The sequence below is a fragment of the Magnolia sinica genome, chromosome 19, assembly GCF_029962835.1.
Source record: "Magnolia sinica isolate HGM2019 chromosome 19, MsV1, whole genome shotgun sequence".
Taxonomy (NCBI): Eukaryota; Viridiplantae; Streptophyta; class Magnoliopsida; order Magnoliales; family Magnoliaceae; genus Magnolia; species Magnolia sinica.
Genome location: NC_080591.1, coordinates 24,438,071 through 24,510,159, shown reverse-complemented (window position 1 = coordinate 24,510,159; position 72,089 = coordinate 24,438,071). Strand labels below are relative to the sequence as shown.

At 41.3% G+C, this 72,089-nt stretch overlaps 1 protein-coding gene across 2 annotated transcripts; it reads left to right on the top strand.

The window, feature by feature from the left end:
* The first annotated feature begins 44,204 nt into the window (after nucleotides 1-44,204).
* Nucleotides 44,205-71,377, top strand: LOC131235663 (uncharacterized). Of its 2 annotated transcripts, XM_058232945.1 has the most exons (6): nucleotides 44,319-44,406; nucleotides 48,059-48,134; nucleotides 55,173-55,426; nucleotides 55,944-56,155; nucleotides 58,764-59,028; nucleotides 70,836-71,377. In XM_058232945.1, the coding sequence occupies exons 3-6, from the start codon at nucleotides 55,175-55,177 to the stop codon at nucleotides 71,127-71,129; spliced, it is 1,023 nt and encodes a 340-aa protein (XP_058088928.1). In that variant the 5' UTR covers nucleotides 44,319-44,406; nucleotides 48,059-48,134; nucleotides 55,173-55,174; the 3' UTR covers nucleotides 71,130-71,377. The 2 variants fall into 2 exon arrangements, with proteins under 2 accessions (XP_058088927.1, XP_058088928.1); XM_058232944.1 differs by lacking the exon at nucleotides 48,059-48,134 and having other exon boundaries at nucleotides 44,205-44,406.
* Nucleotides 71,378-72,089: the final 712 nt, after the last annotated feature.

Below are 72,089 nucleotides of genomic sequence, written 5' to 3'. Positions count from 1 at the left end.
AATTGGAAAGCAATCGGCGTTTAGTTTTGTTTGTTAACACGGAACGTGGAAAGCGCTCCATGTATTTTGGCTGAATTTTTTCAGCAATGAAGGTCTAGCTTAATGGTGAATGGAGAATGCGCTCCATGCATTTATTTTAATTCCAAAATTGCCCTCGACTTTCTCCTTTGCGTAAAACATAACCTAACTTTTATGTCTGGCACTTCTCTGGGCCCACTATGATTTATGTGTTAGATCCACACACCCATCAACTTTTCTATATCTTCCTACATCATGATCCCAAAAAATGAGGCACAACCAAACCTGAAGTCGACCACACCATAGAAAGCAGTGGGAATGGAATGACCACCGTTAAAACCTTCTTAGGGTCCATTGTGAAGTTTATTTGCCATCTAACCTCTTCATAAGGTCACACAAACCTGGATGAAGGGAAAATACAAAAATTAGCTTGATCAGAGGCTTATTTGGCCCCAATACATTTTTTTATGGTAGGTACCCAACTCCCACTATTTCTTGTAGTGTGGCCTACTTAAGCCTTAGATCTGGCTTGTTTTTGGTCTTTTTCCCTAAAATGATATGGAAAAATAAATGGACGATGCGGATAAAACATATACATCACAATATGCCCCATAGATCCATATGACAGGACCGTCCATCTCTAGCTATACCAGGTGGGGGTAGTATGCAATCCCACCTAGATCTAGAGGGAGCAGAATAGGTTGAGTAGCGAGACTTGCTACTGAAGTGACGTAACCAAGTTCTGTGGGCCCACCATGATGTATGTGTTATATCCACACCGTCCATCCATTTGGAGAGATCATTTTAGTGTATTATCCAAAGAAAGAGGCAGATCCAAAGATGAAGTGGAACCCACCATAGAAAATAGTGGGGAGAGTGACGGCCACTGTTGAAACTTTCCTAAGGTCCACCATGATATTTATTTGAGATATAACCTATTCATATGTTAACGCAAACATGAAATGTCATACCCCAGACTCGGTAATGGGTTCACAAGGAATCCGATAGCCGGTTCTGGCTGCAACAACCTCCGTAGTGCCCCATTCTCAGCTCCTGAAGCAGGTTCCGACCCTGGAATCCTATAAGGAGGATTTTCATGACAGTATAATCATTTCTAATACGAGCATACCCAAGATCACAGCAAGTACATCTGAGAATAGCAAAGGCACACATCACAAAATCCACTATGAATTTGAACTTTTACAAGTATCCATAAGGTCCAAAAGGACATACATAAGTGATAGAAAAAGGAAAGGAAGGTCTGCAACACTAGGGTCCTCAAGCTGAACTCTACTCTACGCTCTGTCGCTACGACGCTGCCTAGGATCTCCTGCACGTATCAATCGTGCATAAGCTTATAGAAGCTTAGAGGGTGGTGAAGGTGGGTGATAACAGTGCACAGAAAAATAATAAGGGATATAGGAAGGAAACATGATCAAAGCCAACACCAACAGCCTTACCAGGGCTGTCATGAACACAAGAAGCTATACCAAGGCAGTACAATAATGCAGGAAGCCATACCAAGGCTATATCATACAATGAGTACTGTAATGCAATGAGTACTGGGCGTCATGCCAAGGCTTAACATGAATACTATGCAATATGAGGCTTACACAGCCAATGTAAATGCAATACAAAGTAATGTTAGATCTCATATCCAATCCACATATCAAGTACATTTCCATTATAAGGAAATCACCGAGGTCCATTACACTGCTGGATGACTGCCGCTCAACAGACCCCGCATAGTCAAACAAGCGTAAGAGACCTCACTACCCGCTTGTGGACAGTCAGTCACCAACAAGGCCTGATAGTAGCGGACCCATTCAGGAGCTGATCAAACTCAGCCTAGCAATGCTTCCTTACATCAGGCGAGTAAGGCCACACCCCTATCCAACTGACTGCACGAAGTGGGAGTCGCGGCTTAACAGTATAAGGCCCTCGTGCGCTCATATATTCCACCCGGTCACGACGTTGGAGCAAATCCTTGGTACCATGAAAGTTTAGAAAATTTCACCCATGGGCATCCTATGCACCCGGTATGCTCAAGTAACATTTTTGATGTCCAAACATGGTCATCCATGATGTATCTGTGGAGGCTACAACTCTCATGAAGCAAAGGCAATAATGCTCATATGTTATGTAATGCCAGATGCATGAATCATACAATCAACCATGCATCAATTCCAAGCATCCAACGTGCTCAAGAGGGAATACTACGTCCCTCAGAGAAGGTAACATGCAATACCCAATAGCATAATATGATCACACACGCACAGTGTCAACCAAGCATACAATGATGTACATGGGTCATGGGGATGAATTTAATCACACTATATGGCGATATACAATGTATATTACATTCTTCCTATCCAAGAAGGAACCAAGACTAGGTACTTAGATAATATCCTTAAGGAATCCAACTTCTAGTGGGGGCCCATTTACTTAGGGTAGCCCATGAGGCTAAGTATACAAGCTACGGGTCTAAGTAATATAAAAATGAGCCTAGCAAGAGTCTAAGATGATTATCCAATCACTCTTAAATACAACCGGGCCTAGAGGGGTCTATAATGGGGACATTTAACCGTCATTCCCCAAAAAAGCATATCAACCATGAACTATATGGATAGAAGGCCCAAGGCCTATATTTAAGATAAAAATAAAGGTAACCACATACATATATTTCTCATAATAGGCCATAAAAAGATATAATACCACTTTTAACAACATGGGCTCCAAGAGGGGAATTAAGGCCCAAGGCTCAATTCCCAATGGCCATAGAATCCATGCATTAAGTTGGACTTAGTGGGCAGCCCGTATACACAATATACGGCCCAAAAAAATAAGTTTAAGTTTGGATGAAATGGGCCGAACTACATCAGCCTAATAACTAGTAATTTAAGTGGGCAACCAAGGGGCCAATACTATCCTTATCTCAGCCCACAAGTCCATCAAAATGGTGGAAGTTGGCCCAATATATGGTTGGGCCAAGCTGGGATGTCCCAACCCACTCTGGGCCCATGGGATGCCCCAAAAATATGATCTAAGATGGGGTCCTAATGTGATCACTAAAGGTGACCCAAAAAATTACACTGATTAAGCTCAAAGATTATAAGAAAACATATGCATGTAACACGTACAAAAGTTCTCAATATGGTGGGCCCCACAACCAAATAAAGTTTTAACCATAAAATTGTACATCTAAGGCCCTTTGATAAACTTTTGGCCCATTTAACTTCCTAGACCTGCTAAGGTCCAGAAATTAGTTAACTATGTGGAAATAATCTCATGAAAGCTAACTATACTCACTAAGGGACCCCACTAGATGGAGAGTGTATATATATCATGAAAAGATTAAGTGGACCTGCTACTGGATTGTGAGTCTAGTAGCAACCCAAGGCAGAGAGTGCTTCCATGATCGGGCGATCCAAGGCTTGAATGGCTTGGACCAACATACGTTGAGGGAGGCTCCACATACATCTATATTTAGCTCCACATACATCTATATTTAGCCTCAAATAAATGGCCCAAGGTCTATGGTGGGCCTTTAACCATCCATAGAGAAACCCATGGGCCTCACATAGGAGGACATCCAACCTCAACTGGGTCCCAAAAGGTAGCCCGCTACGCAAATAAAGTAAGGTTTAAGGCCCAAGCAATGCATGGCCTAATGGGCAGTACACAAGCCCAATTCATATGTAAATTGGTGGGCCCTCAAGCAAGGTTTGGGCCCAACTATAAAGGTCATAAATTCATATATTGTGGTGGGCTTCATGGGCAGCCCAGTAGTTCATCCTTATGGGCAAATTTCATATTTTACACAAGTGAGTTGGGCCCCACTTTTTAGCCCAAGTACAAGGTCAACTTAGTGGGCAGCCAAGGGCCCAACTACTTACATATTATAGCCCTTAATTCCATCACAATAGATAGGAGAGTATAGGCCCAAGATCAATGGGCCTATCTAAAAGGATTTAATCCACAAGGCGTAAGGAACTAGTCTTTCAATCACATGCAACATTCCATTAAAACTCAACTTGGGTGGGCCTCATATGGGCCCTAATTACACTCAATAATACTATAGAAAAATGGTAAGATAACTGATTTAAATCCTCCTCAAATCTAGTGGGCCATACTGCCCCAAAACAAACATTTATAGGCAACAATTATTGGGCTCATTGCCAAATTCCAACCCACCCATTTTCTGGGTTGGTTGGAATCCAACAACAAAAATTATTTTATAGTATATGAAATTTCTGATGGCCCACATACATAACAGTGGGTCCCACCAGATGAGAGGGGGACATACAACTTATATATCAAGTGGGTCGTGCCGTTGGAGTGCAGGCCCAACAGCAGCCCAAGACAGGGATGCCTCATGTGCAGACAGCCTATGGACATGGGTATTTAGCCCAGAATCTCATCCAAATGGGCCCCAATTGGAAACCACCGAAGGAGAAGATGATCAAGTCCCTTAAGGATCCTACATGGGTGGATGATGGGATATATAACACGTCTAGGTGGGCCCACAAAGTAGGCTGGATGGCCACCCAAGGCTGGATGCCCTAGCCTGGGTGTCCCTGCCTGATGGGCCACTCCAGGCCACACCGCGGGCAGTACGAGGGCCCGATGGCTCCAAAATTTTACAGGGTAATTTCCATGGGTGGGTCACAACCCACAAAATTTTAGGATTTTTGGACATCTAGAAATATTTTAATAAATTTAAATAAAGTAGTCTGTCTAGAAAATCGGACTGACCTGGACGTCCCAACATGGTGGGCCGGTCCAGCCCTTGCGACGGTGTGCACAAGGGTCCGTTAGCCCCAAAAACTGGTAGTTGGGTCCTAACATAGGTGGACCACATCTTCACAAAATTTCAAGATTTTTAAACAACTAGAGATATTTTAATTTATTTTAAGAAAATAATCTATCCTAAGATACTACCTGATCTGGACACCACAATATAGTGGGCCGGTCCAGCCACCATCATGGTGTGTACAAGTGTCCATTGGCCTCCAAATTTTGTAGGTGGGTCCTACCATGGGTGGGCTATCTCTCTGAAAAAAATTGAATTTTTTAGGTAGTATAAGTATTTTATTTAATTCACACAAATTATGGACAGTAAGGTCCAAAAATAATTCCTGCTGAAACAGTGTTGCTGCCCCTGACTTGTGCACCCCATTAGAGTGGGCCCAAATCTACCAAAATTTGGGAAAATATAGGGCCAATATCCCTGTACAAGTATACAACAAGGTGGGGTCTACAAAGGTGGCCCACGATTTCAGGAAAACGCTGATATTTATATTTTTACAACATGCAGAGTAGCTGGACAGTCCAGAAAATCTGGATTGACCAACCTTCTTGGCCCACCTTTTTGGGTGATCAATCAAGGGCAGATGGAGGTGGGATTCAAGGTGGGGTCCACACCTCTAAGAATCATCTATCAATGGGGGTGAAACATCCCTCTTATCAGTCCATAATCCTGACCCAAAAACCATACAGCAACTATCCAAAAAATTTCTGGACAACAACATATATATGAAATGAACTGAGCATGGAAACCAAAATAAGGGGAAATCACCCCATGAAATCAGTGTTGTGGTCCACCTCAGTGGGCCCCACAAACATCCAGACCAATTCCCCTTCATAAAACCTATTGCGTGCATCCGATATGGAGGAATTAGGGTGTCAACGTCCAAGGAATGGACAGCCATGGGCGTCCACCTTGCTTGGACGGTCTGGATATTCCAGGGCCTCTAAGTGGGCCACACACATCATAAATGAAAGATAAAATAAGAGAAAAATGAAGGTCCGACCACAAGAGAGGATCTCCGCCACTATTGAGGTCCTCCATCACAACACATTCATGTCATCCATTAGATCATATACAATCTAGATCTAGCACATGCATGGAGTTAGGAATCAATCCAATGGTGGGAATGCCTTTCCCACCTAAATCTATGGTCTAGATGACCCCTAAAAGACATGCATCAAGGAAAAAATGCCATGATGGGGTCCATGGAGAATGGCCCCATCCATGGAGCTTGCATGCAAAGGAATGGACCATTAGCCTCAATCATGGAAACATGGGGGACCTCCATCATCACTTGATGGGCCCCACAAGTTCCTAAGGATGAGATGAAGGGGAATCTACCACAAGAAAATCAGAAAATACTAAGCTAAGTGCACCCACCTTAATGGATCTTCAAGATTCTCCTATCTCCAAGCTCCTTAAGCTCCAAGGGTTATAGATTTATGGTTGAGATTACCTTTCAAAGGTTAGATTATGAGGTTTTTGAGAGAAAATGGGCTAGAGTTGCTGGAATATGGGGGACGTCCATGGGCTTCTCTTAGGTTGCTACAAGAGAGAAATGAAGGATATGAAAAGAAGATGGAGTGTTGTAGAGAACTCATCATTGCAATGTAAGGAAATCATTGCTTTTTGGGAAGAAAGCTCATGATGACCCTTTTTGGGAAGAAAATCCATGATGACTTGTAAGAGAGTTGACTACATGATTATAAGTAATGATAGCTCTCATAGGAAATGATGGAACCAGGGTGGGTCCACCTAGGAAAATGTGTACAAGAACCAAGTGGGTCCCACATCGTGATCAATGGCCCAAATAATTATGGCCTACAACTTTTGATGCACACATCGGATTTACGCACGAGATGCGGCGTTGGAAACGCGTTGATAGGTCTTGGGTCAATCTGAGTCGGATCTACGTGACTAAACTCAAGGATGACCCTAAAAACTACCCAAGGGTCGCGGGTCGCCGAAATTTTACTAGTAGGACCGCAGGACCAAAATGAACGAGATGCATACTCACACACACATGCACCCATGCGGACTCGGGTCGGGTCTCACAGGTATGTCTCATCTTGATCTAAGTAAACATATTTAAGATCAGTGGGCAAAGGTTTTAGGTCAAGCTTCGGTGCTTTGAGGATAGATGATAGAGGTACTACATCGGTTTGGATCTAACTCATTCTTTGGATCATGCCCTAATATGATTTCTACAAATGGATGAACGGTGTCGATACAACATATACATCATGAAGGGACCCACAGAACTTAGTGATGTCACTTCAATAGCTAGTCCTACTCAACTTGACAGTAGGTTATCCGCGTGGTGTGCCACGTGCCACCTACCTTGGCCCTAACCATGGGGCTTACCTTGATGTATCCTATATCCACTTTGTTCATCCATTTTCTTTTCAAATCATTATGGAAAAATGAAGCAAATCCAATTATCAAGTAGGCCATATCGTAGGAAATAGTGGTGAGTGACCATTAATGAGCCAAGAAAGTTCTAGGCCACATGAGATATGGATCTTCCTCATTTTTAGGATCAATCCTTAAAATGATTTGGAAAAATGGATGGACCGCATGGATAAAACACATACATTATTGTGGGGGCCACAATACCATCCAATAGTTAGGGGCTATTATGCAATCTGGATCCACAGAGGTGGGTGGGACCTGACTGTGTGGCCCACGGTAATGTATGTGACTGCATTCATCCTATCCATCCATATCGAAAGATCATTTTTGGGCATGATCCAAAAAATGAAACAGATCCAAATCTCAGATGGGACATAGTACAAAAAAAAGTGGTGAATGACCATTAAAAATTTCTTGCGAGCTACAAAAGCTTTGGATTAAGATGATATTTGTGTGGTATCTTCATCTAGGTGTTTTTTACCTTATCAACATGTTGGTAAATAAACATTTTGATTGAATCCATGAAGATTTTAATGGTAGGGATTCAATCAAGATTGTTTTGTAAGGGCAAATGTGTCAAATTAACATATTCCAAACATTTCAGACGTTCATTAACAAACAGGTTTTTCTAAATTCAATACTAGGTTTTTGGCTTCATATTCAAACTTTAGATTTTGATTTCAAATTCAGACTTCCAACTTCAGATTTAACAAACAGGCCCTACGTCTAGTGGCCCAGCCCTTCAAGCAGAATAGGCTAGGGATGACCTCATAGGCCCAAACCTGTTGAATGAGGGAAACATGGAATATTAAAATAAGGCACGTTATGATGGTATAGTAATTTATGAAAATTCATAGAAAAAATTACTTGTAGAGCATATGAGCATCCATGGAAGCCATGGGAATTTAAAAGGTGTTCCATAATCCCAGTATTCGCTTCTTCTTTGAAGATCTGGTACCCCACACTCCTCCAAGGGTAATTATCAAATATATCATAATTATTTGCTAAATCTATATACTTATCTATGCATGTGTTTTTTTTAAGGAATTCAACAAGTAAATTCTCTATGCATATCAACATCGCCAATTATACGGCGACTGTCATCAGTACTCCCTCCTCGAAGAGATCAAAATGTCTTCAGCAAATCCTTCTTTCTAATACGAGACTAATCCTTGAAAAATTGATCCCTAATACTCTTTCTACTTGACCATCCTTGACCTGTCTGCTTCAATTCATCTTATGTTCCCTACTTTAGACCCATAATCAGGCAAAGTTCATCTCCCTAAATTATAGAATAGTGCCACTGAAGTCAAAGCAGAGGTCACCAAGGTGCCTCTGCAACCGGCAGTGGAGCAATGGTCCATTTGTCCTCCATCCTCCTTCATCAAAATAAAATAAAATAAAATAAAATAAGATACCCTAATTAGGTTATTCTAAACATCTCTTTCCTAATAGGGAACTTGTTGAATTCCTCCCTCAAAGTAGGTAGAAATCATATTGAGCACTTGGTGATGAACCGTAGATTGGACTATTCTAAGCAAGGGTCAGGTTCCCTCGCCTCGTAAGAGGATTCTATAATATATGAAAGATAAAATATTATATTAAAAATAATCATATTTACATAGGACCATGGATATTAACAGAGATCCGCTGATATTTATAGAGGATCATTGATATTTACTATGGATCGTCAATCTTAATAGGGGACTGTTGATATTATCTTTGGTCCATAGTGAATATTAGCAGATATTAAAAAAGGACCACTGATATTCACTATGGATCGTAGATATTAATAAGGATCGTTGATGCTATCTGTGGTCCACAGTGAATATCAGTTGTCCTCTGTTAATATTGGCGATCCATAGTAAATTGCATTGATATTCATTATGGATGGTTGATCTTACCAGGGGACCGCTGATATTATCTATGGTCCATAATGAATATCAACAGTCATCTGTTCATATCGGTGGTCCACATGAATTCCACTAATATTCACACTTTACTTCCAATATTAACAGTGGACCACTGATCTTATATGTGGTCTGCAGTGAATATCAGTGGATCCCTGTTAATATCCGCAATCCATAGTGAATATCAATGGTCCGCAATGAATATCAGCGGATCCCTGTTAATATCCGTGATCCACAGTGAATATCAATGGTCCGCAGTGAATATTCACGATCCATGTGATCTCACCATTCATACAACAAAAAATGGGGGGCCCCACAGTCTCCTCCCTTTCACAAACTCTCACCATTCATATACTAAGAAAAACCTACAACATTTACAAAGGAACAACCACATCCTCCTCTCTTTCACAAACTCACACCATTCATGCTCACCAACAAAGACAAAATAAATATATATATATATATATATATAACTTACATGTGCTCACCATAGCTTCCAATTCAAAGATTGTGAATAAAAAGTTTAAGGAAAATCATTTTTTTACACCAGAGAGTGATCTAAACTTCACCAAAGCTTAACTAGAGTTTTTTGTTGTTGCCTGAAGAATGCGGACTCTGGATATGTACAACTACCAACTATCGTAAAAGCTTTGCTTTCGTGTGGTCTTAGGAAGTGCAAAAAAAAAGGGGAAGAAGAACTGGCCAAATGGCCTTGTGTAGCTTGGGCTACATATTTTCAACCCATCCGGGGGCCCACTAGGTTGTCTTGAAGCAAATCCATCCTTCATGTCATTGGCGTAAGTTTGAGAGAAAAACCCATCACAGATGGACCACGAGGGGCAGTTGTGGCAGAAGAACATTTTTATCCTTTAAAAAATGAAAAAGTAGTTTTAGGGATTTAAAAACTTCAGTTTGGTCCATACAAGCTCCTACTATGACCTCGTCATAGTACAGTCTATTTAGACCAAAAACCCGCCTCTATAGGCACATTTACTAAGACCAACGTTCACATGGAGCTGGAAACAAACCGAGCTAGCTCTGTTAACTCACTCAACTTAGCTTGGATAAGCTCTACTCGACTCGGCTCAAAAGTTGGGTTCGAGCCGAGCCGACCTGTTTAATTAAGCTCAAAAAAGTTCGAATCAAAGCTTGGCCCCAACTTGACTGAGTTTGGCTCGACTCGTCTTGATTTATATACCTTATAAACAATGCCCATTTTAGTTTCGCCCTAACTAGTTGAAGCTCCCTAAATCTCCCTTTTTTCGCCCAAGCTGACTTGAGCCCCCTAAATCCAGTCGTCCCTCTCTCCCTAACCAGAGCCCCCTAAATTCGATCGTCCCTCTCTCTCTCTCCCTGACAAGAGCCCCTTAAATTCAGTTGTCCCTCCCTTTATGGCTAAGCACCCCGACTGGCCATCCCTATTCGAGCAGGCGAGCACCCTACCCCGTCTGGTCATCCTTATCCAAGCAGGTGAGCACTCTCTCTCTCTGCCTCTCTTGTTATTTGGGCATCTGTCCACTCTTCATGGCAACCTAGCAGCTATCCATGGTAGCCTGGCTACTGACCATAGTAGCTCGGCCACTGTTAATGGCAGCTTGGCCGCTATCCATGGTAGCCCGGCCATTGTTAAATTGTTTACTATTTTTTGTTAAATAGTTTATTGTTTATTATTTATTGTCTATTGCTAGATTATTTATTGCTTATTGTTAAATTATTTTATTATTTATTTTTATTGTTAGATTGTTTATTCTCATATTGGTTTTTTTTGTTTTATTGGTGTAGAATAGGATAATCAGCTGCTCATTTGAGGATTTATATATTGTTAGGCATAGTTACAATGTTTTTGGAGGTACAGAAATCCTCAAATTGTTCCATTTTTGAATACTTCAAGGTTAGATATATTGAAATGCTTTCATTTATTATAATTTAAATGCATATGCTTATTCCAGGTCATCTCTCCATTTCACTCTGGATATATTTCTTACATTTATTTCCATCATCAAATATCCACACTTTAAGTGGATACTTAATGTGGAAATTAAATGTAAAAACAATATTTCTAAAGAGATAAGGGAAGATGGTGCTGAAATTTTGGCATGGCATTTAAATTAAAAAATAAAACCATTACAATCTATCCAACCTTGAATGGGTGTTTAATTTAAACAGTTAGTCAAGTCTAACATTACAATCTATCCTCAAATCCCTCTCTGTTGTAAGTTTACACCACTTTATTTTGATAAATACCTAAAAATTAGTTTCTTATCTTTATTTTTAAAGATGACTGGTGAGGAAGCATCAACTACTCCCGATGCCGATGCATCCGCCACATCTCCTCTTATTGTGAAGGGAGAAGCGTCTTCAACTTCGGCCAAACGATACAAAAGATCTTGTAATGCCCCCAAAACTGGCACTCAAGTATCAGTGACTCAAGTCCCGAATGCAAGGGTATAAACCTAAATACGAACAATTGTTCTAAAGCCATCTCTTGTAATGGCCCACTTTTCACAGCACGAGTATGATGCTCTAATAGTGAAAACCCAAAATCATATCAACATTCACATAATATCAAGTAGCACTCGTACATATGACAGGTATCAAAGATAAGTACAGTAACTATGTAAGAGAATATAAGGGCTAGTATCAAAAAATGTATGTAATTTAAAGGAATGCCCTCAACAGGGCCAAAACAATCCACAAATGACCAAAATGTATAAGAAAATAAGATATCAAAAGGAAGGAGCTAGGAAACTATAGGATGGGCTCATGGAGCTCAACCACACTAACAAACTACTAAACAACGAACTCCTCACCACTAACTACCGAGGATGTCTCACTAAGCTGGCCACTCATGCTTCAATATATCTTCTCGAGGATGTCTCAGTAGGGATGCGTGCAAATGTTCTTCACTCTAGGGATGCACATCTAACCGGACCAAATGCAAATGAATGAGTCTTTCAAACAGTTGACCTATTTACATAATAACAAAAGATTGTGTCTTTTAAATAGTCGGCCCATCTCACATTGAATAAAGGGGTTGGGTCTTTCAAACAGTCGACCTAGCCCATGATAACTAGAATCTAGGTCTTTCAAACGGTTGACCCAGCTTCCAATAAGAGATTGGGTCTTTCAAACATTCGAACCATTCTCATAATAAAATAGTACCGTAAATGCATGATTAATCTAACCTTTATTAATCCAATTTACAAACAACCCATTTGATAAGCCTTTACAATTAGTGGCCAATCTTAATTCAACAAGTGGACCTTACCATCACAAATATGTATATAAACCCACAAAAAGGTTCCTCCAAACAAGGGACAAATGGTATTTCACCCAAATGAAGTCAGTAAGGCATGATAATTCTCGACGATGATAAGTCCACAACCAACTCCATTTAATCCAAAGATGCAAGGTGGCCAATAGTTCAAGGTACAATATCATATATGTGGTCCAACCATACAAATCACCATTTGAATATTGTCGTCACCAGGATTTTATCATAAACGGGACAGTCTGAATCACACGAACCCATCTACAATCACCCATAATCCTTGTGAATCTCCCAAGTGGATTCTAATTGCAATGTCTTGCTAATCTAAACCATTTAACCCACAACACATGTTTCATACTATAGCATGTTATAGTACATATTTAGGTAAATCATCCAAGATAAGGAATATATTCGTGTAATTGGGAGCATGTTGAAGGGTGCACATGTGTGAAACAAGCTATTCAAGGGCTAAACATGTGATGTGTTCATATACTAATTTCTAAGGTTAGGGATTCTACCCAATAATCCGAAGCTAACACATGTAGCATAATTACAAGAGTTATCACAAGATTCAAAACCTAATAATCCTATATTAACATACAGAACATGGATTACATGAGATATCGCATGACTCATAGGCTAATTAACACAATTATTCAAGTATTGTGATTATCGCAAGACTAAAAATGTCGTAGAAAAGCTTGAAGGGTGGGTCTTCATCTTAGAGTCGAAAGCCCTCGACTCAAATATGGCCCTAACATCGAAATTTTCAAAAAATGCTCCAAACCTAAATTAAGGTACAAACCTACGGTTAATGACTTTCAATTTGGCCCTAATCAAATATAAATCAAGGGATCAGGGCTTACCTATCTCGGATAGATCAATTCCCGACTCGATTCGGCAGATGGGAGCCCGAGTTCGGCGCACAAACAAAAGCCCCCATGAAGCACCCTCAATTGTTGCACCCATAAGAGAAATGATCACCCTTAATTGACAATCAAGGCCTCAAGTCCTAACATACACAAACCCTAATGTTAGGGTTCCAAAACACGAAAGAATATGAAGGGTTTCCAACCTTAATAGCTTTAAGACGCTAGAAAACTTCAAAAAAATCCACCGGACAAGGTTAGAAAGTCCTTACCTAACCAAGGGAGATAAAATCTAGCTCTCAATCGAAGGTTCTCCAACCAAAAATTGCACTGACTAACTCCCACGGCCCCAAATGTATCTTAATCCTCTCTTCCCTTCTCTCTTGGTTTCTCCTTCTTCTTCTCACCAAAAGCTCTAGGGTTTAAAAAATGAGGAAAAAGGGGTATTAATACCTAAAATTTCTCCCAAATCGAGTGGCTTATGAGTGAGATTTTCGCAACTTAACATGGCTCGTCGGTCGAATCGACAACTGTGTCACGCCCCAAACTCGGAAATCGGGCTCACAAAATTCCCGATTGCTGAATCCGGCGCCGACAGCCTCCGTAGAACCCCATTCTTGGCTCCCAGCGCCCATTCCCCAGGTTCCGATCCTGGGATGCTACAAGGAGGATTTTCAACATCAGTTTGATTCGTAATAAGCATAACCAAAGGCATAACCCACAAACAATAACCAAAAACTCCATCACATTTCCACTATGATCAAAAACTTTACAAGTACAATGAGCATAAAGGGAAATACAATGAAGATGTACAAAACTCCAAAATGATCTGCCGCGGGTCCAAGCCTCAGTGCTGCTGCGATCCAACATCACCTGCATGCAACGGTTGTGCATAAGCTTATAGAAAGCTTAGACGGTGGTGAAAGTGTATGCTCAAGGTGGTAATGCAGTCATGCAGTATCAGAGTGATGCGGAACATGCTGATGAATGCCAAGAATACCATTAGCCGTTCCAAGGCCATGCAATGCGAAGAATGATGTCGGCCATACCAAGGCCATGCAATGCGAAATGCAACTCAAGCATACAAATCCTCATCTAAGTCCACATCAATACAGTTAAAATCTGGGATATCACCGGGGTCTAGTACACTCCAAGCCAGATTGCCGCCCCATCGCGCGCAATAAGGTGAGTGGAAAAGACCTCACTATCCGCCTGCCAATATCGGGCTCGGCTCGTCAATAGCGGACCCATTCCTCGAGCTGGTCAGACTCAGCCTAGCATTGCCCCCTACTCTCGGGCGGGTAAGGCCGCACCCCCTTCCAACCGACCACGACACAGTGGAAAGCGCAACCGTCTGGTAATCGGCACTCAGCGCTCATGCACCCACTCGGTCTAGACGTTGGAGAGAGACTTTCACCCATGGATATCTATCGCACCCCATGTAGAACAGTATTTCCGGTATCCAATCCTGTCAACCACGATACGTCTGTGGAGGCTACGGCCCTGATGTCGCTAGGGCGTACAGTAACCATATCACACAATGCGAATGCATGAATCACACTATCCAGTCATGCAGCAATCCTGCGCGTATCGTGCACTCATGTAGGGCAACACCCCCTGTACGGGAGCCCCTAAACAATCTGCCCAAAGGCATATGCTATGATCAGTCATTTCTCATATCAAGCATACGTATGATGCATATGATCATGAATCATGGAACTAAACATGTTATATGAGATGGATGATGTTCATGACGAAGATGGGCCTAGACGGCCTACACATAACACGTACGAGCCTAACAATGGGCCCTAGGGAAAGTCATAATACGGACATTTAACCAACACTATACTTGCAATGTGGACGTCAAACCATCATTGCTCCCAAGGCATAGCCCAACGTAAACATTATTACATAAATCATGTTGGGATTACACATTGCAATGGACCTTAGGTATACCCCATTGGGCCTTCAATATATCAAATGGGCCATATCCTATGGACCTTATATGTATCAAGTGGGCCACATCAATGGGCCGCACCAATGGGCCTTATGTGCATTGCAAAGGGCCCTAACCCGTGGGCCTTAGAGTGCATCAAATGGGCCTACTCACATGGGCCTTATGAGTATCAAATGGACCACACCAATTGGGCCCCATATGTACATCAAATGGGCCCCAACCCATTGGCCCCATTACATCTTAATGGGCCTCGACCCATGGGCCCCTAATGCATTAAATGGGCCTCGACCCATGGGCCTTACATATACATCAAAGTGGGCCTCAACCATGGGCCACAAGTACTGAGATGGGCCTCCCATCAACAGCAAATTATATATAATAAAATATATATAATATAGATATAGCACATGCAATATTATACATAATATAATATTATGTATATATATATACACATATATATACATATATATATATAAAAATATACATACACACACGTACACACCCACACACACACCCACACACGCACGCAAACATCACAGTGGGCTCAACACAAACACACACACGCATACACCCACACACGCACGCAAGCATCACGGCTGGCCCCACCATCCGCCTGGACAGTGGCCATTAAACACATACATCACTGTGGGCTCCATGTGGGTCCCACCATAATGTTGATATGCCATCCAACCCGTTGATAAGGCCACGTGGGCCTAGATGAAGGGTGAAAACGAATTTCACCCTGATCCAAAACTCATGTGGGCCCAAAAAGGGTTTCAAAGGTAGAGGTTCAATCCCACTGTTTCGTACGGTATGGGCCACCTGAGTCTTGGATCAGGCTGATTTTTGGAGGGTGGTCCACTGACCTTAGGGCCCACCGTATGAATGGATTAGATGACAAATAAACATCAAGTGGGGCCCATGGCAACAGCCGTGCTTAGCTGTACGTCCGCCAATCCGTCCGCCCGCTGGCGAGCGCAGGCAGCGTTGCTGCGTTTCTGACATAGCAGCAGCAGCTGCTGTGTAGCTTGTTTTTATTTTTATTTTTTTTATTTCTGATGTTTTGTGGTTTTCGCAGGTGGGGTCCACATCTAAACAATCTACTCCATCCAACGGCCTTCCATAGCTCCTGACAAGCAAAACAAGCCCAATATTGGGCCTGTTTCGGCGTATAGAAACAACAGGGAATAATTCAATGGTAAACCCGTTGTTTGCGGTGCCATGGCCCGCTTGAAAGTCTGATTGGTCCCATCTTTCGGCTTAACGCCTAAAACAAGCTTAGGAAAGGAATGGACGGCATGGATTTAATACATACATCAAGGTGGGACCCATATGAGTGGGCCACCCATATCCTTTGAAACAAGGTGATATTTGTGATTTCCAAACAAACGTCCAGCGTCCAGGGACGCTGGACGGTCTGGCCATGCAAGTGGGCCTGCTCAGGTGGGCCACCAATGATGGGTAGTGTGGGTACTACAACATGAAGTGGGTCCCACTTAGGCGACTTAGATAAAATACATACTTCATAGTGGGGTCCATTCAAGTGGGCCACACAACCTCATTATCACAAAAAAAAATGAAATAAATAAAATAAAAGGGAGAGAGATAGAGAGTGAGACCCGCGTGATGGAGGGACCCCAGCACTATGGGCCCTCCCTTGCACTAAATCATACATCAAGTGGGTCCCATTACATGTGGGTCCATGAAATCGAAATCCAATGGTGGAGATCCCTTCTCCACTAAAATAGACGGTCTAGATGACCCTAAGCATGCAAAGAAATAAACATCATGATGGGGTCCATGGAGAATGGCCCCATCATGGAATGATCATGATGATTCAAGTGGGCCATCAGCCACATCTTAGGGTCCAAAGTGAGATCCAAACCATTAATCGGTTGGCCTTACTTGGCCCATCTTAAAAACATTAAAAACTACCCTATCAAAGCACCCACCGCTTGATCTTCTTACTCCCTTGGCTTCCTTAGCACCTTGTGCTACTCTTTGATGGAGGAAGATGAGAAATGGATGGTTGAGATGAGAGATGAAGGGGTAGGAAAGGTGTCACGCCCCAAACCTGGGGACGGACAGCTTCCGTGATGCCCCGAATTCAGCACTCGACTTCCATACACCAAGTCCCGAGTTCGGCGCACCACAAGGAAGATTTTTAACTGATTTTTTTTTATTTTTATTTTTATATACATAGTAATACCTGAGCATGAAGATCCATGATCAAACTACCAAGCAACACTCTCCATCATAAGTCTCGATGGTTATAAGTATAATGCTTTACAAAAGATACGTAACATCAACATTGCCAAATCGAAGAATAGATGTAATGCATCGATAAAGCTAAGTCTTCCAAGCTACTCCAACCCTGAAAAAAAAGAGAAATAGGAGGCTTAGGCAAAAAGCCTAGTGAGTACACACGTGTGTGCAGTGTGTCCTACAAGCAGGCAAGATAAATATGCTACAAGGAAATCATACCACAGCCATAACCATATTACATGCATCCGTAATCACATCATCATCATCATATTATCATGCCATAATTATACAATATCGAAAATACTGACAAGTCCATGAGTCATACAATATCAGAGTACGCAATATAAATCAGCATGTAAATGAGGAGTTATAAAGAGTCAAATATCAGATGTCAAGGATGCAATGCAATATGTGGTGCGAATGAAACGACTATGCTGGAGTGAAGTCGGGATGGTGGTACGTAGTATCGCAGACTATGGGGTCTATCATAAGGGACTTCTATCCAAAATAGTCTCATACCTAATTTGGATAGTCAGACTCAATGTGGTAAACTCCTGATCTCAGGTTAGTCACGCGCCCCAACCGAAATCCTGGCCATTGCGAAGGTACACACAACAAATAGTTGCACACCACCAACCCGAGTGAATAGTGAATGAATGAATGAATGAGTATGCAACTCCTGCTCAATAAGTCCACCTATCAGTACAGTTCATCTCTGGGATCATCACCGGGGTTTAGTACACTCCAAATGGCACTGTCTCTCTCCCAGCAGCACAGTCCAAGTGAGCGTAAGAAACCTCACTATCCGCCTGGCCAATAGTCTGCCAATACCTATTCGGCACGTGGATAGCGGACCCATTTACGAGCTGGTCAAACTCAACCTAGTAATGCCCCCTACCCTCAGGCGGGTAAGGCCACACCCCTTCCCAACCGACCACGACACAGTGGGAGACGCGGCCTCCTGGTATTCGGCACTCGGGCGCTCATGTATCCACTCGATCTCGACATTGGGGCGTCTCCTGGCCTCGGAGGTTTAGGGATTTTCACCCAGGAACATCTATGGCGCCCGTATGCTAGAACCAAATATTTTCGGTGTCCCATCTGGCCATCCACGATATGCTTGTGGAGGCTACGGCCCTGATGTCACTAGGGCACACAATGCAAGATGCATGAGTCATACAATACACTCATGCATCAATCCTGCGCATACCGTGCACTCATGTGAGATAACCTCCGCCTATCAGGGAGTCTCATAACAATCTGTCCAACGACATATGCAATGGTCAATCACATCTCATAACAAACATACAGATGATGCGTATGGGCATGTATGATAATAATGTGCTGTCACATACTCATAATCAGTATCAATAACCGGCCTCGACAATCGGCTTCGACAATATGGACATTTAACCAACATTGTCCCCAAGGAATGGCCCACATAAATATCAATACATACATCATGGTGAAATCACACCACATCGGTCCTCAGATACAATGCCTCGGGTTTCACACAAGGGCCGCACATTGATCGCATTGGGCCTCACTCATGGGCCGCATATACATCACATTGGGTCGTATCATGGGCCATGAATACACCACATCAGGCTTCACGACCCATGAGCTTCAAATACACAATAGGTGGGCCCTACACATGGGCCTCAAATACATCACAATGAGCCTCATCATATGGGCCAGAAATATATCTCAATGGGCCTTGCCCATAGGCCACGAATACATGGCTACACCAATTATGATAAGTCTTATACTACAACCACTTCACACGTTCATCTCATGAACTACTCCCATTACACAACGGTCACGATGACCCGAATCTGGAAGGTGATTGATCTAGACTTATTCTTTGTTTTTTATCTTATAGATTTTCATAGGTGGGGCTCACATCAGAAGGATCTGATCTGTCGGTTAGATTCCCGGGCTCGGGACAGTTTAAATGAGTCCAATATTGGACATATCTGATACACAGAAACATCAGGCGGCCCCTAACAATTTCGATCACCCAAACTACTACTTTCTACAATAAGGCCCGCCAGAGATTCAGTTCAACTTCATTTTTTGGCTCAACGTCTAAAATGAGCTAGGAAATGGGATGGACAGTGTGGATGTAATATATCAAGGTGGGGTGTATGTGAGTGTGACCTACCACACCGGCTTTTGAATTTAAAGCTGGCATTTGTCTCTTACCTACGTTCAAACGGTCCGCCGTCTGGACCTGCTGCTGCTGCCATGGTATTGCATCGGGATCTCCACCCTTACAGATGGATGGTGTGGAGTCATTACATTCATTAGGGTGGGGTCCACATGAGTGGGCCACCCTACTTCCAAACCAAGTTGATATTTGTATTTTACTTCCTCCAGGCCCATCCAAATGGACAGTCAGTGAGGTGGGGTCCAACACATGGACGGTCTAGATCAGGTGGGCCACATTCTTTCATCAAAAGGAAACGCCAGATTCCGATCCTGGGATCCTACGAGGATTTTCAAAATAAATTTTTTTTTGTAATGGAGCATACCCACAAGTTTACCCAAATCATAAAGGCAACATCATCATCACATATCCACTAATATAATCGTTTAAATACAATGCTGAAAGGGAAATATATATGTCAAATTCAAGCTCCATAAGTTAGCTACATGCTCCAAGCTCCACGCTGCTGCAACCTAACATCACCTGCACGCATCTATCGTGCATAAGCTTATAAAAAGTTTAGAGGGTGGTGTAAGTGTGTGCGCAAGGCAAGCGCCAAGTATACCATAAAGCCCATAAATCATACATCATTGGAATAAATGAAAATACTGACAAGATCATGAATCATACGATATCAGAGTAAGCGAAAATATACTGGTAGGTCCATGAATCATACAATAACAGAATACGCAATGCAGATCAACTATACAAATGTAGAAGTTAAATATCAGATGCCGATGATGCAATGCAATATGCAAATCCTGCTAAGTCAATCTAGGCCATATAAGTGTAAAAATATAATAACCCAAAATGTTAAGTACTACGGATGCAATGTAATATGCAGTGCGAATGCAATGTAATATGCTGGAATGTGAAGTCGGGATGATAGTACGTAGTATCACAGGCTATGGGTTCCACCAAAGGGGACTTCTATCCAAACCAGTCTCATACCTAAATTTGGATAGTCAGACTTAATGTGGTAAACTCCCAATCTCAGGTTAGTCGCACGCCCAACCGAAATCCTAGCCATGCAATGGTACACGTAACAAATAGTTACGCACCACCAGCCCAAGTGGATAGTAAATGAATAAATGAATGGATATACAATTCCTACTCAATAAGCCCACAATCTGTACGATTGCTTTCTGGGAAAATCACCGGGGTCTATTACACTTCACACCGACTGCCTCCTCCCTAGCTGCACAGCCCGGTGAGTAGAAGAGACCTCACTATCCGCCTAGCCAGTAGTCTGTTAATACGTACTCGGATCGTCGATAGCGGATATGAGCTGGTTATACTCAGCCTAACTTATAGCCCCCTCACTCGGGCGGATAAGGCCACACCCCCTTCCAACCGATCACGACACAATGGGAGACATGGCCTCATAGTATAGGCACCAGTGCTCATATTCCACTCAGTCTAGACATTGGAGCATCTCTTGGTACTAAGGAGGTTATGAGATTTTCACCCAAGGACATCCTACATGCCCACAGTGCTAGAACCAAGCATTCTGGTGTCCCATTCGGCTCGTGTTTGTAACGCCCTGAAATTCGGGGGTCGAGCATAACTCGGCTCCCGAGTTCCAAAACATCACTTATGCAACATATTTAATGATGGATGTATGTTGATTGTATTAGTGCATAAAACATGGAATAGATTAAGCCAAAACACGAGATATGATTCAGGGACAAGTGAATAAAGCAAGCGGAAGACTTAAAGCAAAATATGTGTACAAGTGTAAATCCTGAATTACATATACAAGCCAGATCGTTTGAAAGTGTTATTTGACAAAATTATAAGTATCAATTACATCATTTCAGTCCCAAAATAATCCCAGAAATCCCGCACATCAGACCGAGGCTCACTAGAACCCATCTGAAAACTGCATATAGGAAAAGGCAGCCTTGTCGTCATCTAGCTCCCGCTCTGCCTCAGACGTCGCATCCACATCTGCAACATCAGGGCCTAAGACAGAGTCTGGTGGGTGTGTAACACCGCCCCAGAAACGTGGGAGTGAGTGATCAACTCAGTGGAACAATAAGGCACTGGTTAACATGTTATCAGTTCAATCAAACAGTAATGATAAAGCAGGACAATTAAATAAATCCTAAGTACTCTTGTTAATGCAAGTATGAATGCGGTATGATGCGTGCCCTCACGCGTACACCCTCAGCGTCTTCATCTTACGTTACGCATGACATCGCCTCAAAGTGCGCCACATCTACAAAGCACATGCAAATGCGGTGCATGGATATGATTACCAAGTTGTTATTAGTCCGTTTCACACAACAGGATTGGGAAGCTAAGATACCTTCCTCATGTCACCATCCAAACAGTGATCCATGCTAGGGTCGTCAATCCTAGTCATCTCATACGATCATATGTTTGAGGTCGTAGCAAAGGGCTCGTCACCAATCAATGCACGCCTTTCATGCCCTTACTACCACAGATCGGCTCGTCACCTCCTTGCGGTATCCAGGTATGCTCGAGGTCACTACAAAGGGCTCGTCACCAATCAATGTAGGCCGACAGCATGAATATAGTGTCCCATACCACCATAATCGGCTCACGAGTTTAATTGCTCATTGGTCACTACGGGGAGGCTCGTCACCCCAGCGTAGGCCGACAGCTCGACCACGGTGTCCCATACCACCATGTCCGGCTCATGAGTCTTGGCGGATCAAGTACCATAGTTAAGAGGATTTCACTGGTAAGTTCGGTACCCTAGATTCAAGCAGTAGCGTCCATACATGGTAAACATACATCGGACAATCGGGTTACTTGACGAACTCGACTAGCAAGAGCGCACATTGAATTGAACGACATAGAGTGCGCAAACACTCCGCGTGGCCAAACCACTGCCGCCAACTCTAATACGACTCGGGTTCGTCTAATACGTCCTACGTGGTGAAAGCAATCTCAACCACGCATATAGGGTCAGTTACCGATTTCCTGGACTAAGGCATAGTCCCAAACACTTTTCACTACTACAGATATTCATATGGAATGTAAAACAGTAATGGAACAACGACTTAAACCATGGTACATACGCATCTGAAGAATCTCAACTTAACATAAATGTAAGCACAAGTAGTGCTTGAATTTAAATAACTTGGAATGTAACGCATAAAGGAAATCATGCGCATCAATAGGAGTATTGAGAATCACTTCTCAACGCCCACAATTAGTGTAATCGATTACACTTAGATCATTCATGCATTTCTGCAAACACTTAGCATACATGGAACAACATACATGACGTATGTTGGAATACATGCACTTAGACAATTCCTTTTACCAAGGAGTCGTCATACATGCATCTAGCATACATACATGACAAATAATCATGGCAAACACAAGTGCATATTTTATACGTATACGGTACTTTATAAATACACTTAGAATACACAAATCTCAATATAGCACATGCATATCAGGAAAGCAATGTAAACATAACATTTGGCATGTGAAATCTCATCCATAACAAGAATAAATCACTAACTGGGATTGAAAGCCTTGAAAACCATAACCTATACACTTAAAGTACTCACCTTAAGCAAAGAATGAACCACCGAACTGATTTAGATGAGTTGTCTTCGTCAACGGCGCTAGAATACCCTAAAATAAGGATAGAAATGAGATACAACAACACCAAGTCTAGTCTAAGCTCTAACACAGGTTAGGGTTAGATTAACTTACCCCAAAAGAACTCAGAATCATCGGGAGAACGATTCAAAGTGAAGGTTCAAAGATGAAGAAGAACAAAGAAGAAATCAAGATGATTCACCAACTTATCTCTCTCACTTTCTCTCTCTTTTCCACTCTCTTTCCAAGCTAGGGTTAGAGAAAATCGTATGGAAAAGAGAGCTAGGGTTTAAGGACTATAAATAGGCCTTTACTTGACGAAAATAACCCAGGTCAAGGTATACTTAGGTTATAACCAAAGTAAGCCTTTCTCGATCCAACGAAGCACTTCGGTGGGCCTATAACCACGAAAGGTCGGACTTAAGCTCCTTGACCATGGATCTAGGTCAGGCGAGTTTTCATACCGACCGGCTCTTGAGACTACCGTGGCGGACCACACTCAATTCAACGGTCACGGAATCTCGATCGAGTCCACAAGCACTAGGATATGCATGGGCTAACTATCCTGATCGGAGGGTGAAATTGGGTCAAGAATCCAACGGTCGAATGCTTAAAATCGTCGCGCCAGCGACTCAAATTTGATAAAAGCTTAATAAATTCCAACCTGTTCTCACACTTTTCACTCGAGCTCAAGCAAATCGACCCGGAAATCCGATCGACTTGATTTTTGAGGGGATGACCAAGCCCAACTCGGTGGCCGCAACACCTAAGCTCATCGCCATCGGACTTTCGACGCGCGGTCCAGTCCGATCCGGATCTTCCAAAAATTCCCGAACAACCGGATTTAGCGATGGATCCCAATTTCTGAGTAACGTAGCGCTCACTAATCTACACGCGTTTAGAGCCATGCGGATACAATTTAAAGTGATTGATGCGGATTTCACAAGCAATCGAGTAAAGCGCTAATTACCCCAAAATAACTACTTAAGGAAAGATTAGCACAAAATTTCCAAGGTCGTTACATTATCATGTCTGGGGAGGCCACGACCCTGATGTCGCTAGGGCATACAATGATCAAGTCACATATATGCGAGATGCATGAGTCACACTATCCGGTCATGCAGCAATCCTGCGCGTACGGCGCGATAATATGGGCACTCCGTCTCATAAGGAGTCCCGTAAATAGTCTACCCAATAGTGTATGCTATGATCAAATATTCCTCATATCAAGCATACATATGATGCATATGGGCATGAATAATCGAGCTATACTAACCATGTTATAAAGTAATGAACTATCCTTACAACGTTGATGGGCCTACACATAACAAGTATGGGCCTATCAGCGGGCCCTAGGAAGAGTTATAATGCGGACATTTAACCAACATTAATCTTACAATGTGGACGTCAAACCAACATTGCTCCCAAGGCATGGCCTGCCATAAAACATCATTGTACGTAGACCATGGTGGAAATTACACATGGCAATGGTCCTATATACATCTCATTGGGCCTCGACCCATGGGCCTCAGATACATCAAATGGGTCACATCAATGGGCCTTTGTATATTGCAATGGGCCATATCCCATGGGCCTTTGAATACATCATAATGGGCCTCAACCCACGGGCCCTAATACATCACAATGGGCCTCAACCCATGGGCCCCAAATACACTACATCGGGCCTCATCAAATGGGTCGTATCAACGGGCCGAATCAAATGGGCCAAAACAAATGTTCTTCATGTATATCAATCGGGCCCACCCTTATGTATTTTTGAGATCCAACCTATTCATAAGTTAACATAGAGGTAGATGAAGTAAGAGCAAAAACATTAACTTCATCGGAACTACCGTGGCCCTTGAGAAGTTTTGAACGGGCGATATCACGGTCCCTACCATTTTCAATGGTGGGGTATGCTTGAACTATAGATCCGACTCATCATTTTACCCATGCCGTAAAATAACATTTCAAAATGGTTGGACGGTTTGGATACAACATATCATCATGGCGGGTCCCATAGGGATGGACAGCATGGATAAATCACATGCCTCTAGCAGTCCAGCTAAAGTGGTTGGACGGCATGGATAAAACACATAGGCAAGGTGGGGTACCACCGTCCAGGGGTGAACGGTGTAAATAAAACACATACATCAATGTACACTCCACCGTCCACAATTGTGGACGGTGTGAATAAAACACATAATTCATGGTGGGTTCCACGTGGGGCCCACCACAATGTTTATTTGCAATTCAACCCCTTAATAGGGTCACACGGACCTGGATGAATAGGAGAAACAAATTTCATATTAATCCAAGACTTTTATAGTACCCAAATAGGGTTTCAATGCCTGACGTTCAATCCCGTTGTTTCCTATGATGTGGGCCACCTGAGCCACATATATGGTTGATTTTTAGTGGGGCCACTGCCCCGAGGGGGCCCACAAAATGGACAGTGTGGCTGTTCAATACACATCACCGTGGGGCCCACTTATGGGACCCATCTGACTGTCATCCACGTGCAGCATGCGCTGCCTGTGCGCCTCTGGCAGCAGCAGCGACCTGCTTCATATTTTTTTTAAGACCTGTTTTTCTGAGGTTTTTCACAGGTGGGGCCCATATCAACAAAATCCACCTCACCCATTGGTTTTTACTGTTCAATACAGACCAAACGAACCCCAATATTGGGCGTGTTTTGGGGTACAGAAAAGGCAGGGTGTATTTTAACAGCAAAGAAACTGTTTTCTATACTATGGCCCACCAGAAAATTGGATTGGTCCCATTTTTCAGCTCAATGCCTAAAATGATCCGCTGAATGGGATGGACGGCATGGATTGAATACATATATCAAGATGGGGCCTAGATGAGCGGCCCACTTAAAACCCTTTCTTTTTTGCTGCTGCCATTAGCACGCCCACTGTCAGCTCACAATTCACTTGTTGCCAACGTCCAGCGTCCCTGGACACTGGACAGTTGCATATAACACATGTTTAAGGTGAGCCCCACCCACATACATGCTATCAGGGTGGGCCACCAAATGGTTGGATGGTGTACATGAGACCCACATCAAGGTGAGGTCCCTTTGATGAACGGTTTGGACGTCTCACAACTCATTAAGTGGGCCATACACTCATATCATCACGCACAAAACAAATGAAAAGGAGAGGGAGAGAGAGAGAGACACACGTGTGATGGAGAGATCTCGACATTATGGGCTCTCCCTTGCATTCAATCATACATCAAGTGGGTCCCAATACATGTGGGCTCACCAAATCAAAGATCAACAGTGGAGATTCCTTCTCCACCAAAATGGAAGGTCTAGATGACTCTATCCATGCAAAGAAAATAAACATCATGATGGGGACCATGGAGAATGGCCCCATCATGGAATGATCATGAGAAGCAAGGTGGGCCATCGGCCACACCTAGGGTCCAAAGTGAGATCCATACCATCAATCGGTAGGCCTCACTTGGCCCATCATCAAAACATGAAAAATCTAGCCTATAAAGCACCCACTGTTTGATCTTTTTTATTCGATGGAAAGCCAAGTTCCTTGTGCTTCACTTTGATGGAAGATGATGAGGTTTGAATGGCTAGGATGAAAGATTTGGGATGGAAAAGTGGGCCACACATATGTACTTTCTCTCCTTGAAAATGTTGGACGTGAGCTCATTTGGGTGCTTGGAAAATGTGAAGAGAGAGAGAGAGAGAGAGAGAGAGAGAGAGAGAGAGAGAGAGGGTGGTTGTAAGAGAAGTAATGGGTGATGGATGTGAGATGATGGTGTATTTGACATGTATGGGTGTGTAAGAGAGAAGGTGAGAAAGAGTTAACTTTGAGGTTGCTTGACTTGAGGAGAAAGAAAGCTTTAATTGATTAATTGAGTGATTGATTGATGGGACATGTTGTAGAAATTCTCTTGGGATTGCAAACGCCCGGTGTTTTCTTCGAAATAAACACCGGCCCACATCGGTATCGGATCGGTATGCAAGACGCAGCATTGGAGCCACGGCGACGGTGCGGTCGCAATGATACAAGTTTGGATTAAACCGACTCAAATCTACGGGTTACGACTTAGGGTCGTGCGCAAACGTCGATTATATGTTGCAAGTTGCCGAAATTCGACGACAAGGATCGCGGGAGTCGACGGAACAGTACGGACTAGGATACGAGTCTTACATTGGGTCTTTCAAACATTCGAACCATTCTCATAATAAAACAGTGTCATAAATGCATGATTAATCCAACCTTTATTAATCCAATTCGCAAACATCCCATTTGATAATCCTTTACAATTAGTGGTCAATCTTAATTCAACAAGTGGACCTTACCATCACAAATATGTATATAAACCCACAAAAAGGTTCCTTCAAACAAGGGACAAATGGTATTTCACCCAAATGAAGTCAGTAAGGCATGATAATTCTCGATGATGATAAGTCCACAACCAACTCCATTTAATCCAAAGATGCAAGGTTGCCAATAGTTCAAGGTACAATATCATACATGTGGTCCAACCATACAAATCACCATTTGAATATTATCGTCACCAGGATTTTATCATAAACAAGACAGTCTGAATAACACAAACCCATCTACAATCACCCATAATCCTTGTGAATCTCCCAAGTGGATTCTAATTGCAATGTCTTGCTAATCTAAACCATTTAACCCACAACACATGTTTCATACTATAGCATGTTATAGTACATATTTAGGTAAATCATCCAAGATAAGGAATATATTCATGTAATTAGGAGCATGTTGAAGGGTGCACATGTGTGAAACAAGCTATTCAAGAGCTAAACATGTGATGTGTTCATATACTGATTTCTAAGGTTAGGGATCCTACCCAATAATACGAAGGTAACACATGTAGCATAATTACAAGAGTTATCACAAGATTCAAAACCTAATAATCCTATATTAACATACACAACATGGATTACATGAGATATCGCATGACTCATAGGCTAATTAACACAATTATTCAAGTATTGTGATTATCGCAGACTAAAAATGTCGTAGGAAAGCTTGAAGGGTGGGTCTTCATCTTAGAGTCGAAAGCCCTCGACTCGAATATGGCCCTAACATTGAAATTTTCAAAAAATGCTCCAAACCTAAATTAAGGTACAAACCTACGGTTAATGACTTTCAATTTGGCCCTAATCAAATATAAATCAAGGGATCAGGGCTTACCTATCTCGGATAGATCAATTCCCAACTTGATTCGGTGGATGGGAGCCCGAGATCCACGTGTTGGAGCATCCAATCCAAGTTTCAAATGCATAAAAATTTCAATTGGGCCCCAGCAAGTACTTTTATATGTTTTAGTATGTCTTCACATGATTTTTAATGGTGTGGCCTACCAGAGAAATGGATTGGCTTCATTTTTTTGGCTCAACGCTTAAAATGATCTGAAAAATTTAATGGACGGAGTGGATTTACTACATACATCATGGATGGGGCCCATTGTGGACCCACACCTCTTCCCTTCTTTTTCTTTCAAACGGCGGGACGCTGCCTTCTTCTTCTTCTTCTTCTTTTTTTTTGGTGTGTATGCACGTGTGCATGTGTGAGCGTGTGGCTAACTAAATTGCAATACTTGAACAATTTGGATGGCTACAACATTCTAGTGGGGCCCACTATCAATGGGTCCCACATAAAGCCTATAATAAATTATTATTATTTTATTTTTATTTTTTTTCCATGCATCCATACCATTAATCACATCCTTATCATCATATCATCACAAGTATAAATTATTATTATTTATATGTACTCTCTTATGTATCCACACCATTGATCACATCATTATTCTCAAATCATTTCCACTAATAATCATACAAATAATTAAAAAAAAAAACAAACAAACCAAGAGTGGAGTGGGTGTACTCACCTTGATGAATTAGATGGATGGTTGAGATGGATGGAAGGGATGGAATTGATGGTTGAGATGGATGGAAGGTATGGGAATGATGGAGTTGATGGCCCACCAAGATCATTCCTCTCTCTCTCTCTCTCTCTCTCTCTCTCTCTCATGGAAAAATGGTGAAATGCTAATGGATGGAGGGGTATTTATAAAGAAATGGATAAAATTTTAGTTAAGTTAAGCTAATGAGATTAATATTAGTTTAGGATAGGATTATGGTACTTAATTCATGCTTTGTAATTAATGGTGGATTAAAGGAGCATGGGATGGCATGGTGTGGTGATGTCATGCATAGTGTATGGCATGGAGAAAGGTTGACTTTTCATGCACATGAGAGAGAAGAGGTATGGGTATGTGACATCACACACATGGGTAGAGATTCTCTCACCCATGTGTGGCATGTACATGTGTGCATGACATGTGTTGTGCACATGTGTGGAATAAAATATATGGTGCCATGCGCACATGATACACTTATTATTCTTCACGGCGTATCTCACTAACGGAGTATCATACCGACGAACGGGTAGTACCTCCATGATTGCGGCGATGGGGCGGTCGATATGAGATAGGTTTCAAGGTCTTGGGGTTCCGGTCAGTTGGGTGTGTACTATGAATGATCAATCAATGTCTAGTTAAGGGCTTCAATCATCATAAGCATGAAAAACAGTACCGAATGGACCAGGTGTTACAAAAGGTGGGCCTCACAAATGCATTTTTCTCTCCATGGAAAATGCTTAGACGTGAGGAGCTCTTGCTTAGATTGGATTTGAAAAAAAAGAAGGAGAGAGAGAGTTGTAAAGGGAGAGAGAGAGAGGGAGTGATGGGTGATGGAGTGATGGATGTGGTGGTGATGGGTGTAAGAAGCTTTTTTTGACTTTTTTGGCAAAAGTTATAAGAGAGGTATGGGTTTGTGTAAGAACTTTTTGACTTTGGGGCTTGCTTGGGAAAGGGTGAAAGGTGATGTGTACTTGACATGATGGGATGGATGGGATTGATTGATTGATGTGACACCTTGTAGAGATTCTCTCGAAATTCGCACGCGCGACGTTTTCCTCGCAACGAACGCTGGCCCACATCTCCCAACCAGGGTATCGCCTTGACGCGAGAGTCGCGGCATCGGAACCGCGGCGACAACGCGGTCGCTAAGGTACGAGTCCTAGGTTGAGTCGACTCGGGCTAACGGCATGAGAATCAAGGTCGCGCGCAAATACCGATTAAGGGTCGAAGGTTGCCGGAATTCGACTGGGAAGACCGCGGAAGCCTATGGAACGGTACGGTCTAGAATACGGGGCTTACAACTGTCTATCAAACTAAAAAGGACTGACGATCTACCATTCACAAGTTGCTCAAAAAATATTATGATTGCATGAAGTTTTTTTTTCAAAAATAATTATCCCACCATAAATTATTTCTCCTATATATTTAGAAGATTAAGGAAGCCTTAAAAAATGCCAATGAGGGTCCAGATTTTGTATAGCTGGTGGGAATTGGTGTGCAAATAAAGTTTGATAAGTATTATGATGAATGCTATTTGTTAATGGCTTTAGTGCTTGCTCTTGATTCTCGATGCAAGATGGGCTTGGGTTAGGTTCATATTTATAAAGATTTATTCTGTTGAAAGGATGGTAATTGAAATCTCCAAGGTTTGTGACACAATTGAAGAATTATACACTTCTACTTTACCCATAACAAGTGACAATGAAGTTAGAGTTTCAGGTGTTTCTATAAGCGATGACAATGTGCTCGTCGAATACATATCTTACTTAGCACAAAAAGAAACAAATGATCAAACAAAGGAATCAAAGCTCAACTTGTATCTCAAATAGGCAATCATAAAGCACTCGGGCTTAGACTTTGATGTTTTGGGATGGTGAAAGATGATAGTCAGTTAATCAAAATACCTTACACTGTCGGTGAAGGCACATGACATATTGTCAATTTCAATTTCAACAATGACATCAGAATCTACTTTTAGCACAAGGAGTTGGATCATGAGTAAGCATCGAAGTATACTTTCACCAAAAACAATTAAAGTATTATTTGTACACAAGATTGGTGACGTCCAATTTAAAGAGGTAGTGGTTTTTTATATTAAGGATGAGGAGGAGATCGAGTCTCAAAAGGAGACTGCACCTCTAACAACATCAACATGAAGGATGTTATAAATTATTATTAATCTATTTTATTTTTTATGTTATGCTTTCGTCAGAACATATTTCATTATTTCTTTTGTTTATTATATTTCTTTTATTTAACCTTTGCATTAATTTGTTCATTTTTAATTTTTGTTTGATTCCTAACTGTGCTAAAATACTAATTTTTTTCAAAAAATGTAGTGTAGATATGTCGTCATCTAACCCATCGAGCAACGTTTGGGACTACGCTTCCCTAGTTCACTCCCCAAGGTCTGAAAAAATGAAAATTATGTTTCATTTTTGTGGGGAAAAATTTGTTAACAAAATAAATCAACTTAGGTTACACCTAGCATATCGAGGTGGAGATGGAAAATTGTGTCCTAACGCCCCAAAGGAGGTCCAACTTCTTTTCCAGACCCTTCTAGATTCAAATAAGAAACATCCCATCCCATCCAAACTTTTCGCAGGAGTTCTAATTGGTGAAAGTTCTGGTACATGAAAAGTAGAGAGAACTAGTAGTGAAGATAAGGAGGAGAAAGAAAGACTATTAGAATTAAAAGAAGTGCAATTACAACTCACCTTGAAACATAGTATTGAAGAGGCTTTTAGACATCAATGGTGTCTTCCAAGACAAATGATGCCAAAAGCAAGATCGAGCATGAGAAAAAAGAAGAATAATAAAGCATCAAAGTTCCTCTCCTGTCTTAGTTCATTTTATAGGGTGTTAGGTACTTCGTATAAATCTGTTAATAAAGAAAGCTTGAAAATATAGTTGAATCTATACAGGAGCAAGATAAAAAACTCCCTCCACCTTCTAATTCAAGATAGGTGAACGAATACCTATATAAAGATTTGGATAGCAGCTCGAGGTTGGCAAACAAATCTCCTGTAGTAAAAAATACATATATATAAATGCATCTAAGGATGGATCGAATGGCAAAAATGATGGATCCAGTTCAGATGCAAGAAGTAACTATCATGAGCACAGCTATGATTATATGCCATGAAGGCACTCCTCCTGTGGGAGAAATTAAGTTGATGTTTTGAACATTGTGAGTTCATAATATTTTTACTTTTTCGTTTGTACATAGACTTTGATTTTCACTCCTACATATATGATAGATTTGATTTTATGCATTGAATTCAACTCAAAAGCTCGAACTTGACTCGAAAGCTCAAATTCGAACTCAACTTAAGCTTGGCCTAAGCTGCCGACCAAACCAAGCCGAGCTGGCCAGTACGGCTCAAGGACTGAGCTGAGGTAAGTTGCTGGCCAAACCAAGTCAAGCTTGGCATAGCTCGGCACGGATTGGCTTGGTGTCCAGCTTTATTCACATGGTCCCAGTCAATGCTATTTGCATGAAAGTAAAGTAGTGATGGGATGAATTGATCATGATTTTTTAAAATGTTTAATTATTTTTTGCACTACTTATATTAAGGTTTAAAAATTACTCAGTTATATCATTTGTAAATGATACTGATTTTAGACCATATTTTAAACCTTGACATGAACATTAGAGGTAATGTATATAGCATAAAAATATGTATGATATCCATTTTAGACCATATTTTAAACCTTGAGTTTAACATTAGAGGTACCCACCATAGCATGGGGATATGTAGAGGATTCTATGAAGGATAAGAGTTGTGTATTACATAGCTCCAAACCCAACTTCGGAACTTCGAGAGATGTTGATGGCTTTATAAAACCCAACGAAAATATGACAGAAAGGTCATACAAAAACATCTAATATCTGAGAGAAAAATCAAAAGAGAAAGAAATCAAAGAGAGGGGGGATGAGTTCAACTCAGTTTAAGTCAAACTGAGTTATTTTGAGTCCAGTTTCTGGGCATGGATTGAGGGAAGAAAGAAAGAAAGAAAGAAAAGAGAGAGTAAGAGAATGAGAGAGAAGAGTTTAGCCGAGTCAACTCATTGGTTTTGGGCCGAGTCGGGTTAAACTCGAACCGAGATTGGTCCAGTGGTGTCTGAAAACCTCTAGTGGAGATCACAGCATGTAGAGGAAGAATTTGTGCACGTAGAACATCACCGAGTCATGCCAAGTCACACCGAGTTGGTTCGAGTCAAGCCTGATTCAGGCGTTATTCCGGCAAAGTTCGGATTGAGAACTTCAACGATTAGGTGAGTGATCCTCCATCTTGTTTGAATTCTACCATTTCAATTCAAAATTGCTTATATTCCTCTTCTTTGTTGCATCCTTTTATTTACTATATGATCAACGATCCTAGGTAATCTCGCAGGTCTCTCTCCTTAGTCAGATTTTAACGTATCTTTAACCTGCTTATTTGCTTAAGTTAAGCCTTTATCTCAAGTCTAACCCTTTTACCTCGGGTCTAGCCCTTTTTTCTTCGAACTTAACCTTTTCAGAGTTCGAAATAGCCTTCTCTTTTTTACTCAAAGGCTTTCCCCTTGACTACGCATCCTTTAAACTCTAAGACTTGATATGTTCTCTTATTATAGTTTGATGATGATAGTCCTTCTGTTGAGATGTTCTTTGAATCTTGATTTGTGGCATTATGTTTTCTTAAATTTATCTTACGCACTTTCATATTGATTCGTGAATGTATTTCTTACATGTGTACTCTATGTTGAAATGTTGATTTTTTTGTCTGCATGCATCATGACGTTAAGCGCTTGAACGTGTACTTGGATATGCTTAACTTGCATTGAATTCATGGAGTATTGATGATTGAACCACATTCCCAATCATGGAATGCACTGAATTTAATTTACTTATATTGGTGGGATTATCGAGGAGGATTGTAATGCACCAAACTTTCCAATACTTGGGTGTTGGAAATCTTCGGGAGTTACTAGTAAGTTTAAACTAGTGTACATGCTAGGAAGGAGGAAACAAGCATCTTACATACCTCCAACCAGATCAAACGTCTTCCACACCAGGTGCAAGCTCCCTTTGTACAAAACATAGAGATGGGAACCATAACATCCGACTTACATCACGGCAAGAAACAAAATGCAGCATAGGCCTATCTGACAGTGAACGAATCTAAACTGGAGACCAAAAGCAGACCTCCAGCGAAGCCTCATTCCCTCGATAACTGATAGCTTGCTACCAGTCACATTCTGTTGAGTCATTCTATCAAACAGTTGGTGAGCAACATCAATGGCAAAGTAACCGAGTCACTGAACTGGTTCGATCCGAGTTCGATTCAAGCTGGATTCGATCCGAGTCGAGTCGAGTTGGGGCCTGCTCGAGCTCAGCTTGAACTCATTTTCAAGCTCAAAAAATCAGCTCGGCTCGGCTCGAACTCAGCTTCGAACCGAGTGGAATCGAGCTTTTTCGAGTCAAGTCGAGCTAGCTCGGTTCGTGTACACCCCTAGTTTTGAAAGACATAAGCAGGAAAGGAGTATAAATATAAGGTAGATCCAAAAACTCAGGTGGACCATGCCAACGGAACAATGGGAATGGAAATGTCCACCGTTAAAACCCTTTCTAAATCTCACCATGATGTTTATTTGCCATCCAAACCGTTCACAGGTTATTACCAATGAGATCAATTGTAGGCGCAATTATCATCCGATTCAATCAATGAGATCAATTGTAGGCGCAATTATCATCCGGTTCAATCCCCGATCTTTCGTGTGATATGGCCCACATGAGTTATGGATCTGCTTATTTTAGAATCTTATCCTAATGTGGCCTTACAAAACAGATGGACAGAGAGGATTTGTCACAGACATCTCTGTGAGCCCCACACAGCCCCAGGCACAGTAATATCTTTGTGCCCGGGGTCACAGGCATCCGCTTTCAAAATTTAGAGCCGTTTGGTTGCCATTTGAAAAAAGTGTATTAGAGATTTTTTATTTTTTTTCTCTGGTAGGGAATAAAGAGAGGGAAATGCTCTAGTGCTCTCGTAGCACTATAAGATACAGAGCTCCAAGCTGCATCGGGTCCAATCCATCAATCTGAACTGCCCATCAAGTCCGGAACGCTTTTTGTTTGCTGGTAAGCAAAAACAGCACCGATCAAACGATCATATCCATTTTTTATTTGGCTTTATTCTATAGCATCCATCTCCCAAGCCATGGAATGCAATGGTTATGGTTACTGATTTTTTGAATCATAAGCAATTCCGGATTGTGCCTTACAAATAGATGGATCAGATGGTTGATTGGGCCTTTTTTTGGGTAAATGATCTCAACCGTCCATATTAAAGGCCATTGATCAAGTGATTAATGGTGATAAAAATCAAGTGGTGTTTGCATGGTAGCCATAAAAAGTGTGTTGGACCTAATGAACAGTCTGGATCAATGAATCTGATTGCCTAAGTGTGCTGATACGACTAGGAGCACGATAGCTTGCAGAGCACTGGACCATCCCTCTATAACCAATAATTTATATTTATATCTTATCTCAGTCCATTTAAGGGTCGGATATCCAAATCTGGGAGGTTTTTGTGTATTTCCCCACCGTGGAGGGCGCCGATCATATAACTGTTTCAAACACCCCACCTCGGGCCGCACTTGTCTGGCCTATCACGGCTAAGCCGAGGTCCACACCTAGTTAGAACTACAGCTGGGTGCGGGACGACTCAACTTGCCTCACTCAACTGTCCGCCTAACTCGATCCGAACCGAATGGGTGAGTCAGTCCGAATTGAGTAGGCTTCACCCAATCTGAATTCAAATCGAGTTGAGTTTGAGTTACCCAATAACTCGACTCGAAACTTGATCCAATCAGACTCGACTTGATCCGAAACTTACTCGACTCGGATTTGGGTATATTATAATAAAAAACCCTAGTTTTTAAGTATATCTAACTCTATACACTACACCCGACCTCGACCCAATCCCAAATCCTCTCTCCCTCTCTCATCCTCCTCCTCTTCCAAGCCCGACAACCACACACCACCACCCTCCTCTCTACTCCCTCCCTCCCCACTCTTCAAGCCCGGTAGCCACCCACCACCATCACTACATTCCTCCTCTCTTTCTCTCATCTCCACTCCCTCCCTCCCTCCCTCTTCTTCCAAGCCCGGCAGCCACCATCACCACCCTCCTCCTCTCTCTCTCTCCTCTCCGCTCCCTCCCTCTCTCATCTCTTGATTCGAATCAATGTCAACTCAAACCAACTCGATACTTTTGACCGGATTGGACTCGGTCCGGATTAGTCCAAACCAGACCCGAATTCAGATCAGTTCAAGCATGCTGGACTCGGTACCGAGTCGAGTCGAGTTTAGGTACCGAAACCCGGCCTAAAACGGGCTTGGCCCGAGTTGGTCAGCTCGGGCTAGGCGGGCCATCAACTTCCACCCCAACGCCCTCAGTGAAAAGTTAAAGTGCTCCTAGTTGCATTGGGACACTTACACAATCCAATCCATCAATCCAGATTGCTCATTAGTTTCTACACATATTTCATGGGCCACCATGGAAACATCACGCTATCTAACAAATATTAGCTATTTGATCAATGGACTTAAACATGGATGTCAAGATCATTCACATAAAAATTAGACCAATCAACAATCTAATTCATCTATTTGTTAGGGATCATCATGGATTGCTTATGATTCTAGAGAATAGCTTTTATTAGGCAATTATAACCATCATATCCATAGCTTGAGAAAAGAACGGCTACAGAAAATAAGCCCGCCACTGTGATTTAAACATGGTAGCCCATGAAATGTGTTATGAACTTGATGGACAGCTCGGATTAGGTCGATTGGACCATTCGATCAGTGTGATTTGAACATGGCAGCCCATGAATAGTGCCTTGATGTGCCCTTTGTCAGTACAAGTGAGACCAAGTAGGGGTGAAAATTTGGTCAGGTGGGCCCGTGGGTCAACTCACCGACTCACTTTGTGAGGATTTGTGCCAAGTAAATGGATAGTGTTGATGTTGATATCTGGTTGTCCCCGCTAGACCATTGTGCACCTACAAACTGCAAAACCAAGTGACAATGGAGGCCCTGGTTGTGGCCGAGGACCCTCCAATGCCTAAGTTAGAATGAGCACACAATAGGTCTACTCAAATTAGGTTAATTGTGCATAAATTCTCCTATGAGGTAGGGTTCTTATTTATAACCTCTTGAAATCTCTTCCATGTTTGGTTTTGAACTGTGTAGATACGTATTACAGTATGGATCTCCCTCTGGATATATATCGCTTATATCAACGAGATCAAAGATCTCAAGAAGAGAATCCTCTCCATATACGGAGGGGATGTTCCCTAAAGGTCTTCCCTAGTGGTCGGAATTCGGGGCCGAGGTCGACGACCCAAGGCCGACCTATAGGGCTTCTGGTCAAGGTCCTGTTGACCAAGGTTGACCAAGGTTGACAGCTGAGGTTGATGACTGAGATTGGGGTCGAGTTTTGAGGTTAGGGCCTTTTGTCAAGGCTAGGTCAGCGTTCATAATCGTTCATTGGTTGGGATAGTGGGATGTCAGCCAAGTGACCGGGGCTACCGCTTATTGTTGGTACTCGGGTTGGTTGCGGAGGTCATGCTCGATATCTGAGGTCAAGCTCTCACCTGACCTCCTCATCTGAGTTGTCTATCTTATTGTTTCTATCTCATTTTAGTTGTTCGGTCAATGTAGTTTTACTCATAACAGATAGTATGTACCATTTATGTAAATGGATCTAGTTTGGTTTTGAACCCTACCCAACCCAACCTGTCCATGTATCTTACCAATGGGATGTACAGACAACCTGATTCGACCTAACCCGACCCAAAATCCAAGTCAAGTTAATACATGATAAGTATAGATACATACAAATGATGTATCTAACCACTAAATTGTAAGGCTGGTGTACCTTTTGTCTAATGCTCCTTCCTACACCAGAGTGCAGTGGTCCAAGGTTGGTCGGCCAGGGCCTGTTTTCAATTAAATGGGCAAGCTTGGGTCAGGGCACACGGTAATGGATGGCTGGTTTCTGGTGGACTTCCAGAAGTTTTCAATAGTGGGGATTCAATCATGATTGTTTCCTGTTGCGTGATCTAAGATTTTGGCATGCCTCATTTTTGGTATGATGCCCTGAAATGAACTTTGAAAATGATTGGACGGTGTAGATTTAAGGTACATACATCACTGCGAGCGCCATAGTCAAAGGTCCTACCCACCGAGTCTAGGAATGAATATGATAGAATACATATATGGATTTAAACATAGGACCACTTTTTCTAAGAGCTCCAATTGTTGGAAGATAGGCGTATCAATGTATATCAAGGAACCTTAACACTAACAGACTCAAAACTCAAGTGGGCCACCTACAAAGGAAATAGGGGTTTGAACTCCCACCATTGAAACCTTTTCGTGGCCACCAAAGCTTTGATAAGGCTGGATGGCATATGAACATCCCAGTGCGGTCAGAAAGATTTCAATGATCAGCGCTTCCATCCCTACTTTCAAAGAGCAAATTAGGTGAGGCCCTTACCATGGGCCACCTTGATACGTGTATTTCATATCTATGCCATCCATTCGTTTTTTATCTGAATCATTTTAGGGCATGAGCACAAAAATGAAACAGATCTAATTCTAAGGTGGTTCATACAAAACAGTGGTGATTGACCATTAATGGGCCATAAAGGTTTTAGATGAAGCTGATTTTTTTCCTTTATCCAGGCCTACATGACCTTATCAACAGGTTGCTGGGCCATAAAGTGCCCTGGGAAGTTTTTAATGGTAGGGGTTCAATCCCCCCTGTTTGCTACAGTATTGCCCACCTGAGATTTTCATTTTCTTCATTTTTGGGCTCTTGCGCTTCTATGATTCGGTAAAACAGATGACTGACATGGATATAGAATACATACATCAATGTGGCCCCACAGTAAGTACTGCACCCTCTTAGGTGAGACTGAGGCTGCACCAAATCGGCTTCCATTGTTTCATAGGTGATGTATCACGTTTGATCTTTCCATCTCCCTAATTTTTAAACTCATCCCCCGTAAATGAGCGGTTGACAGTGATACTCAAGCTAGATGCCATGCAACACCTACATTGTGGAGGCCCCATGGAGTATTTCAATATTTGGTTGCATTGCGCGTTCCTGACACCGGACTAGATTCAGTGAGGTTGGGGAAACATAGAGTTCGGTGGGGTCGTTACTCACAAGAGTTTTAACACGGGTTCCGGTAACCAATGTGGTGATATTCCACCGTGGTCTTAAGCGCCTGGGTGTACGCGCGTGGGGTGTGAGTGTGTGTAAAAAATAAATAAATAAATAAAAACAATAAAAAAATAAACATAAAGTTAGGTGAGGCTTGACATCATGAGAGATGGCCATGCATGTTTAAAGGGGGTGATGCTGATCCTACCAATGCCAATGTAGCTATTGTTCACTTGTTCAGTGCTCTATGGGACCCCACCCCACTATGACGTATGTGTTTTATCCGTATTGTCATATATATACATACATACATACATACATACATACATACATACATACGCACACATGGAATGCTCAGCTGCGAGCCGGTTCTCACCCAAGTCATAGAACTTTTTTGAGAACTCATCATTCGTGATAGGTCTCGAAAATCTGAACGGTCCACGTGTAGCAGCACCTCATGAAACTCCCTGATACCAATTTTTACTTTGATCCAAAACTTTGGTGGGCCATGAAAAATGAAAACAGTTTCCTCCCTTGATTTGCATTTCTCTTCGCTATGGCCCACCAGAATTTTAGATCAGGGTGAAAATTTGTAATGTGAGGTTTCATGGGATTCCGCATCTTATGGACCGTTCCGATTATACACCCATGACACGTGTGAAAAGGCGCACATGTGCATAGGTGCGTAGGTGACCTTATATATATATATATATATATATATATGCCCGCTCATTTTAGGGCATAATGACAAGAATAAAACATATCTAAATCCATGTGACTCTATAGATAGGTTGGATGACAAATAAACATCACTGTAGTCCGTTGAAAGGTTTCGATGGTAGACATTATCATCCCACTATTTCCTGTAGTGTGGTCCACTTAAGCTTTAGATATGCTTCAATTTTGGGCTAGCTCATGTCCTAAAATGAGCTAATGAAAGGTGTGGATAAGACATATATGACAATAAGCTTTACAGAGTTTCCTTCCAGGGCACTAAGCTTAGTAGAGCTATGCATGGGTCAAATTGAGTCGAATTTGGCACAACACGACTCAATTTGGCAAGCAACCAACCACATAGCTCAGTTTTCATGCTTGATTGGTCAACCTGACTTGGTTCGATGGGTAGCTCGGCCTGGCTCGAGCTAAGTTTAAGCCTACGTGAAATTTTTTTAACACATAAATTGCAATTTCAATTTTTCACGCTTCAAATGCAGATATGCAAGAGTGCTTTGCAAGTATTTCATCAAATAATCAGCAAGCAACATTAGAAGTCAAGATATGAGGGTAGTCCTATAATATAATTTTTTTCTTTTAGAGATTTATTTTTTTTAATTTTCCATTGAATACTTATTTCGAGAATATCTTGACATGAGGGCAATTCAAGAAACAACACTTCGTTTAGGTATTTCATCGAACACTTGGTCAACAATATCAAGATCAAAATGATCGAGTCACTGAACCGATTCGATTCAAGTCAACTCGAGTCGAGGTTCGAGTTGACTTGAACCTTGACTCGAGTTGAATGAAACATATCTAAATCCGTGTGACTCCATAAATAGGTTGGATGACAAATAAACATCACTGTAGTCCGTTGAAAGCTTTCAATGGTGGACATTATCATCCCACTATTTCCTGTAGTGTGGTCCACTTAAGCTTTAGATATGCTTCAATTTTGGGCTAGCTCATGTCCTAAAATGGGCTAATGGAAGGTGTGGATAAGACACATATGACAATAAGCTGTATAGAGTTTCCTTCCTGGGCACTGAGCTTAATAGAGTTGTGCATGGGTCAATTTGAGTCGAATTTGGCACAACATGACTCAATTTGGCAAGCAATCAACCCCAACTTAAACTTGGCGTAGCTCAGTTTTCATGCTTGACTGATCAACTTGACTTGGTTCGATCAGTAGCTCAGCCTGGCTCGAGCTAAGTTTAAGCCTATTTGACATTTTTTTTAAACATTTGCATTTTTAAATTTTTGGGCTTCAAATGCAAATATGCAAGAGTGCTTTGCAAGTATTTCATCAAATAATCAGCAAGCAACATTGGAAGTCAAGATATGAGGGTAGTCCTACAATATAATTTTTTTTAGAGATTTAGTTTTTTAAAATTTTCCATTGAATACTTATTTCGAGAATATCTTGACATGAGAGCAATTCAAGAAATAACACTTCTTTTAGGCATTTCATCAAATACTTGGTCAGTAATATCAAGATCAAAATAATCAAGTCACTAAACCAATTCGATTCAAAGCAACTTGAGTCAAGGTTTGAGCTGAGTCGACCTCGTTGAGCTCAAGTAAGCTCTAACTCGGCTCAAAATTTTTTCACTACAAAAACCAACCCAACCCGGTTCGTATCTAGTTTCAAACCAAGATGAGTCGAGCTGCTGATCAATCTAACTCAACGTGTGTAAAGCTATAGAGCTTAGTATGCAAAAGTACACCGATTAAACTTTATGAGCTCCAATTTGATATATGCGTTTCATCCACCATGTGATTTCATTTTTTCAAACATTTTAGATAACGAGCAATGTTAAGCATATCCAATTCTCAAGTTTGACCACACCACAAAAAACATAATGAGAATTAAATGTCTATAATTGAAAACCTTTTATATCAAGATGACAATGAGACGTCATTACCCCACACTTTCCTTTGGTGTGGTCCACTTGGACTTTGAATCTCCTTCAATTTTGGGCTCATATCCTAAAATGTGCTGAAAAAACAGATGGACCAAGTGGATAAGATACATTCATCACGGTTGGGCCCCACAGAGTTTATTCAGTATACAAAAACTTACTCGGTTACTCGTACGCAATCCGCTCTTCCCTCAACAAACTTAGCGTACCAGGTTACTCGGCACGCATTCCGCGATCGAAAGTGGTTCGGTGGAGTACGTGGGATGGGCCAATGGGAGCCCTCCACGTTAGGGCTCTCCTCAGCAAACTTAGCGTACCGAGTTTCCCGGGTTCACCGAATCCGGTGGCAGCGGATTGCTACATCGTACGGAGTAACCTCTGTGGGGCCTACTTTGGATGAATGTGTCCTATCCACTCCGTGCATCCGTTTTTAAGGATCGTTATAGTATGCGATCCCAAATTTCAAGCATCTATAAATCTCAAGTGGACCACAACTCATGAAAAGGGAAAACAGTGAATTTCACCGTTGAAACTTTCTTATGGCCCAGATTGATGTTCATTTGACATCCAACCTATTTATAAGGTCACAGAGATATAGACTAAGGGAAAATATAAATATCAGATTCATCCAAAAATTCTGTGGTCCACAAGAAGTTTCCAACGGTGGACTTTCAATTCACACTTTCGTATGGTGTGGTCCACTTGAGAATTGGATATTCTTAAATTTTTGTCTCATGCCTAAAGTGAACTGATAAAATGGATGGACGGTGTCGATAAAACAAGTTCATCACGGTGGGCCCCAAAAAGTTTACTCAGGACGCTGCTTCCGAATCCGGTTCCCTGGCAACGTGCGGAGTTAGTGAATTCGCGTACAGTACAGAAAATCCTAATTTCGATTATGATACTGAACCGCGCTTGAGTAACTGGTGTAGATACCTACGGCTAACTGAGCGCCACGTGGATGGAGATTTCATGAGATCCACCGGTCCATCAAGTTAAGTGCCTCATTTTCACCGCTGATAAAAAAATTCATCATGATGTAAAGCTAGGAAATCCACACCATAGGAAAAAATTGGAATGGGATGTCCACTATTAGTTTTGTGTAGGCCCATTATCATGTTGATATGCCATCCAATCCATTCATCTCCTGTGAATCCTCAGGATGAAAGGATTACCTGAAAATTCCAGTATTCTAAATCTCAAGTTGGTCATTCCAGGAGAATTTAGGTTTTTTTTTTTTTTGGGTGTGTGTGTGTGTTAATCGGAGTGTTGAGTAGCTTGATTTTGGGGATCAAGGTGAAATAAAGGGTGGACTGCCTGATGGACGGATGGATTTCATACACATAGGATCGCTTCCTCACGTCAGAGAAAGCTATACCTTTGGATACCAGTGCCATGTAAGTAAGAGTTTTCCTTTTTCACGTCGATGTGATTGACTGTCGATGTGTTGGGAGCCTTGAGGCCTAACGTAATGTACTTGTTTATACCCACGGCGTCCATCCGTTTTCTCATTTCATTTTAGTGGATAAACCCAAAATTGAAGTAGATCCAAAGTTCAAGTGGACCACACCAAAGGAACAGTGGTGATTGAATGCTCACCATTGAAAACCCCCTGGGGCCACAAAAGTTTGGGATGGTATTTAAGTTTTCCTTTCATCAAGGCCTGAGTGACCTGATCAACAGGTTGGATGACAAATATATACTCCGGTGGTCCATAAAAAGGTTTCAATTGAGGTCATCCCCACTGCTTCCTGTGGCACGTTTAAGATTTAGATCTGCTTAAATTTTGGGGTGATGTCATAAAATAAGTTGAAAAAACTGATGGACGGTGTGGATATAAAATACATACATCAAGTTGGGTCCCGCAGCGCCCAACACATCAACACACCACTGGTCGGGTTGGTGGTGGCAACACCACCTAATCTGGGTCCTCATCAAATGGTCTGATTCACGGTGCAAAGCATGTTCACGGCCCCGATACCCGATGATTAGCCCATATCTCTCACACGTACGCCAACTTAGCCGCGATTCCACCCTTCAATTTCTATCCGCGCGAATCTACTCTAGTATGAACATGTTTCCTCCTCTTGATATTATGATATCTCGCCGAACATAGGCCGTCTCCAGTCGCTCCAACGACCGATTTCGATCGGTCTCTTCCAGAGCCTTTTCCTCATCTGGGTCTCCTCCAAAACCCTTGAAGAAGCTCTGCAAAGATGGCTGGATTGAATAGGAAGATCTCAGCCGCATCTGCAAGGGCCCACACCAGGAAATCAAAGCAGGGAAGTTCCTTCCGATTGCCTTCAGGTGGGGCCACTCATCCTTCTCTCAAAATCTTTTTTTTTTTTTTTCATTTTCATTTTCATTTTCATAATCTGCTCTTACAATGGAAACTCCGATTCCTCTTTTTCACTGTTTTTACTCTGTTGCTGTGATCAGCTTGTATGCAAATTCCAAAATTTCTGTGGGTTAGAAAGAAGGGAAAGATTCTTAGCTATATCTTCATGTAGGATTCAGGAATTATATGTTAAGCTACTCAAGCAACCTGCACGTTTTCAGTTCCAACAAGTGGAACCATGGTTAGGTAATCCACACCATTGGTCGGTCGCGGTCCACTATGGATGGGCTATTCCCAAATATCTTCTCAGTAGGACATTCTTAACCTTTTGATTGGTATCCTACAGATGGACGATTAAGAAGAGAAATACAATGATGGTCCATGTTCAACTGCAAAAAGAAACAAAGTCCCAAGTTTGGTATTGCTGAGATCTTCTGATCTCGGGGAATTTTGCGGCATGGCCCATCCATGGTGGGACTCGACGAGAAGTGCTAACTGCACTCACTTGAGTGCGACTGCCTCGGACATGGATCTGAAATTGGACCCACTCGGTCAGGTCCATGTCCAAAATGAAGCAATTAAAACCACCGCCAACCACTTCAACTAGAACCACTGCCCAAGCAACACGCCACCAAAATCAAACACTCCTTTGATTCCAATGGCACACGGAATATGCAAGGATCACGTGCAATAAATTGAAAGAAAATAATGGAGAAAAACCCAACAAACACAACCACATAAGATATTCATGGTTCAACACTTGGGATACATCCATGAGCAATCCGGCAAAGAAAATTCCACTATGTCAGAGGAGAGATAACAAATAACAAGGAATGGAGTACCTTCATCAAGAATACAATAAAACCCCCTTGAAGTGCAAAAAAAATGTAGTAGAAAGACTTCACTGAAAAGCACCCTAATCTTTTCGGCTTTTCAGATACAATTGTCCCTCTCATCAATCCTTTCCTTCCTTCAATCCAATCAATCTATGAACTCTGCAAATACTTCAATTTCGCCTTGCCTCATAACTCTTCGGGATAGTTGAGACCACACAATATGGTTACAGGGAAAGGAATGACAATGAGAAACCACGACTTCTTTGTCGAATGCCACCTGATACAAATCTGGTAAGACAAAGCTGAGTGGTTTGTCAAAGCACTTTGCATCCTCCAAAAACTGCTTTTGTGCTCATCCCAATACTATGAACAATGTCCCTAATAAAAAGGCTTTCCAACTAGGTGCCACTTTCCAAAATCCTGATGCTTTGCATAAGTAAGGAGTTTTAGTAAACCATCTGCTAACACTTCCACCATACTTACATGAAATCACTTGCTTGTAGAGATTGACTTCTACAATCCTGAACCTCCATGGCCATTCTCCTGAGTGTGCAAGGTTTGTAAATTTCAGCAATTGTATCCCTATTCCCATATAAATTCCACTTATTCTAAGATGGGTTAGAAAAGGAAATGCTTTTTGTTTGATTCTCAATAGTTCTTGACTTTCTTGGCTGTATTTTTATGCTAGCAATCATTTCTTTTTTTGTTACTGAGCTCATTTAGCGATGCTTTCTTCTATATTTCATGGGGTCCCTTTTCTTCCTTCCCTGCCAACTTTCTGTCACCTATATCTAAGTTAGTTATCTGAACTTGTGCCATAAATTTGCAAGATCCAAACCATTCATCTACTTGGCCTAACCATGGATGGGCCACTCCCCAAAATTCACTCTGGTTAGACAATTGTAACCACCGATTCAAGGACATGACCGGAAATGAACAGTTACAAAAATTCATACCAACTGTTGAAATTCAATGGGCAAAAATGCTCCATTTGGCAATTGAATGTTGTGATTTTTGGGGAATGTCCCATCCACAGTAGGGCCTGACAGATGAACAGTCTGGATGTCACAGATGCGAAAATGACCCATACAACAATTACAGTTGGGTCCTTCTCGTTCTTCAAGTAGAAAGAAACACTCACAACAAGGAGCGTAGATGCCTTGTTGGATAATGAAGGCTTGCTGTTTTTATATAGGGTAATGTTTAATGTTGTTCATTTGTGTTGGTTACATTGGGTAGATGCAGTTTTTTATTGAAGATTCTTACCCTTAAAGTCGTGTGCAATGTGGGAATGTTTGGGACATGGATTAAAATTAGTTTGGACCAGAAATCTGTGTTATATGATTTTGGAATTTGGATGTGTAGTTGTGTGTGGATCTTCCTCTAAGATCATCGTTCTTCTTTGGCCTTGAAGTAAGTTAATTGTGGAATGTCAATGGAGCCCAAAAGTGTGGTTGGTAGTTCCTTATCTCTTGAGGAAATGCAGGGACCCTCTTTAAATGCGTCAATAACCTCTATAAAGTTGAATGGGAAGAATTATCTTCTAGGGGCCTAGTCTGTTGAGGTATTCTTCTTAGCTTACGAAAAAGATCAGTTCCTCACGGATCCTAAATTGGAGGAATTTGACCCTAAATACAAACAATGGATGCGTGAGGATGCACATATTTGATCATGGTTGTGGAATAATATGGAGTCTAAAGTGAGCTCTATTAAACATGACAAAAGATGTTTAGGACACTATGAGGAGAATGTACTCCTCATAACAAAATATTTCTTGTGTATATCAATTATATTAGGAAATCTTTTCTTTCCAAAAAGGGAAAAGCCCCTTGGTGAGTATTTTGCAAAATTGACTAGAATGTGGGAAGAGTAATCCATATATCATTATATTACCTCAGATGTCACCCTCATGAAGAAATAGTGGGAAGATATGAAAGTAGTGAAAATTTTGTCCGAACTACCAGAAGAGTGCCAATCAGTAAAGGATCAGATTTTGGAAGGAGCATCCATTCCTTCAGCAGTAAAGGTTTATGCAAAGCGTCAACAGTCGCCTTGGCAAGTGAATTCAACAACATTCAGGCTAATGCTTCCTGATAAAACTGCATTAGCCTCATCCATTTATTCTAGTTCACGTGGAAGCCATGGTGTATGTTTTGGGCATGGTATTCTCTGTGGTGGCAAAGGTGGTAGATTCCCAGGGGGAGGTAGAGGCGGTCATGGTGGTTGAGAAGACTGTACGTGTACTTATTGTGGCCTAGCAATTCATATTGTGGATTTTTGTTGAGACCTTCATGGAAAACTCCCAAGGTCTTATCAAGCTTTTATGGTGGAGGATGCTTCTTCCGATGGTAGACCCACTACTATTGCTTTATCTAATTCTGGTAATGATTGGATCAGTGTTTCACTATCACGGGAGGAATATGTGTGTTTTCTATCTTCCAATGGTGCCCTCCACCTCTATGGCCACTTTGGCTCAATCACGTAAAGCATGCTTTTGTCATCCTCTTCCTCTTGGATCATCGACTTTGGGGTGTCCGATCATATCTCTAATAATCGTAGTCTCTTCTCTTCTTTGATTTGTGTTTTGTCAAATGCGTCTGTTAGTTTAGCTGATGGTACATTATCTAATGTTATTGGAATTGGTACTGCTTAGTTTAATGCACCAATCTCCGTGTCGTCAGTTCTATATGCACCTAAGTTTCCATTTAATTTTTTATCTGTCAGGAAACCAACGAAGTCTTTAAATTATTCTGTGTCATTCTTTTCTTCTTATTATATGTTTTAGGACCTCAAGATAGGCAGGACGAATGGTGGAAGTCGTAAGAGGAATGGTCTGTACTACTTGGAGAGAGAACCAGTAGGTGCGACAGTGTTTCCTATGGATTTGGCAATTCAATAGCATTGTCGTCTAGGACATCCTATAGACATTGATTCCCTCTCTTCCATAATTGTTAAAGTTGAGGTTTGAAGCATGTGAGCTGAATAAGCATTGTAGAGTTCATTTTCCCTATAGAATTGATTTAAGAAGTGATGTTCCATTTAAATTAGTCCATAAGGATGTGTGGGAACCTGCTCAAGTCCCTAATTTGTTAGGTTTTAGATACTTTATTCTTTTTTTTATTAATGATTACTTTAGAATGACATGGTTATATTTACTGAAGCATAGGTCGGAAGTCTTTCATGTATTTTAGAATTTTTATAATGAAATAAAGAATCAATTTGGTGTAAAATTGTGTATTTTCAGGTCGGATAATGCCCTGGAATTCATTTTTCAAGAGTTTTAAACCTATTTACAAGGTCAGGGAATTTTCCATCAAACCTCTTGTGTTTATACACCCCAACAAAATGGGGTTGCTAAGTGTAAGAATAGATATCTGTTGGAAATTACTCGAGCTTTGTTACTAGAAATGAATATTCCGCAGACCCTCCAGGGTGATGCAATTCTTACCGTGTGTCATTTGACCAATAGGATGCTTTCATCTGTTTTAGATGTCAAAACATCATTCTCTATGTTGTTCTTTGATCAACTAGTCTTTACTGTTCCTCCCAAAGTTTTTGGTTGTACTTGCTTTACTCATATATTTAGTTCAAGTTGAGATAAACTTTTGCCTTGTTTAATTAAGTGTATTTTTTGGGAATTGGGATATTCTCGTACTCAAAAGGATATTGATGTTATTCTGCCACTCTTAAGAAGCATTTTGTGACTGTTGACGTCACTTTTGAAATGTTCCATTTTATGCTAAAGATGAGCGTACTGTCAAAGCCACGTCTATGGAAGTTCCCTTGCCAAAAGTATTTCCTTCAGAATTTGATGTTGAGATGCCACCGATACCTCAGAAGGATTTCAAACAAACTTGTTATAGAAAAGTGGAGAAAAGACCAAGCATTATAGACTATTCCTCTTCAATCCACACAATCGACTACCTCACCTTGTGAGGTTCCTATTTCTTATAAGCCTATTGAGGTTTATAATGACCTTCCTATTGTTGTCCGGAAAGGTAAATGTTCTTGTGTAACTCATCCTATCTCCAAATTTGTCACATTTACTTATTTGTCCACAAATTATCTTAAATTTTCCCTTACTTTGTTTGTTTTATCCATTCCTATGCCAATTCAGGAGGCATTTTCAAATGAAAATTGGAAAAGAGCTATGGATAAAGAAATGGAAGCCATGTTCACGAAGAAATCTACATGGAGCAACCTCCTGGGATGTTGCTCAAGGGGAGTCGTCAAACGTATGCAGGTTGACAAATTTGTATATGGGTTGAACAATCACCATGGGCTTGGTTTGAGAAATTCAGTTGTGTGGTTTTATCATTTGGATTAAAAAGGATAAGTATAGATTATTCAGTCTTTTTCAAGCACTCTACCACTAGCTACATAATACTTGTTGTGTATATGGACGATATTATAGTGACCGGTGATGACTTAGGATATTGAAAAGTTGAAGTCATATCTTTGACTTCAGTTTCATATTAAAGGCCTTGGACTTCTTTGATATTTTTCGGAATTGAAGTGGTATGATCAAAAGTTGGAATAAATCTATGTTAGAGAAAATATATGTGTGACTTGTTGAAAGTGACAAGGATATTGGGTGCTAAATTAGTTGATACACTAATAGTCCCTTATCTCAAACTTGAAGCTGAAGAAGGAAAATTGTTAGAAGACCCTGGTATGTACAAAAGGCTTGTTGGCAAACTCATCTATTTGACCATCACTAGGCTTGATATTACCGTTTCAGTTAGTGTAGTTGAGTCAGTTTATGCAAAGTCCAATGGCACCACATTTAGCAGTAGTTATGAGGATTCTCCAGTATTTGAAATGTTCCTCGGGGAAAGGTATCCTATATAAAGCTCATGGTCAGCTTCAGGTAGCTGGTTATTCAGATGCAAACTATGTGAGGCCAATACATGATAGAAGGTCGACTATAGGTTATTGCACCTTCCTAAACGATAATGTGGTCACTTGGAAAAGTAAGAAATAGATGTGGTTGCTAGGTCAAGCGTTGAAGCTGAATATAGATCAATGGTGCGTGCGACTTGTGAGCTTATATGGTTGAAATCTCTTCCCGAAGAATTGGCCATTTAAAGTTCAGGTTCCAATGTCTTTACACCACGACAACCAAGCTGCAATACATACCGCCAATAATATTGCGTTTCATGAGAGAACGAAGCATATAGAAGTTGATTGCCATTTCATTCAAGACAGGATATCTCATAGACAAATCCACACACCTAATATTTCCTCATGATCAAATCGCAGATTTATTCACCATGGGTCCTGGAAAATCTCAATTCGACAAACTTGTTTCCAAACTAGACATGCAAGATAAAGTGACAACTCTTCACTTCATACTTATTGTTTTGAAAAATTATGCCCATTCATAACCTCCACAAGAGAATATTTTTGGATTATAATAGCTTGGTTTTAGTTTAATTCTGAGAATCGAGACATGTCATGGAATGAAGCTTTAAATGGAAAATTTTATTTTCATGTTCATAGAACTAGGAACCCAAAAATTAAAACACCAGAAAATAGGTGGAGCGATCAAGTCCCTTGGGTTGAAAGTCCCTTAAACCCAAATTGGTACCATTTGGACATCCATTGATCGAGGCCGGTTAGGTGAGCACATTGGAGAGTGCAACAGACTAGCTATGTAGGCTGGGTGGAAAAGTAGTCTGACCAGCTAACGTATAAATGGTTCTCTCATTGATCAAGGCTGGTTGGGTGAGCACCTTGGTGAGTGCAATAGACCAGGCCGGGTGAGGTGTAAGGAAAGTTAAGGTTAGATGTAGTAAAGTGGCCCTAGTGTTCAACAAAAATCAACCGTACTGATTATTGCGGTGAATCCTCTATACATTCCATCAAGCATCTATGCATTGGTTTTACTAAGATAATGCATTTTCATAAATTCCTTTAAAATTCTTTATCATGGTTTAATTCTTAATATTTTGGGAAATGTAGTGGAGACTTACTTAGTGGGCTGTTAGCTCATTCTATTATTTTGTTGATGAATTACAGATTTGGATTAGAGCTGCAATGCATGCGCTATAACTCCTTATCTGCGTTTTTGTTTCAGACTTCGAATAATTGTAATAAATAAAGTAGCCGAACGAATAATGTGTTTTGTGGGATTATGTTATAATAATCATGATATCTTTATGTGGAATGGTTACATGTGATGAGTGAATCCTTAGAATGATGAACTTGTAACTTAGAATACTTAGTTTCGCCTAGAATACGACATCAGGGCCGAGTATATGCTCGGGTGCCGGAATCGGGGCGTGACACTACCACCTCTCACCCTTGATTTCTCCAAGTCCTACAGTCCATCATCGTTCTTCACTTCTTATTCTATTAGCAATGCCATCTCTTATCAATTGGTCCATCGCACATTCACTTTGTACACAAATTTCATATCCTTTGGTTGTCCCTATTCCGACTAAGGTACCGATGCCCTTGTTGATCCTAGAAGGAGAGCAACCGTGTTGGAAGAGATGTCTGCATTAGAAAAAATAGGAGACTTGGGATCCAGTTGAAGTGCCAAAAGGGAAACATGTTATAGGCCACAAATGGCCATTAAATCTCAAATATAAGGTCAATAGTTCCATAGAGAGGTACAAGGTTGCTTGGTGGCTAAAGGGTTTACCCAACAGTACAGGGCTGACATTTGTTCTTTTGTTTGTTGCTGCTAATTACAAGTAGTCTCTTCATCAACTCAACATCAAGAATGTGTTTCTTCATTGTGATCTTCAGGAGGAAACAAATATGGCCCTTCCTCCTAGTGTTTGTACTGAGGGGGAGAGTGGTAAAGTTTGCTAGTTGAAAAGGGCTATTAATAGGCTAAATTAGTCTCCCAGAGCATGGTTTGAAAATTCAGTTATGTCGTATCTCAATTTGGCTTCCAACGGAGCACATCTGACCATTCAATGTTTATTAAAAGGAACAATGGTGCTGGTGCTGTGGTGATTGTGTATGTCAATGGCAAAGCGCTTATGGGGATAATGATGAGGAGATTCTAAATGTCAAATCATATTTGAGAAAAGTGTTTAACGTTAAGGACCTTGGACCCTTGAGATATTTTGGATTGAAGTTGCCCAATCTAAACAATGCATAGTCATCTCTCAAAGGAAGTACATTCCTGATCTCCTTACCAGTTCAGGCGTGCTAGGTGCAACATTTGCAGAATCCCCTATTGAAATCAATCATCATCTTAATGAGAATGATTGCTTGGTGATCCAAGTATTGACTAGAGACTAATGGGGGGAACTAATTTACTAAGCAATTAGTCAGCCAGATATTACTTATGCAGTAAGTGCAGTTAGTCAGTTTAAGCATGCTTCTTCTGTCATTATTTGAAGCTATATATTGTATCCTTCAATACAAAGGTCTCCTATGGGGGGGCTTATTGTAATCCAGTTAAGGTTGTTTAAACATCAGTGTTTGTTATGATGTTGATTGGGTTGGTTCATTTGACGATAGGATTTCTATAAGATGCTATTGTATTTGTACCTTTGTAAGAGGAGCTGGTAACTTGGAAAAGCTAGAGGCAAAGTGAGTTGCTTGATCATCTGGAAAAGCCAAGTATCAGGCAGCGACGCATACAACTTGTGTACTCATATGGCTAAAGTCTCATCCTTGAAATGGGTTTTAATTCTAGTATTCTGATTTCCCTCCACAATGACAATCAAGCCACTGTTCATCCGGTTGGAGAATCAATTGGCAGAGATCTTCACAAAGGCTTCTAGTCGGCATCGAATTAGAGATATCTTGGGCAAGCTGGGCATGTGTAATATCTATTTACCTCTTTAAGGCAACGTATTCATAATGGTGATGGTGGCCATAATAGCCACTGCCGTTTCCATTACAATACAGGCCATAACGACTGTTACAGACATGTGCGCGCGCATGCGTGCATGCGTGAGTGCATGTGCACACGCATGTGTTAAAAAAAAAAAACCTATTTCGGTCTCATAAAGGACTGTAACAGCCTTTACAGGACTGGTATGGGACCATTACGGGTCTTTTTTTTCTTTTTTTTGTAACAGCCGTTATGACGTCGTAAAGTGTAACGTTTACCACCGCTACCGTCCGTTACATAACCGTTTTGGAATACCTTGATTTGAGGGGGGAGCATTGGACATTACACATGGGGTATATTGCCTTTGATGCTCTTGTGGAGCACCATAATGGTTTGTTCTCATCTCATGTATTCTTATCTTTTGTCACCGACTGTACTTATCTCTTTGTGGTCAAGGTTTATTATTAACAAAAGGCTATGGGTGGGGAGCTCTCAATTCTCCCGTCCTGTTCACTTTTCCCCCCTTTTAGCTATTTTGGAAAGAGCTTCTAGTCTAAGTTTATGATGTGTTCAAAAGAGTGCAATCTTTATTACAAAAAGAAGTCCAATATTAATTGCTTACTAGCCTTTTTTTCAACCCTCTCTCGAAGATGGATTTCATGTGAACTATAAAAATATTCAGCCAAAATGAATTAGGGGTGGCAATGGGCTGGGTTGGTCAGCCTTAGCCTGGCTCTAGTCCTCTAGGCCCTAGCCCTAATCAGGCTAAAAAAGCCTTGGCCTTATAAGGCTAGTCCTGTAACAAAAAAGAAAAAAAGAAAAGAAATGATCAAGTGTTTGAAATAGTCCAATGTAAGAATTAGAATTCTTTAATGGTATCTAGTGTTGTCATTTGCGATTGCATAAGCGATTATGCAATTGCATATACCATTTTGGGAGGTCAGACGGCATATGCAATTGTGACATATGTGGTTTTATAGCCGTTAGGCATTATGTGATCGCACAGAGGTTATGTGGTCATATAAGCCATAGTTATGCGATCATAATCCATCACATACACTATGTGATGGATTATGGATACTATCCCAACTGTAATGGTGATCGCCGTTACCATTACGGTACAGGCCGTAATGGCCTTCTTTTTTCCAAAATAAGAAAAGAAAAGGAAACCTATATTCACCCTGTAACGGATTTGTAATACACGGCTGTTACGATCAATTTTTCCGTAACAGCCGTTACAACCCCATAACTTGTAATGGATGACACCCTTACTGTTAGTGTTACATAATGGCCATTACATGGCACACCATGCCCACAACTAGTCAACAAGTCACATCATATAAATGGTTTTGATCATTGAAATATAACCTTTGATCGAAGAGTGCCTTTAAACTACACATTTACATTGAATCTGAATTGCTTACACCTTTATACCCTCCATTCCTTATGCGTAATGGTGACATACTTGATAATTGGACCGTCCAATGGCCTGGGCCTGGTCATTCATCATTTACCAAGGCCCAGCCTCGCCTGGACACTAGGCCTATATTTTAAGACCAAGTCTGGCCCTCAGACCTAGTTTAGGGGCCCAAGCCTTAGCCCTACAGGCTGCCCAGCCCATTGCCACCCTTAAAATGAATGCACAAAGTTCTAGTTCTATTCTTCCTACCTCTCTTCTCTCTGTCCTTTGCCTGTGTTGTAATTAAGTTGATGCTCATGCTGGGTCAGGAGTGAATTGAATTGCTGGCATTAAGTTAATCAAGGGGATATGACACAAATTAATGGTGTTTCCTTGCACTCACAAGGTGCATGTACAATTTTGTCATGCCTAACTCGAAAGTAGAGTACTTGCAATGTGAAGCCCCAGCCTCAATATGAATTCGAAGGAAATAAGTTTACAATTTGATTATTTCCTCTTTATTTGACTCATGATGACATTCAATTTGACAATTCACCCAAACACACCCTTATAGTTTCTTAGTATGGCTTTGACAGGGAGTTCACCATCTCTACGGCATCTTTATGTACTTTTATGGTTCCCATGTTTCTCTTTTCCCCATTTTCAGTGACGATTTTGACTTCAAAATGGCATTTTCAGGTATGCTTAAAAAGATATCACTGGTTTTGTTTATGGGCTTCATAGCGTGGGCTTATCAGGCCATTCAACCCCCACCTCCTAAGATCTGTGGATCTTCAAATGGGCCTCCCATTACAGCGCCCAGGATTAAGCTCAGAGATGGAAGGTATCTAGCCTATAAAGAAGATGGTGTCCCCAGAGATAAAGCCAAGTATAAATTCATTTTTATTCATGGCACTGATTCTTGCAGACACGATGCATTGAAGCTTTCTCCGGTATTTACCGTTTCCTGGACGTCTTTTTAGTTTTTAAGGAAAAGGATCTGGTGATACCACTTGCATCTAAGTTAGCATTCAAGTATACTATCTCCGTATTTTTGGCACCCATGTAAGAGATCTGGACCATTCACCTACTCTGCCTTACCATGGTTGGGACTTGCCACAAAAATCAGATGGGTCAGATGATCTTAGGCCCCTATGGGAGAGATTTCTATAATTTCAGATTGGGGTTTTTAAAATCCAGTTAATGGTTGGCATTCAATGAGCAGAGATTCTCCAGTGGTGCATAGGATCATCTGATTGGTGTAATCTTTTGGATATGTTTAATCTGTAGTAGTCGGGCTCGAGAGATGAATGATTTGGACTTTGTACATGTGTGCAACATTTACGGATAGAGTGCCTGATATCTTACTTGGAATATACAACGGCAGATCCTTTTACTATGATTCTTCTTCTTGTGTCTTCTGGTTTCTCTCTGGAAGGTGATTTGGTTGACACTTTGGCTGGTTTACAGGAGTTGACGGAAGAATTAGGAGTCTATTTGTTGTCATTTGACAGACCTGGGTATGGAGAGAGCGATCCAAATCCAAAAAGGACAGAGAAAAGCACAGCTTTAGATATAGAAGAACTTGCTGATCAGTTGGAGCTTGGATCCAAATTCTATGTAATTGGGTATTCTATGGGAGGACAGGTTGCTTGGACGTGCCTCAAATACATCCCCCACCGGTATATGCATCTCATTTTCTGCATTCCCCTTTATCCTCAGTTTCTTTCAGACAAATGAGATGACCACTTGAGAGAGGATTCTTTCTGTGTCCTCTCTTCAAAAGTGCCAACGTGGCTGTGTGCACAATCTGGGCCATCTAGCAGGTTGGCCTTACTATGGATGTGCCACTCTGGTCATCAGGTGGGCCAAACTTGTATGATAAATGGATGGTTAAGAACTGATCAACAGTACATATGCGTAGCCTGGCTAATGACAGCAAATTGCCCGATTTTCAGGCCAGGGCACACAAAAAGTGGGTGTCTGCCTGATGAACAGCCTAGCTCTTGCACACATTGGCATGTGTGGGGAGAATGGGATTCAAGATCCTACTCTTAACTATTTGCCTTAGCAATGATCTTTTTGTTAAGCTTCTTAACTATCATATTTAGTACCTAAGAAATGTGGAACAGTTTATGAAAAGTTGTCAGTAGTTATCATGGACATCTGGTAGAACAGACAAATCCTAGTCTTGCCTGTGGAACTGGAAACCAACTGGTGACATGCGCAATTACAAGCATGCATTTTCTGTGAATATTCTTTGACTTCAAACCAGCCTCAAGTGTATAAAGGCGAGCTCAGAAGGTTCAAACTTCACACTTTCTGAAAGTTGAAACCCACACACCCTCACACGCACATTGTGCAAACATTTTCACCATAATTATAGTGTAAACAAGCTGTGTGGGTCCTTCCATGATCTGTTCTTGACATCCACCTTGGTCATCGTGCAAAAAAAGCCAATCCATGACTTAGGTGGGTTACAAGAGCAGGAACAGTTGGGAGGGGGGCACCTACCATTGATTGCGCTATGCCCCACCCAAGCTTTTGAATGGCCTGATTTTGTGTGTGTGCCATTATCTGGTGCAGATGCTTGATTTCCATGGATTGGATGACATATACATGACACAGTGGACCCTCTACGAGAATCAAAGGTGGACATCTCTCAAATCTTCCTACTCATGTGGCCTACTCAGATTGGCATGATTTTTGGGCACATGTCCAAATGATGGATGGCATGCAAGTTGGTCAGAGTGGATGTCATCAACACATCACAGTAGGGCCCACAACAACTGTTTGCACTTGATCATATATATATGGGAAAAGGTACTAAAGTTCGACCTCATGGGAAGCTTCCCATGAGGTCGAGCTCTATGGGTGCCACCGTGATCTATGTCAGACGTCCACCCCATCAATCAGATGCACCCTTCCATGGTGATCCACGGGCCTAAAAATCAGTCCAATCAATGACTTAGGTGGACCAAACCACAAACAATAGGTGAGAGTAGATACCCACTCATTGAAATCTTCATGATTGTTTATAGGGCCCACTAAGATGTGGTTCAAACATCCAGCCATCCATTGTGTGTGTCGTTCTTGGATGAGGGGTCACGCTAAGTTTCAGTTGTATCAAAAACTCAGGTGGGCCCCACCAAGTGATTTTACGTGTTTTAGGCACAATTTCACATGGTTTCATAGTGTATGGCCCACTTGAGTTTTGGATATGGCTAATTTTCAGGATATCTCATAACCTAGAGAGGACCTACCAAATGCACTGCGTGGATGTCCAACATAAGTCATGGTGGGGCCCATAGAGCTCGACATCATAGCGCGCGCGCGCGCACGCACACACACACATACACACACACATATATATATATTCGCCATGCTCTATCAGTTCGAGCTTTTAGAGCAAGTGGTTAATTGTCCTGAATATGCCTTCTTTATTGAAAACACTAAGGTCCTGCATATGCCTTCTTCATTTTAAACACTAAGGTGTGTTTGGATTGGGGTAAAACAAAAGAAGGGAAAGGAAAACTAAGATGGTGACATCAAGCAGAGGAAAAGTGACATCACTGCTAAGGAAAGGACACCCTTTAGACCCGTTTATTTTTCTACAAAAAATTGTCCTGAAAAATGCTTCCCTTTCCATTTTCTAGTGTATGAGTTCCAATTTTGAAAGGAAAACCTCTTTTCCCACCCATTTTTCCATTTAAAATATCTCATATGAGGGAAGCCTCTTTTCCCACTGATTAGCATTTTGAAGAAAAGGTTTTACTTATTTTTTAGGGAAGTAAATCGATTTCCTTCTCTTTTTATGTTTCTCAATTAGTGGAAATGTCATATCAAATAAATTTATTTTGCTTTCCTTAATTTTCCAAGGTTTTAACCCAATCCAAAGATGCCCTTAAGGCAAATACTATGAGAGGCAAACTGGGGAGGGAATTGTGGCATACATACAAGATCGGAGCCACTCCTAAGGTTGGGCTCACTGTGAATCTGTTGGTATCAATTTTAGACTGGTCCATTGCTTAGGCAGGGGATGTGTGCACAGTAAGTCTTTCTTTCTACAGATCCATTTTTTTTTTTCATCGCATTGGCCCACCTAATGTGTGATCTGTCCTGATTTTTGTGCCAGGGGGTATGCACAGTGGGCCCCACCTGTTGGAATATCTTTGTGAATCACTTATTCTATTTGCTACCGCCTGAACCACCTCAGCTATCCTCATTCATGATTTTTTCATGCTTTTGAGTTTTCGATCATCTCATGTTGGAAATTTGGAATGTTGACAGGCTAGCAGGAGTGGTAATGCTTACTCCAGTTGTAAACTACTGGTGGCCTGGTCTTCCTGCCAATATATCTAACGAAGCGTACAAGCGGCAACCTGTTCGGGACCAATGGGCACTTCGAGTAGCTCACTATGCCCCTTGGTTGGCATACTGGTGGAATAGTCAAAAGTGGTTTCCCACTCACAGCGTTGCAGCTCGTAGCCCCAATATTCTTTCCTCCGAAGATAAGAAACTATTTTCCAATTTTGAAGAAAGAAAACAATTGAAGGTATGCAGTTCTTCTGAGGCTACATGTATCTTCCTAGGTTGGAAGACAATTAGTAACTATCAACCAATAGCATCTACAAGTAATGAAGTTGGTAAAACAGCTTATGAGTTAGATGATCCTTGAGCTGGGGAAATAAGTGAGGTCCATGCATAGGTGATCCAAACCGTTAATCTAATCTGGATATACCATGCAAAATGATCTCTCAGATTGGAAGCTCATAATCATCCAATCTTTGGCTTTCAGTTTTCTTCCCATCGACTGTGGAGTGTGGCCGTCATTTTGAAGGCCACTAATTGAAGGGCTAGGAGTCTCCAACAGGGTTATTTTTACGGAATTCCCTACCATAGAAGAGCCCATCAGATCAAAGTCTGGATTACTGAGGTGTGGCCCCCACTCGTACAAACTCAACCTTGAGGTTTCTATTCATATCCTCAGCTTAAGGGTCATATAATTCCTTTACAGGTAATAATTTTGTGGTAAGAACAGTGTTAGGTTGGAGTATATATTTTGGCTTGGACAGTGCTGAATTTACTCCTAAGCTTTGTTCCCATGCTCCTATTTGTATAAAGGAGAAATTGGGTTATAGAGATGATTTTAATTTCTAAACAATGACCAGTTAATTTTTCTAGAGCATGATTAACGAGCTAGATTAGTTTGTAGTAATACACATTCCTTGACACAAGGATCGTTTTTTTTTTTTTTTTTTAAAATAATGAATAGATACAGAAAATATGAAGAAAGATAAGAGGGGAAACCAAATTACAGAACAAAATTACAAGGGGGATAGAGATCCCAATTCACAAGAAAGCCACACAAGTCCATCCTTAGCAGGCAATCTTTTTCACCTCCTTATGAATGCAATGGACTGAGATAACAACCAGTAACTGACGAAGGTTGTGGTGTCATCTTGGGGAATAGATTGATCTAGTGTGAGATTGGCATGATTCAGAATTGATAAATGACAAATGGGGTTGTGGAACTGGTCCAATTGGCAAATGGAGATGTCATGTGAAAGTGGAAAATGAGGGGCTAAAGATGAATCATGTGTTCAAAACCTCGACCTGGAAGGAATTGATGGAACCCATTCAATATTTAAAGATTCCAATAGGCCTTGGATATTTTTGTGACGTTGTTCTATTGCATAAATGATACACTACACTAGAGAACGAAATGGACTCACTCTCTCTAGGTCATTTACATTATCCCGACTCGTTATGGAGTGAAAAAAATGGATAGAAGATTTCACCATGGCATTCACAATCTAAGATTGACAAAGTATGAATGTAGAAGCTCTGATTAGTTTTTAGATTAGGCCGACATTCACTGGTGGGGTCATTGGAGCTGTTTAAGAATGTCATGTGTAACCATAGATTTTGGAGTTGTAGTACATCCTTGTGAAATAGGAGTCTCTAGCCAATTCACTTTTCTTTTTTGAAAATTTCCCCCACTTATCATCTTCCTACATCTTGACTCATCTCTTCCCGCCACTTGTCGAAGGTTGCAACCTTGGAGAAACAGACATACTTTTGAGAACTCAGACTTGTAACTCTCCAATGTCAACTTCTTCACAACAACCATCTTTATGACAATTAGGATATCGTTCTTCTTTTCTTTTCACCTTAGAACATAGAAGAGAATCAAAACAATCTCAGATAGTAGCTGTCAATGTGGTCCTAGATTGCAAATGTTTGACATGGTCCTTGTTCAGAAGCCATGAAGACCACCTTGCTCGACTGGTTTCTCTCAGAAAATGGATGATCTCTTATATACTAATCATAAGATTTATAAACAGATGAATTCAAAAAGACCCAAAAGTAATCACTCCTAGTACTGAAGATTCAAAAAGAAAATCACATGAGGAACATATAGATGAGAATAACAATATTTCTCGAATAAAACAAGGAAAAAGACTGTGCATGTGGATTAGAATACCAGGATGAGCTTCCCAAGCTGATAAGGCACCAAGCTCGGAAGATATAGTAAATGACTCTCCCGACAGAGAGATGGGCCCTGAGTCAACCTTGAGCTGAGCTGCTTAAGGGCGGAGCTCGGTGAGAGAAATCATCTCCCGAGCTGACCAGATCGACACCGACCAAAGGCGAGACGAAAAACTTGGAAAGAATCCTGCCTCAAACCAAGAAAGGAAAGATTGACACGATTTTACCCAAAGATCATGCCGACCGAGGCAGGCTCAACCATACTTTCAAAAGTAGATTCCCATCCAAATAAGGACCCTCTAGTGGATCCAGTGGATCCCACCAGGACACGCAACTCTTAAAGCCACCTAAACACCCTATAAGTATACCCATTACAATTTGATGGAGGTAAGTAATAAAAACCCTAGCTCAAGTCCTGCTCGTACTATCAATCTATCCGCCTAACTTAGGCATCGGAGGGTCCCTAGCCGCCATCAGCACCCCCGTTGTCCTTCACATATTGTTGATGCAGGTATACATGCATCTACAAGCGACTACACCTGTCCCATCCATATTCAAGCAATAACAGATTGTTCAGTCGGTGAGTGAATTTTGCAATCTGTTATTGCTTGAATCTGGATGGACATGTGTAGTCGTTTGTGGATGCACATATACCTGCATTAATAATATGTGAAGGATAGCGGGAGTGCCGATGGCGGCCGGGGTCCCTCCGATGCCTAAGTCAGGCGAGCAAACTGAAAGTAAAAGCAGGACTTGAGCTAGGGTGTTTGTTACTTACCTCCCTCCAATTGCAATGGGTGTACTTATGGGGTGTTTAGGTAGCTTCAAGACTTGCGTATCCCAATGGGATCCACTGGAACTGTTGGAGGGCCCTTATTTGGATGGAAATCTATTTCCGAAGGTATCGCTGAGCCCACCTTGGTAGGCGTGATCTTCAGGTAAAATCGTGTCGAATCTTTCCTTTCTTGGTTTGAGGCGGGATTCTTTCCGTGTTTTCGTCCCGCCTCTGGTTGAGGTCAATCTGATCAGCTCGGGAGATGATTCTCCTCACTAAGCTTTGCCCTTAAGCAGCTCAGCTGAAGTTGACTTAGGGCCCATCTCTCTGTTGGGAGAGTTACTTACTATATCTTCCGAACTTGGTGCCTTATCAGCTTGAGAAGCTCATCCTGGTATTCTAATTGGCTCAGTTTTAAGGCATATCTCTTATGATTAGTTGCACTTCCCGTATGGCAAACTAGTTCGGTTTTCCCTACAATAGAAAGAATGCTTGTTTTACATGGTCATGTATTGAGCTAGTACTTTGTATGCTTGTCATATCTATCTTTTGACTTGAGAGGACCCATGGTCCTATGAGGTGCTTGACCACTTACTTTGATTCCCTAGTTGGTGAGCCTTTAGGTGGATCAGGGTAAGTTGGGTGACTATAAAGTTTCTTTGTGGGACAAGGATTCAACAAAGAATCACAGCCTGGTAAGATAATTATTCCACATGTTGGCGTGATTGATCAATAAGTAGGCTCTTCTTTTGAAAATTGTTTTGACAACTGTTTTTCTAAATCACCATATGCATTGTTTTCAAGATCAATGGTTTGAACATTTTGATTGATCTGGAAACGGATTCATGTGGCATACTGGCAGTGTAGGGTTAGTGTCGCTGCATGTGGAAGGATAGACACTTGATAGCATGAGATAGGAAACAAAATGATGTGCATTAACACGTAGAAAGGTCTACACATGCATTTGACCTTTTGTTAATTCCCTATGACTAGTGGATTGCACTGTGGGTATTCATTCACTTAATTCAATAGCATTTTGGTAATCTTACCAATATCTACATGCCCTTGAGAGATCCTCTATAGTAAGATGGCTTGGGTGACAATTTGTGTCTATAAATACAGAACACATATAGGGAATGCCTCATAGAGTTCCTTTGCCCCTTCTCCTAGCCTCTTGTGATGGGGACATCTTGCGCACACGCACGCCCCCCCTTACGCAGTATGCAAGGAGGAGGATCCCACCTTTGATCTGGATCGATGACGACATCCATAGAGGGTCTCCTAGTTAGAGGACTGTGTTTTGGTTCCTTGGGGTGGACCCGATCGTCATGTGGATTCCATCATTGGATCTCATGATTGTGGCCCACTACCCTAGGTGACCTATGATTTTGAGTTTTGCTTATTACCGTTATTACGAATATCATGAACGGTTTAGATTGCATTGATTAGTTGTTATTTTTTATTACTTCATCTTTAAGTAATGGCACGACTTTTGGAGTATAGGTTTTTCTTATAAATAGGCAACCCCTTGTAGGGTTTTTTTCATTAAAGATTATTAATAAAATTCTCCGTTTTCCTGCTTCTCTAATTCTTTGAGTTGTGGAAACCTAATTGGATGCGAAACCCTCCCTTCTTCGAAGGGCTAACTACTGTGGTGTGAAGCCACACCCATTTCCTCATATCCTACAGCCATTCCCTCATCAAATCCACCTACATTTGCAACTAATCTTTCCCCTACAGCAGATTTTCAAAATCTGGTCCCGCAGGAGGGCTGAAACTTCGGCGGAGTACAGTGTTCAAACCGATCATCCGTTTGGCCTGAAATTTGGAGGGAAGATGGCCCCATCCCTGGCCGACCAGGCCCTAGCTGGCCGATTCCAGATTCGTGGGCCCCACACACGTGCGGGTTGTCATCCACGCACGTGCGTGAGGCCAATTTGCTGTCCACACGTGCAGGCTGATCACAGGTTCCCTATCGTATCTATTTCACTCCTCTTTCGCCTTGTTTTCATAACCCTAACCCTAGATCATCTCAAATTCTCAAGTTCTATTCTACTTTTGAAACCCTAGGTTTTCCTGAATTGAAACGTGAGAATCCCTTGGATTGGGAAATAATCCTTTGCATGTGTGGATGAATCTACTATCCTTTGAGCATTGTTTGGTCTATAATTTTTAATTGATTCAGCCCTAACATGTGCAGGCTTGGACCCTCGTAGATTCTCCTTGTTGAATGTTTGACTTTATGTGGGATGTGGAATTATTGTGATTGTTTCTAAATTATTATGATCTAAAGCCTGAAAACTTATACATCATATCTAATTTTTATGTCCTGCATCAAATTTGGTATCAAAGCTTAGGTTTTTCATAGGGAATTGCATTGCATGTTTAGGGTTTAGTCTACTTGCGTTTATTTTGCATTAAATTTCATCATATAGGGCTGTTTAGGACCCATCATTCACAACATAAACTGCTGAATTTTCTATTGTCAGAAATTCCCCAATTTTCATTACTGAATTTTTTGTTAACAAACTGTTTGGACAGTTATGATGCTGGAATTTTAGGAGCGTTTAGTCCCATTTAGACGCATATAGTAGCATTAGAGGACCTTTGAGTTGAGTCGGTAGTTGTATGCCCGCATGTACTAGTCGCGGTTTTGGGTTGCACCCTGCATTAAACATGGAGCAATTACAAGAGTCAATGGATAACATAACTTGGCAGTTTAAGTCTTTGGGTAGGCGCTTGGAATAACGAATTGACCAACGCTGGGATCAGCTTAATGTGCACATTGCCCAACTAGAGACCTCCGCCTGGGCAAACCCCGTCATTGGGGAAGATGCTCAATCTCAGGCAGGTGGTCAGGAGGATAGACAAGGGAATGGGGGTGACTAAAGAAACAGACATGGGCGCGCACCCGTGCACCTACCCCGCGAGGGGTATCATGATCATTATGACCCAGATGCGCAACTCCTCAAGGGAGTTAGAGTAGAGGCCCCTACGTTTAATGGCCGCTTGGGCCCTAAAGCTTTTCTAGATTGGTTGGCAGATATGGACCAATATTTTGAGTGGTACGACATGTCAGATGCTCGTCGAGTCCAATTTACCAAGATGAAACTTGTGGGCCAAGCAAAGATGTTTTGGGCTACTGTGGAGTGAAAAAAAGAGAGGTTAAGGGAACCCCCAATAGTCCATTGGGGAGAAATGAAAGAAACTCTTAAGAATAAATACCTCCCTTTCTTTTATCACTTGATGTTGGTTGAAGAATCGAAGTCCAAGTCTAAACCTCTCCATATTCTAAATACCAAAGACTTTGAGCGAGAGATTGAGTCGAACTCGATGGTGTATGCCCTTATACCTAAGGAAAGTACACCAGAGGCTAGTGCAGAGTTACCCGCTGAGGCCATTCCGGTAGTGGATGAATTTCGTGACTTTTCTGATGATCTAACGGATGAGCTTCCCCCTATGAGGGATATACAGCATGCCATTGATTTAGTCTTTAGGGCAACTCAACCAAACTTATCTGAGGTGGTCAATAGGAGTCTGGGAAATTTGCTCAAGTGTTTAGTGGGGGAGCACACCAGGAGTGGGACACTGCACTATCTATCGCTGAGTTTACATTAAATAGTTCTGTCAATAGATCCACAGGTTTAAGTCCTTTTGAAGTCATTACTGGTTATAAACCTAGGAAGTCTATTGATCTTGTCCCTATGTCCCTATCTCATAGACCATCAGAGTCTGCAGAGTCTTTTGCACATCACATTCATTCATTGCATCAAGAAATCAGGCGAAAGATCAATACTATTAATGACCATTACAAAATTTCTGCTGCCTAACATAAACGATTCAAGGAATTCAATGTAGGAGATTCTATGATGGTCTGCATCAAGACAGAGCAGTACCCTCAGGGAGCTGTTCTTAAATTACACGCGCGTAGCGCTGGACCATTGAAAATTATAAAACGAAACGGTCTCAATGCGTATGTAGTAGATTTTCCACCTTCCATGGGAATTAGTTCCACATTCAATGTGGAGGATCTAGTTGCATTTCAAGGGACCACTGATATATTGTCCATCCTGTCACCCAACTATCCTGATTTTTCAAACCTTTCCCTTGATCCATGGCCCCCTCCCTACCTATCTTCTCAGCCTCTACCTCTCATACCTACCCTTCCCACACCCAGAGAGGAGATATAGAATATTCTAGACCATCAGATAATATCGACGTCAGACGGCGGATTTCAAAAGTTCCTAGTCAAGTGGAAGTTACGCCCAGCTTCAAACAATACGTGGCTCACTGAGGAGGAGCTTCAGAGACTTGATCCTAACATCTTGGGGCAGTTCAAGAGATTTGTTTCATCAATGGCGAAACCTTCGCAGTCGGGGAGAGTTGATGGTACATCTCGCGCACACGCACACTCCCCTTACGCACGTATACAAGGATGAGGGCCCCACCTTCGATCTGGATCGATGATGACATCCATGGAGAGCCTCCTAGTTAGAGGACTTTGTTTTGGTTCCTTGGGGTGGACCCGATCATCATGTGGATCCCATCATTAGATCTCATGATTGTAGCCCACTACCCTAGGTGACCTAGGACTTTGAGTTTTGCTTATTACCGTTATTAGGAACATCATGAACGGTTTAGATTGCATTAATTAGTTGTTATTTTTTATTACGTCGTCTTTAAGTAATAGTATGCGCACATGGCACGACCTTTTAGGTATAAGTTTTTCTTATAAATAGGCAACCCCTTATAGGGTTTTTTTCAATGAAGATGATTAATAAAATTCTGCGTTTTCCTGCTTTTCTAATTCTCTGAGTTGTGGAAACCTAATTGGGTGAGAAAGGGCTAACTATCATGCTGCGAAGCCACTCCCATCCCAAATCGCCCCCATCTCCTACTCTCCATATTCCTTATCTCCTACAGCCATCTCCTCGTCAAATCCACCCACGTTTGCAGTTAATCTTTTCCCTATAGCAGATTTTCAGAATCTGGCCCTACAAGAGGGCTGAAACTTCGGCGGAGCACCGTATTCAAACCGATCATCCGTTTGGCCTGAAATTTGGAGGGTAGGTGGCCCATCCCTAGCCAACCAGGCCCTAGCTGGCCGATTCCAGATTCGTGGGCCCCACACACGTGCATCAGACCGGTTTGTTGTCCACATGTGCGGGCTGCATAGGTTCGCTCTCATCTCTATTTCACTCTTCTTTTACCTTGTTTCCATAACTCTAACCCTAGATCATCTCAAATCCCCAAGTTCTATTCCATTTTTGAAACCCTAAGTTTTCCCGAATTCAAACATGAGAATCCCTTGGATTGGGAAATAATCCTTTGCATGTGTGGATGAATCTACTATCTTGTTTAGTCTATAATTTTTAATTGATTCAGCCCTAACATGTGTAGGCTTGGACCCTCGTAGATTCCCCTTGTTAAATGCTTGACTTTATGTGGGATGTGGAATTATTGTGATTGTTTCTAAATTATTATGATCTAAAGCCTGAAAACGTACACATCATATCTAAATTTCATGTCCTGCATCATCTTGTCATATAAAGTAGAAACTCGAGGAAACCATAGTTGTCTTTCTTCTCCTTTAGGTGAGGAGATCTAGGACCTCAAAGCCTTTTTCAAGCATTTGCTTCAGATCTATAGTAAGTGCTAGATCATCAAAGTATGAAACTATACATTCTCATATGTACTCAGACATCTTCAACTCATACAATCATAGAAACCTTTGGGCAAAGATCTTTCCATATCCATTTGTAGAGTGCTATCAGTCCCCCACTTTCAATTCAAGACCGTTTAGTTTCCAAACCCATTCCATCCACAGGTCCCTTTTTGAAAAGGTCAGCTAGGTTGTTAGAAGTCCCATCCTTGTTACCATGTTTTCACCATCATGGACAAGCTTTCAAATAAGTTGGTGCTTCCTTAGAATATGCTTTGTATCCTTTTGATTTTCTTTGGTTTGAATGATGGCATAAGCATTATCACAAATAGAGTTTCATGGGCCTATCCGTGAAGGGTACAACACGGAGTTCCATAAGGAACTTTCTGAGCCACACTGCTTCCTTTGCTGCTCTAGTAGCAGCAACATACTCTCCTCCAGGGTAGCATTTGTTGTACATTTGCTTCATGATATAGCTCCACCTCCGATAGTAAACACCTGACCCAAGGTGGATATTTAATCATCACGATCTGACAGAAATGAGGCATCAGTAAAATCGACAGTTAACAAGTGCCCACCACTAAAAACTAGGGCATAATTTTGAGTTCTCCTTAAGTATTTTAATATTTTTTTAACAGCTGTCCAATGTTCTGAGCTCATATTACTTCTACATTTGCTTACGACCCCTGCAGAAGAGCATATGTCATGTGCATTGCCTGGCATATATGAGGCTACCAACCGTGGAAGCATAGGGAACTCTAAAATCATTTTTACTTTTCCTCCCAAGTTCTTGGACTTTGTTCCTTGGAAAGGACAATGTTGAGTTAAGCGCACCATCCCATTCTTCCTGTCTGTATAGAGTCTATAGACAGAGATGCCCAAAACATACCATGCCTCTCTCTAAGTTCTTTCATGTCAAAGTGTCTAGCTAACCAAACCTTAGCGGAAATGAGTAGCTCGGTGTCATTTCCAATCAATAAGATGTCATCCATGTAAAGTGCAAAGAATACAACTTTTCTCCCACTTAGTTCAAGGTACACGCAAGATGTTCTCTGGGTTTAAGATGAAATTAAAGCCTTAATTGCCTCATAAAACTCGGAATTCCAACTACAAGATGCTTGTTTGAGTCATAAATGGATCTTTGCAGTTTACAGACCTTACTCTCTTGGCATACTAGTGTGAAGCCTTCAGGATGTTATGTGTAAATATCCTCACTAAGAGGTCCATTTAAGGACATGGTCTTCTCAGTTCCATTTTCCAAATCTTATAGTCATAATGGGCACTGATGTCTGTGAGTATCTGAAGGATTTAAGTATGGCTATTGGAGAAAATGTTTCCGAATAATCAATTCTTTTTTTCTTTTCTTTTTTTTTTTTTTTTAGTGTACCCTTTTGCGACGAGCCTTGTTGTATAGGTTTCAACCTTCCATTCATAACTTTCATTTTGGACACCTGCTTGCAGCCAATAGGCTTAGTGTTTGCTGTCAAATTGCCATGCATGCAATCCATTTCAGTTTCCTTTGCTTTCTTCCAGTTTTTTGCATTGTCACTTGTGATAGCCTCAGTTTAAGGTATCGGAGCGTAATCTGCTTGCTCAAATTCTATAGGCATGACAACTGCCATATATGTGAAGAATTCTGGAGGTCTCCTGCCATGTACGGTTCTGCACAACACGAGCAACTGCACTAGCAGGAACAACAGGCATCTCAGTAGGTGGAACTTCAACAGGCAGAGCTGGTAGTACTGCTTACTCATTAGGATTTTGTTCCCACTTGGGATTTCATCCAAGATGAAGCATCCTGTCTAGTTGAGGCTCATATATTGGCGGTGAATCAATCACAGTGGATGGAACAATACTATCAATCAATATATCATTAGAGGAGGTTATGTCCTCAAGGTTAACGAGTCTTTCAAATATATCATTTGAGAAAAGAAAAGAAAAAAAAATGCTATCATCAGGGATTTCTAAAAATAGCATGCAGTCCTAGCCACAAAAACCATTTGTTCTGTAGGACAGTAAATAAGATAACCTTTCATCTCCCTGGGGTATCGTGTAAAATGGCACAAGTTTGTCCTAGAGGATAACTTTCCCAGGTGTTGGGATATGTTTACATGGGCTTTACATCCCCATACAGGCCTGTGTTTTAGCCAGTGTTTGAAGTATCAGTATCGTTACATGTATCGATGACTGGGGATATGGAAACATGTCTCAATATCGCTGATATTATTGCTGATGCCTGGGTAAACATCGCTAGCTGAGGAAAACATTGGGATAAAGGTGGATTTTTCAGTGAAACTTCAGGATTTTTTTTATACTTAATCTGGATCATCATCTGCAAAATTCAGGAGGTATTAAAAGACACATGTTTGCATATTTTGACAATAAAATATTGCAAAAAATAACCATACACAAAAAGTTGCCATTTAATAGGGGGCCTAAACCATGTGTTTTTAGAAAATGTAGTGCAGTTATAACCAAAATGAGTTCATATCATTCAAATATCATACAATTCAAGTAATAAGACTAAGCAATACATCTCACAGCCAGCCCCACAATCTGGACTGTTTAATTTTGGAAATGATCTTTGGGTCCATTTCCAAAGTACACATGGACCATTCATCAAGCTTGGCATGAATATAAATGCATTATCTCAATTACTCCGGTGGATCACTATAGCATCTCATGGCTCATATATAAACCACCTACTTGAAATCAAGAGTAGTCTAGCTTTAAAAATAAAAATAAAAAATCCTTAAAGTCAAAGCTTGTTAAAGCAGACCATGAAGAGAACTACATGAATAGTTAGCTTGAATTTATCTATCTCCAAGACAGCCTCTGATGCTTAACCCATATGATCACATTTGCCAAGTTGAAAAGTTCAATTATCACTATAAAATTGTGACCTCTCTTTTATAAGATAACTAAAAACAAGACACAATCCCTTTCTTAAAGTGATCATTATGTTTTCGGAGATCTCCTAAATTAATAAGGATTCTTAAAGATTTGGGTAGCCATTATGTTTTGCCGGTATATGTATGTTTTGGCTGTAAAAATTGTGAATATTGATAGATATATCCAAGTGTTAGAGAGTGATGTGAAGGTTGCCTCCCATGACTATGAAATGATGGGAATGATACAGGACAAGGCATTGCATAACAACTATACCATACAATGCCAGTTTCAACTTTCAACCATCGGATTAGGCAGATCTCAGACAGGGAATCCAAAAAAAAAAAAAAAGTCAAAATTTTCCCATCTGTGATCTCAGTTATTCAACGGCTCTAACCATTTCACACTTGTGATTCAAAAAGAACTTAGACAATGGTTTAATAGCTCATAGGGACATGCACACATACATTCTCATGACCCAAAATGAATTTTTATAACATCAAATCTGGTCGCAATACCCATAAATTCCTTTTCACATCCTCAGGCACAGGTAAGGCAGCAAGGCGATTTCGAGACCATCCACCGCGACATGATCATTGGTTTCGGGAGTTGGGAATTCTCACCCACGGATCTTGACAACCCATTCCCCAACAACGAAGGATCAGTGCACCTATGGCAGGGTGATCAGGACTTGCTGGTGCCCGTCGCCCCTCAGCGTTACATCGCTGAAAAGCTTCCTTGGATTCACTATCACGAGGTTCCTGGTGCGGGCCATTTTTTTGGATATGCAGCTGGTTTTGGCGATGTTGTAGTTAAGGCACTTCTACTTGAAGCTTAGTGGAGCCTTCTTACGGACGATGGACTAATGTCAGGTCACTCTTTTCTGGCATGTTCCTTTTTTCTTATTGCTTGGATTTTTGCTTTTCTGGGATTTTGAAAATTTTCCATTTTGTTGTGCAATCTTTTGTGTGATGAGCTTCTTTAAGTTTTGTAACTTTCATAGGGGACTTAGATGATGAATAGCAAAGTTGCTTTTAGATTGAAATTATCAGATTAAGGTTCTTGCAATCATGTTATCTTTGGCAAGATGGTTCACCTCTAGGTTCTGACAAGTGTACTGGCCCACCCATCTACACATCAGTACATGTGTCAATCAGGAACGCGTTTGGGATGTAAGCTGTCCACCAAGTGGCCAACATCTTGCAGATACCCAAAAAAAAAGAAAAAAAGAAAAAGAAAAGAAAAAACAGTGGTAGGCCAGTGTTCAAAACAAATGGATGATAAAAGCAAGTTCTTTAGCTTTACATTTTTGTATGACTGTGGTTCACACGATGAGTATAGACTGGCCTGAATTTCAGGCCAGAGCATTGCCATGGCCCGGTCCACCTGATGGGTCGCTTGGATGTTTCTCCAAATTGATCTTGACATGTGCCTGTGTGTAAATGGGCTGGGAATTGCGTAGCAACATTTGATTTTGATGTTCTCATCTCAACCTTTATATACTGAATCCCTGATGTAACCCTGCTATGCCAAATTTCTACTAGTTTTTTGGGTGTTTGGATACACTGTTAAATTGAATTGTAATCACTAGTTCAATAAAATGGAATTGACATATATACTGATGGACTAAACTTCAAAAGAAAAAAAATAATAATAATAAAAATGAGGTGGTTTGGAATTAGGGTTGGAAGAATGCAACTGTGATTTATGGGCTACTTTCTTTTTATCTGAAAATGTCTCCCGATTGAACTGATTATTGCAATCCAACCAAATAGTGCATCCAAACGTGGCCTTAATG

Bases quoted from the DNA above. Each gene is read 5' to 3' on its own strand.
- LOC131235663 (XM_058232944.1), top strand. From the start codon at position 44,316: ATGGCTGGATTGAATAGGAAGATCTCAGCCGCATCTGCAAGGGCCCAC. The intron at 56,156-58,763 runs GTATATGCATCT...GAATGTTGACAG, and splicing joins CTCAAATACATCCCCCACCG to GCTAGCAGGAGTGGTAATGC. The intron at 59,029-70,835 runs GTATGCAGTTCT...TCACATCCTCAG, and splicing joins AAGAAAGAAAACAATTGAAG to GCACAGGTAAGGCAGCAAGG.